Below are 60,948 nucleotides of genomic sequence, written 5' to 3'. Positions count from 1 at the left end.
GAAGAAGAGAATAAATGATTTTTTTTTTCTCGAGGGAGGGGGCTTCTGTACGAAAGACGAAACGAGTTGGGGGGATTTCCTGTATGAGGGAGGGGGTGTTATATACGAGAGAACGCTGGGATAATTCAGAGTTGTTTATTTTTTCACTTCTAATTGAAGACAACATTTTTCATGCGGTGTATTTTACAGCCAACGCTTCTGGGTAGCATTGCCTCTTCACAAAGTCACAATATCATGGCCCTATCCCTCTTGAAAAGTTTTTCTAACTAAAATTGGGTTCTATACATGTTGAAAGAAATATTGTAGCTTTGAGATTGCACTTGTTACGGTTCATAATTACATTGCCCGATGTGCTCTCTACATTATGGGTGATACATTAGGGGGCAAAGGCATGATGTTTTGTTTCTTCAATATGGATTTTAGTGCCACTGATTATATATGTGACTTCACATTTTTGGTATGTAATACTTTATATATACAAGGTCGGCTACACTTTCAGTATTTGTGTATATAGTTTCTGCTTTAATTTGTTAGTATTCTTGAACAATTTTGATATTGTATGCTAATAATTTATAGTATTCCACAGTCAATAGTAGTATCACTTGATTATGTTATATTAGTGATGAAGTATTGTTTTTAATAAACTTGTGTAGTTACTGTTCATCTTTGTTGTACATGCATAATCGTATACCTTTTTTTCTCTCAAGGGAGAAATCATACTTTATTTGAAGATAAAGATGGTGCATGCGATGAGAGGAAGAAAGAAAAGTCATGGTGGGCATGTTGGGCATGTAGCATCAGTTTCTACTCGAGGCCAATTAGAAAAATAGTCTTAAGTAGGCACACTAAGAGATGAGATTCAATCATTTTCATATAAGTCCACTCAAGCACCGAGTGTTGAACAAAAGGAGTCGACAATTCCAGTCAATGAGGCTTGTATGAGTATGGATGTTACAGGTAAAATATCTCTACCATATGTTTAAGGTTGTTGTTGGTAATTATATTGGAGACAGTTAGTTGTTTGAATTACTTTATAATCCACTTATTGATATTGTGGTCTTGTTCTATAGATGTCGTTACAAATAAACAAGGTCGAGGACCAGCAAAATGCTCAGAATTTGATCGCATTCGTAAATATGGGAAAATATATTTGGATATTAAGGATGGCCAACGAGGAGTATCCTGTGGTAATGCCTTAGTCTTTATAGTACAAGTGACATATATTGTCAGACTATATGCAAACATGACACATGCAAGCTGGGCTCATGCAGATAAAAAAGAGAAGGATGAGCTAATAGATCGTGTCCGGGTACTATTTGTTCCTAATTGAAATTTTATAGTTAAGTGCACATTCAATTGCATACTTAATATACATTAACCTCTTGTGATTAGCCTGACTTTGTGGTGGATTGGACTAAAAGCAACCACCAAGAGACTGTGATAGTGACACTTTCTCAAAAACATAATGATTTCCACCACCTACTACACCACAAGTACAAAGAGTATGAAACACATGATGAGATTGTTTCCGGTGGGACAACTATGGTGGAGAGAAGTGTTTGGGAATGTTTATGTAAGAGATGGGGAAGTGAAGAAGTCAAGGTAAAAAACAAATCACTGTTATTTTCTGGGGTCTAATTTTTAGATGTAATTTTCTACCTATACATATGAGTTGTTGTTTTTGTTATTTTTCCTTTGGCACTAAAATAAAATAACTAATCAACCACTTTTACTGAATTCTAGAATCTGTCAAAGAAGAACACAAATAATAGGGAGAATCAAAGGATGAATCACACGGTTGGCAGGAAGTCTTTTGTTAGGCTCCTAGAGGAAAAGGTAAACACTACAAAGCTTAGTAGTTTATTTTCTCTGTTGTATTCTTTCTTATTGATGAAGAACTAAATTCTCTAAATATGCTTTCTTAACACTTCAAAGTGGGAGACAGCTCCGAATTTGGTTGCTTCTTATAAGGAGGTGTATTGGTCTACAAAAAAGAGTAGATTCATTACTAAAACTGCTAAGCATAACTACGTAAATAAATATTTTATTATCTGCTTTTTTACATTTTATAGAACAGATTAGTCAATGGCTAATATTGAATTAGTTGATATAATGTAGAATATGATGGTTGAAAATTTGAATGAGATGGAACCAGAAGCAAACATGGATGATGTAGCGGATGTTGTGTTCAAGGATGTGTTAGAACATTGATCTAGCTATGCGAGAGATTTAGGCCACTCAGTTATACTAGAACCATCTCCATCATTGTTGAAGAATATAGAGTTTCAACGTATTAGCTAGGAGAATGAGAAGAACAAGAATGATGCGAGATCTCTAAAGAGCGAACTTGATGCTTTTAAGACAGACGTGGATGCTATGAGGGCCCACTTTTTAGATGTTGAGAAGTAGTTATTTTCCTGTATGATAGAAGTGGAGTCCCAAAGTTAGGCTCGTAGTAAGACTGATCTGGGAGATGCATAGGCATCACTATATATGGGGGTACCAGTTTTTTGAACTTTTGATAGACTTTTTTGATAAGTAAAAAGTAAAATCCTTTCAGCAAGATGTATGTATCCTTTTGTTGAGCATATTGGTTAATCTGATGATGTGAGGACTTGGTTTTTCAAAGAAAATAGCCATCAAAGTTTACTAGTTAAGGCTAGGATGGTGTATATACAGTTGTATAGGTTGAGGCATAACTTTTGATAACTTAAGATGTAGGTGAGACAAAGACAAGCTAATTTATGTACAAGTATACTTGGTATCTTTCTGCCCTCTCATCTTATGGTATATTTCTCATGTGTGACTTAAGTAATATTAGGACATAATATAGGAAATAATAGACTTACAAGGCCTAGAGACAACTACTATTTGCAAATAAGAATATTGTATTTGTCTCTATGCAGTTCATTGCAAAAATGACGCTAGTATATCATAGGAAATATATTGTTGTTAGTTAATTTCAATATATTTAGTGTTGTCTAAACAAGATATGGGTCCTTTATGAGTAACATGAGTTCATCAAGCTTATTTAAGCTGCATTCGTTAGATAAATGTTCTGTTGTTCTACTGTAAATGTTCTGTTATTTGATATGGTTGTAGTAGTTTATAAATGTTTTGCTGTAATTGATACTTAGTTGTTATTTTCTTGAATAAACCAGAATTGGGGCCAACTGCAGTACTAATCGAACTTTTGGAAAACTCAGCCATACCTATAGGTATTTCCCTATGTAGGTGTAATATACATAGAAAAAAAATGCAGATTTCTATGGATGATTTCAAACACATATTACGTTATTTATTATATTTGGAGTTAATACAAGGCCAATAGTAGTAGATGATTATTTGTACAGTTTAGAATTTCCTGGTTAGGTTGATAGCGATTGACCATACACTAATATTTGACATTGGTGTTTCCAATTTTACAGCTCAGTTAAATAGAATAGTTTTCATCTAAAATTACAATTGGTGAAGATAGATATCTTAACTTACAACTACAATAATGGACCAAGTCTTCATGCATGCATACAACTTTTATTGCAAGAATGCTCCATCCAGGAAGGTGTTTCAGGATGTAAGGTGATTGCAGGATGTAAGAGATGAGAAGTTCTATATAGAAGATGTTACATGGTATAGTAATTGGCATATAGGTCTGAAAAGATGAATAATGATTATGATTATTTGTGCATTTGACCAAAGTAATACTTGAAAATTAGTTTGTAGCAGACCATGAAGACCTCATAATTAGTGGGTCAAATTGGTTCATGCTCAGCCAAGCATTTTATCCACTAATAATCATAGTTGCAATTAAGCAGAATGTCAATATGTAATTCAATCGCAGAAGAAAAAAAATGAATATTACTAACCAAATAGTTCGCAACAAATACTTTCTTCCCAAGACTATTTGTACATGCCTAATAACTGATCTCGACAACATTAGGTGTTCCTAGAAATACTTTTTTACGGCTTCTTTACCATGTAGGAAAAAATATTTTTACTAACCATATATGTACATGGTAAAATGAAATTTACCGCCATAATGAGTGTAAGAAAAAGAAAATTCTGGCTTTTTTAGCATGTGGGAAAAAGTTTTTTTACTAACTATATATGTAAATGGAAAAAAAAAAAAGAATTTCCCACCATAATGAGTGTAAGAAATTACTTTTTTCTAACAATTGTGTTTATCGCAATAAAGTATTTCCGTCGGAATATATATAGCAAGTAATTAATCCATGTGATTTACATGCTGGAAAAAATTTTTACCCATGGAAATAGTTTCCTACAAAAGCTTTTCCGGTATGTAAGAGAAGAGAATTTCCTACCAACATTACGCGTCAGAAATAACTATTTCTGGCTAAAAGTTAAGTTAGAAAATATTTTTTCTGTGGGCGAAAGGTGCCTTGAATCAATACTTTTTCCTACGAGAAATATATGTATTTCTCACGATCACCTACTACCAAAAATAATAATAATTCTCACGAGAAATAGGCTCGCAGCTGAAACTACTATTTGTTGCCAGATTATTCCGGGGAGTCAGCTACTGCAAGATGTGGCAAGAAAAAGTCAATTCTGGCACAAATAGATACTAATTGCAGCGAAATCACTCACAGGAAAAAGTACAATTTGTTGTAGTGGTGTATATATATATAGCTTACAACAATTGATGGTTTCTTAAAGCAGCATAAATCAAACTCATACCATAAAACAAGAATTGATGTCCTAAGAGTCCAATGTGTTGATTCGTATGCAAAACAGTCTGTCAGGAATGTTATATTGTTGGATCCCATGTGTTACTGAGCTTTTCACTATTTGCAAATATTTATAAACATTTTGGGTCCATAATGGGATGGGCTAACCCGTTTTTACATTAACAAAATCTAGCTACATCTACTTGTCACGTAACCCCATTAAGCTTTTAGTCTAGTTTTACTACTTTAAAACCCAAAAGGGCAATAAGTGGGTTTTTCCTCTCTACACAAACACAATTTCCAAATTTTTATAACACTCTTATGAAAACAGGAGAAATCAATGTCATTTCAGATGTAGAAAATGAATATGTTGTTTTCTTCTTCTCCCATTGCTATCGATGTCTCAACCATGACTTTTTTCAATGGTTTGACATGAATCTTGATTTTAAGATTCTATAAAATTCAACGAGGAGCTATCTTGTTCAAAGTATAAATTGGTGTTTTAGACTTTCAACCACAGAAGGATGGCAATGATCAGTTGTTTACTTTCCTCTTTTTTTCGACCCAAAGTGGTCATGCTTGGAGTTAGACATGAGAAACAACCAAAGTTTCACGAGTTTCTAGTGGGAATAAAACTACAAATGAAAAGATATCTTCCCTTTCTCAAAAGTTTCTTAGTTGTTCATAAGTCATTATCAAGAATAAGGGCACCACATTTTAATATTTGGAACGTGAAATCACTACTTATTTTAAAAAAAATTAACTAATAAAAAATGATAAATTTAATCATTTATATTTGTCTTAACACTCCCCCCACATATGAGTTAGACTCTCTCTAATATACATACATATATATATATATATATTGATAGGGACACATGTAATATTTAGTTCAATAAGATAGAGTATAGAATTCAAATTCAAATGCAGGACATTTACTCTGATAGTACATGAAATCACCATTTATCCCTAAACTTTGAACTAATATTATTTAATATATGATATGTTGACACACGACTCTTATCAACCTCAACGCAAAATCCAAATGTTGGACCAAAGTTATGGCTCCTCATAGTTTTTAATGCAGTGTGTAATTTGTTTATCCCAACACTATTTTGGCAATTGATTGTCAAAAAAAGGATTCATGATGTGGGTACTTTCATTCTCTTGCCTAAGAAGAATGAGGCTTTTTTCTGAAGTCTAAATCATCTCCTTCTGTTATGCATCTGCGGATTCCACAACTATCATCATCTTAGAAATGGGAATATATCTATATCGTCATAGTATGCTACACCTTCTACCAATAATGCTGCAAATGATCCATTTTTTCTTTTTTCCTAATCTGTCAATTACGCTCCCAATGCCAATATGATCATTAAGCAAATACTCACTAATGTCCTCCAATCTGCAAGAACGGCATCTGCTACACAGGACCTGTTAACTTTGAGCCTGCATGAAACACGTAACAGCTCGAAGTTCATCACAAATGCAAAGTCACTGCTCAAAAAGTTCTGTACAGATTATCGCAGTCTTGTCCCACATTGCCTGCAAGGGAGAAGCACCTGAATGAGTTGGATAATTAAAAACACAGCATGGTTCAGATGAAACTCATACCTTTATCGGCCTTTTGGCTAAGATCAAGTGTAATATATGTTCTTATCAGTTTAATATCTGATACGTGGTCCATTGGGCCACACGATATTAAATTTATTTTTTCAGGGGAGAGTCCATCACAGCAGCTTGCTGCTGGGGCTTTCGAGCGTCGCCCTTGCGTTGCCCTATTGCCTGGGCCTTGCGCACCCTACCCAATCCAATACAAACAATTTTCAGAGCTCTGAGATTCTTATACTGTTATGCATTGCTGCTACCCTTTAGATTCCTGCTTTTCCAAACCAAAAGGCAGCTTCCCTGAAAACAGCTAGCGTTGTTACCATGAAAGAAGGGGCCCCAAATTTCCAATCTTTCATGTTTTCCCTTCATTTATATATATATATTTTTTTTTCGCTAATGGGGTTGGGGCATATGTCTTTCCAAGTCCTGTATGCTGCATTCTTTCACAACCAATTGCAGTGCTGCAAGCCCGCACCAACCAAATCAAACCCATATTTTTTTTGGATAATTCTACATCCCCCGCTGCCGGTCCCGTTGCTATTGTCCCGCTTGACATGGATGCCCATGTGGCATCCCTTTTAATATTTAAAAAAAAAAGCGTAAAACGAATTGAAAAGAGAAATAGCCCGCGTGTTTCGGAAATGAAGAAACACAAAACAAAACCCTCCCCTGCTCCATTTCAGAACGCTCCCGTCGCCTCCTCCTCCGGCACCGACATCAAGTCGGCGCGGCGAGGTAGCTCTCATCCCCGTCAGCCCCTCCCCTCATTTTGGTCGCAGCGCAGCCCCTCAAAGAAATGGAGTCCAACGCAGCACCTCAACCGCCCCTCCTTCTCTTCTGTTGCCTCCTCCGGCACCAGTATCGACTTCGCGCTACGAGGTAGCTCCTCATCCCCCTCGACCTCCCCTCATTTCTGTTGCAGCCTCGGGTGAAGAAATCCGAGTCCCAACCGAAAAAACCCTGCTGCCCCTCCTTTTCCAGAAAAGCCTCCTCCGTCACCTCCTCCGGTACCTCAGTACTCTTGATTTCCCCATAATAATTATGTGATCCAAACTTCTCAGAAAGTTTTTTCATTATATGCCACAGGCAGAAGCGATGCCTAGACGTTGGAAACACCCTTGAAATTGCAATTTTCATGGCCTTATCTTGGTATGTGATGATTGTATTTGGCGGTTGATCATTCATACACTTCAATCATGACTCAAACAACCATTTGAATGTATTTGTGTCCTCATTAGATATCAATTCGCACCCGAATAGGATTGACTGCTCATGGTGATTCACACCCACAAATGGTGCAAAAGGCATCTTATACGCATTAGTCAAATATGTTGTGTCAAAAGTAATCACATCCCAGAATGATTCATATGCAACTCTACTTCGAGCTTCTGACCAAAACACATTCATTAACCGCATCTCATGGTCAACATCTATCTTATAATAAAAATCCGGATTTCTTTTTTGCATATCTTGGAAATAGTTACATAGAGTTGCAGCACCTTCAACCCCGAGGCGAAGTTGTCGTGCTTTGTCAATGTAGTTTCGACACTCTTTCTCTCCAAATGGCACATTCTCGTAACCTCTGCCTCAACAACTACAGACTTGAAATTTTTGGACAATTTTATTCCTGCCTCATCATTTATTTCAAACCTCTTAGCCACACAAGCATCAATTTTCTTAAAGCATCTGAAATGTCTAGACTTTCCTGGACTACAACCATGTGTGTGATCCAAGGTCATTTTAGATAAGGTATATCCACCTTCATTATTCAATATTGCGTTAATCCTAGCCATACACCCCATATTCTCTGTCTGTCTTGGTTTCATAACATTGGCAGCCTTATTGCGTGAACTGCCTCCTCGCGCACATGCTAAGCATAACCATCTGACATTTCCATCGTCATCCTGTCTAGAATTCCTTTTACACACCCCAAACCCCTTCAGCTGACCATACTTCAAATAGTAAGACCTCACTTCTTCTACAGATGAAAATTTCATTCCAATAGTAAGTTCTTCAATACTTTCATCACATTCAATCTCCTTATCAATTTCAATCTCATCACACTCATTATCTGAATGAAGCATGTCTCCATCCAACGTTCAAATTTTCTACAAAGATACAACACGTTTGAATACAAGGAAAATTCTCTACTTAAATAGAAGCAATAGTTAAATGAGCATAATTTTTAATAAGACAAACAAACAACTTTCTCTATGTTAATATGCCACACAATACTTAGGACTGTTAATATGCAGAATTCTCAATGTTACTATGCCCTTAACATAGGACTGTTAGCAACTCCATTTGGAAGAAAACAACTAAAAATAAGACAGACACAATTACTCTCTTCATATCTATGCATATGTGAAATTTACAATGGAAATAAAAAACACTCACAACACAACTCAATTTAACTTAACCATCTCAAAATATCATATGAGCTAATTATATAAAAAATTAGCATATAACAATCAAGATTAAGCTAATTGCAACTCATCTCATCAAATCAAAACATGTGCCAAAAAAATTACATATATACACAAAATAAATTGCATATATACCCAAAATATAGAATATGTGCCAATAAAAGCATAACTTATCAACCCAAGCCATACAAATTCATCTCACAATAATAATTGCTCAACATGTGACCTTTTCAATTCCACTCCAGCAACAAAAAATTCAGAAATTGCAGTAGACAAAACTATCTTAATTCTCACAAAAAAAAGCAGTCATTTTTACGCTAATAGCTCATCAGAAAAATCTAACATAATGCCATCTAAACAACAACAAAACAAATCCAGAATAAGCCATCTAAACAACAAAATAAATTCAGAAAAAACAATACACGCGGAAAGGAGGGGTTTCAACATAAATGAGGGCTTTCGAAGGGGATGAGGGTTTCCTTTGCCGCACAGACTCGATGCAGGTACCGGAGGAGGCAACGGAGGAGGCTTTTCTGGAAAAGGAGGGGCAGCAAGGTGCTTTAGTTGGGACTTTGATTTCTTCACTGAGGGCTGCGACGGAAATGAGGGGAGGTCGAGGGGGATGAGGAGCTACCTCGCAGCGTGGAGTCGATGCCGGTGCCGGTGCCGGAGGAGGCAACAGAAGAGAAGGAGGGACGGTTAATAGGGGTGTAAATTTAAACCGGAAAACCGAACCGGACCGGTTGGTCCGGTTTTGAACCGGTTCCTATTTTATGAAAACCGGCCTGATCCGGTCCGGTTTCGGTTCCATAGTTTTCGGGACCAAACAGGACAGGACCGGTTGGAAAAATATATATATAAATTAATTTTAGATATTATACAAAATATTTATATATATCATATATAAAATAATTTCATATTATAATTTATAAATTATAACATAAAATATTAATTTTAAATATGAACATTTGTAATTTGTTTGATCATATGTTATTAATATAATTATATATAAGAAATGTTGTTATAATTTATCAAATAAGAATTTAATCTTAAAGATAAAAATTTAATTGATCATATGCTTTAAACATAATATATATATTAAATTATTAATAACATTTTATCATAATATGTAACATTTTATTATATGTTTTTTACATTTTAAAAAAACTGAAAAACTGGACCGGACCGGACCAGAAACTGGTAAAACCGAAGGTACCGGTTTAGGAGGGTAATTGGGGCATAATCGGTTTTGAAAAATGCAAAACCGGTACATACCGGTTCAGTCCTAAATTTTGTCCAAAACTGGACTGGACTGGTTACACTCCTAGTGGTTGAGGTGCTACGTTGGACTTCGTTTCTTTGAGGGGTTGCGCTGCGACCGAAATGAGGGGAGGGGCTGTCAACGGGGATGAGAGCTACCTCGCCACGCCGACTCGATGCCGGTGTCAGTGCCGGAAGAGGAGGCGACGGGAGCGTTCTGAAATGGAGCATATGAGGGTTTTGTTTTGTATTTTTCCGTTTCCAAAACATGCAAGCTATTTCTCTTTTCAATTTATTTTACATTTTTTTTTTATATTAAAAGGGATGCCACATGGGCATCCATGTCAAGCGGAACAATAGCAGCGGAATCGACAGTGGGGATGTAGAATTATCCTTTTTTTTGTTCTTTTTTTTTTTCCTTTTTCTGGTGGGCGTCCCCGTTTGCAGTGGATTGCCGTGCAAAGCACGTTAACTTTAAGCCTGTCTCCTTTTTCTGGCGAGTTACTACGTGATGTCAGAGTATCCTTTTTCTTTTTCACTTTTTTCCTGGTTGATAAAGCCTAGAGAGAGAGTGTGCAGTGAGATTAATAACTATATTCTAATTTTTAAATCAGATATAATAATCATTGTTATCGCATTTTCCACGGAGAATGGAAGTTGCTGATTTTTAAACTTTTCCAAACACCAATTATAAGCCCTTTTTTTTATTTTTTAACAACTTTGATGCTTCTTTAAGAAAGACTAGCTTGACACTTTCATTGAGCAATTAAAGTACTATATTTTTCGATGGAATAAACTAACTTTTCAATGTACAATTGGTAGGTTTGCAAATTGTAGAAACACAGAAAACTTTCATTTCCCAGCAACCAGCAACACCTCTAGGCTATTGTTCCCACCATTGAAATGGCGGAGGAAACGGAGCTCAATCTTTCAAAAATCACACTCCGGCCATATAACGCTTCCGACATTGATGACTTCTTGATGTATGGTGGAGATGAGAAAGTGACACGGTTCACCCGGTGGAACACCTTCTCCTCCAAGGAAGAAGCTCTTTTCTATATCAAGGACTATTGCATTCCACACCCTTATTGCAGATCCATATGCATAGACGACCGTTCAATTGGGTTTATCATCATCACGCCACAGTCCGGGGATGACCGTTTCAGGGCAGATGTCGGATATGCCTTGGCTGCTCAGTACTGGGGGCAAGGCATAACAACTAGAGCAGTGAAGATGGCCATCACTGAAGGGTTGAGAGAATTCCCAGATGTGATTAGGTTTCAAGCTTTGGTTGAATTAGAGAACAAGGCTTCTCAGAGGGTCTTGGACAAACTTGGGTTCCTCAAGGAAGGTGTCATGAGACAGTATAGCTTCAATAAAGGTAAGGCCAGGGATATGGTCATGTACAGTTATTTATCTACTGATGATCCTATGCCTTGAACTGTCCCTTCTCCAGCCTTCAGCTTATATTAAAGCCACCACTAAGTTTCATACCGTGTATCTGATACGATTGTTTGTTCTTTTCAATTGTTACCAATGTCATATATCATATTTACCAAAGGGAAATGATGCATCGACCAAATCTAAAAAAAGTAGGAGATTATATAAAAAGGATGTGTTTGATCATTCTGGGTAGTGGAAATACATTGAGGTGTTGCTGGAACAGAACCGTCAACATAACCGAATAAATGAGTGCCTTTCAAGTAAGGAACAACCTTGGGCACGCCAGAGAAGAAAGCTATCACAGGTGAGCTAAATGGAAATGAAGGGATGGGGATAAGGGATGTTGGTGGGGAGGGAATGAGAGCAGATGTAGAGTTGGGAAATGAGGAGGTCGTAAGGATTTACAACGGTGGTCACTGTGGCTCGTGATACCATCTAGAGATTTAGGGGTTTGATAAAAATGTCTGCCTTACCTTTAACAAAGGTATCAGCTTGTATTTAGAGAAATGGATTTGTACAAAAGTTTGGTATCCTGAAAGGATTACATATTTGAATTTGAACTGAATAAATGAGATAAGATAAACAACATTGAAATTGAAGTTAACCAAACTTATCACTATTTTGAAAAAGGTCTTTGTTCAGTGTATGACTTTAACTTTGAGTTGTTTGTTGCTGATGTGGATGAGTCTGTAACACTGATCATCGGACCAGATTCTCAATGCTATCAAGAAGCATCGACATATCTTGAAAAGGTTGCCATACCCCACCCATGGCAGTCTATATGTTTGGATGACCATTCGGTCAGCTACATTTCAATCAGACTAGAATCCGACGAGGACAAATGCAGAGCGCACATCAACCATGTGGGCACATTTTTTTTTTTTTTTGGGGGGAGGGGGGTGGGGGGGCGCGTCCCATGGCATTGAATATGGCGTTCTCTGGTAGGGTGCTTGAAGGTTCCCAAGGTATGATGAGGATTTGAGACTTTGGTAGAGGTGGAAAATAAGGGAACTCTAAAAGGAGGCTATGGTTGTTCAATATGCATGATTGTCTGATTGACCTGCAAAATCTGCAATTAAAATTAGATTAATTGTCACCCAAACATGTATTTATCAAGTCTAGACAACAAAATATTCTTCCCAGAAGCTATTCCATTTATGAAATCCTTTAAAGCAGAAAGTGTTTGGATTCTTAATATTATTTCCAGATCAAATATAAAAGTTTGATAGCATCTAATGGATTTTCGCTGCTCCACATATGACATTCTTAATTAAAGCTGAAGTCTTTGGATTCCTAAAATTATTATCGGATCTCTTTAATACGTGAAAGTTTGTTGGCATCTGACAGATTTTATGGTGAAGTTGGGGGCATATTCGAATGCAAATGCTAACATAAGAGTGTAGTCCCACATAGGGAAAGCAACAAGAGGGCCAAGACGAGTGGTGTCATATAAAAAAGAACAAGTGGGGAAGAGAAAGTTCATACCTTTCTCGGCCTTTTGGCTAAGATCAAGTGTAGTATCTGTTCTTATCAGTTTAATATCTGATATGTGAGCCATCGGCTCACGCGATATTAAATTTATATTTTGAGGGGGAGAGTCCACAACAGTAGCTTGCTATTGGGGCTCTCGAGCGTCGCCCATGCGTTGCACTACAGCACGGGCCTGGCGCACCCCACCAAAATCAAACTCAAATATTCCTTCTACTCGACAGGTTCCAGCGTTCGGCCCTGACCCTTGTGCTTCCGAAAGGTCAGTTTCTTTTGACAAGAGGAAGTTAGGTTGGTAGCTAAGTCGTGTGTTTGGATGGAAGTTTGTTTTGAAACGTGGAAGACAAACAAAATGGTCAAAGTTTGACGGGTAAATAAGATAATGAGGTTTAGAAGGTTAGGTTCGGATTTGGGTACGACTTTTTTTACCCTTTTATGCTTTGAAGTGACATCCTGTGAACGATGGGGACTGCGCTACCCTGAAAAGAACAAGGCTTTTAGAATCCAGGTAAAGTTGATTTCCACTCTGTTTATTATCTTTCTGTTCATGCACTGTTGATTCTTCTAAAGTAATTGAAATATAATTATACTTAGAATCTAGTTTACGACCAGATGTGTAGCACTCACTGAACATGCTCAGGAGATTCCTTAGCATCCTGTTTGTAATTTAGCGATTTAATATCATTTAGTAGTTCCCATATGGGTGCATCTGTATCCTTTACGGCCCTGTGAAAGCAAATTCCATCTTGTGCAGCAAACACAAAGTAGGTATAACTTGCAATTCAGATTATAGAAAAAAGGAATCAAACACCTGACATTATGTTATGAGATTAATCTTTCACTTGCATAGGCCCTACGATTGAATGCAATTTCCTATCATTGTGAAAGATATTAACATTCAAACCTTATTTTATAGAGTTTGATGGAAATCAAACTGCGTCCCTATGAATTATCTGATGTGGATGACTTCATGGAATGGGCATGCGATGATGAAGTAATTCGAACGAGCAGGCTAAGGCACTACACTTCAAGAGAAGATGCACTTGTTTATCTTCAGGAAGTTGCCATACCCCATCCATGGTACAGGGCCATGTGTTTGGAGGAAAGTCCGATTGGATTTATATGCATCAAACCAGGGTCTGCCAGTGAGAGATGCAGAGGTCTCGTCAGCTATGCTCTAGGATCGAAGTACTGGGGCAAAGGTATAACCACAATGGCAGTGAAAATGGTTATGTCTACTGTGTTTCAAGAGTTTCCGGATATGGAGAGATTGGAAGGCTTTGTTAATGTGGATAATAAGGCCTCGCAAAGGGTTCTGGAAAAGGCTGGGTTTCAAAAGGAAGGTGTCCTTAGGAAATATGTAATCGTCAAAGGAAGGACTATTGATGTTACTATGTATAGCTATCTAAAACCCGACAACATTATTACTTGAAGGTTTTTTTTTTTCCTCTCTTTATCATTTTGATGAAATTTGTTCTTGAATTTGGCTTTGTTATTCGATCTTTGTTACAAAGGTTGGTTTATTAGATTCTGTAATGGGTTTTAGGCAGAAACTCAACGGGCTTGACTACTTAAGATTCTCTTAAATTCTTGTTTGAACTTGAGAAATCCAAGTAGGAAAGAGATTCTGCGTTATTTATTGCTACCTTTGTGAATTTTCCAAGCAAGAAATTTGTTCTGTTCCCAGTGTGATACTGTGATGTTGGATTTCCTTCCAGAGCTTTGCCTCCATAATTTAGTTACAAGTTCGGCACAATCTTAGCAGAACATACACACAAACTGGGGGAAATAAGCAATCTGAACTATGCCATTCTTGTCAGTTTCCTTATTGCCAAATTTTCATGCCATTTCCAACGAAGCTTTGGTTAGGTAAAATAATGCAGAAAGTTGCTAGTATGAACAAGAGCGAGCCTTTTGTCCTACATTTGAAAAGCAATGCGATGCGATAAGGAAGACAGAAGTACAAAATTAGTGGCAATAAAATAAAAACTAGGTACCTTTCCACTACGTAGTCATTTCCCCCCATTGGTCTGTCATTTAATATGAAGTGTTTGTTATACGTTCTTTTTTATCTCTGATCATAAGAATATCATGATATTGGTTTAATTCAATGAGGAAGGGGCCCATTGATTACATTTACATTAATCTAGCTGCCTTTCACAAACAGAGACCAATATGTCTTACACCACATCACATTATGCAGGTGTTTTGTAGGTTTCAGCTTTCATGTATGCATGAGAGGAATGTGACCTGTTTATTTTATGGGCCTTCAATGCCCCCTGAACCTTTCTTTTTGTTTTAATTAATATGCATACGATATTAGGTCTGCTGCCGTTGCCAGAAATTTTGTGGTAGGAACTAGGAATAGCATTTTCTTAACAGAATATCTCTTTGCAGTATCAAAGGAGTTGTAGGTGACAAGAAAGAATTCCAACTGAATGTTTAGCAGCAATGTCTGCTGCTGATTGTTGCTCTTGAGATACACATATTAAGAAAATAATATCTACAATTGATTGTGTACAGATAGTGGTCAGGTTCGGGGATCGGTGGAAAGAAGACTGAACATAACCATGTCTCTCGTTTTCCCCTTCAAAGTAATATACTTCCTCAGAACCCCTTCTCGCAGGAACCCAGCCTTCTCCAGCACCTTCCCGGAGCCCACATTTTCCACATCAACCAGAGCTTCAAGTCTCTCCAAATGTGGCCACTCCTCAAATATAGCATCAGCCACCATTTTCACTGCCCGCGTGGCAATCCCTTTGCCCCAGTACTTGAAACCCAGAACATAGCCGAGTTCACCCCTGCACTTGTCGTTACCTGAATTTGCAGTCACTGAAATGGCACCAATTGGGCGGTTGTCAAGGCAAATTGCTCTGAACCATGGGTGTGGGATAGCCGTATCCTTGATAAAGCTGATGCCATCTTCTTTGCTGGTATAGGGTTCCCATGTGCAAAAGGGTGTAACTTTATCATCTGAAGCCCACACCATGAAGTGGTCTATGTCAGAAACACCCAATGGCCGCAGAGTGATGTTGGTGAATTCATCCCCACCTTCTTTTCCCACTGATATGCAATTGCAAGCACTTCCTTCCATTTTTGCTGCTTCGTTTAGATTATCTAGCGATGTTGGTTCTATGAATTTTAAGCAAGAAAGGAGGTAAGCAAGGAAAGACCAAGTGGGCAACGATGTCAAGTCTTTTTTGTCTGCTACAGAGTGAGCTGCAACAAGTTGCCTGGAATTATGGTTATATAAAAAAGCAAGGTTGGAGTCAATTGCCTCAAGGTGCCAACCATGCATTACTTGGAGTGGGGAGCAAGTACCGGTTCCTATTAGATTGTATATGATTCTTTTTTATTATTATTTTTTAATTTTTATGAGCCATTATAAATAAGAATTGCACTGCATGATGCTCCGCTTATAGCCGCCCTGGTTGACTCCGTATTTACAAGACGCCTAGGAGTCTTTTTTTGATGTTTAGTTTCTTTGTCGGCCATCACAAAGGGAGTGACATCCTTTGAAAAGAACGCCCTCGGATTCTTGGGACTAGCAGGCATGTTGACAGACCTTGATGCGATACTCTAATTATCGTCACCCTTACAAAATCTTTTTATCTTTTTGATTCTATATGTTTGCTTTAATTGCGTCAATGATCTATTTGATACCATTTTAGATTTTTTTTTTTTTTTTTTTATATCTTCTTTTAGATTCACAAATCAGTTGGGAACCACATTTTCTTTTTTTTACGGTGAATCAAACAGCACTTGATTGGATAGGACGCACTACCTAACATGATAATTTGATTATGTAGTACGCAAGAATAGTGCAAATCAATGGGAGGCACGACCATATTATTTGAAAGTTTAGGTTTAAAATCGACGGACAAGAGACATTCCTTTCGATTCTTCTCTTTTTATAATTTCAAGAGGCAAACCAAGCATATGCTCAATATCTAGTTAAGCCGTGCTAGGCTGTGTCCGTCGGCATACTCTAAGCAATATGCCCCGCCAAAGTAAGAATCTTAACATGCTTTTTCTTCCTCAGTTCATGTGGGACGGGCCCAAAGACTCTAGTCCCAATGGGTTGGCCTTGCTTGTCGACAAGCACCACGGCATTGTCATCAAACTTGACCTCACTGCCATCACAGCGGCCGCGTTGCATTGCGGCACGCACAACCACACCATATACAACTTTTCCTTTCTTTACTTTTCCATTTGGATGGGCTTCCTTGACAGATGCAACTATTGTGTCTCCCAGTCTTGCACCTTTCTTCCCCTTTAAAGCTTGTATGCACATCACCTTTTTAGCCCCCGAGTTGTCCACAACTTTAAGAACAGTTCGCATCTGAATGAAAGTCCTTTGCTGCTGTAAAATTGCAAACAAAGAGGCTAAGGCAATGTTAAACAGGTACTAACGCTGGACTTTAAGATTTGATTTAGAAAAATGTGGACTTATTGATCTCTGGACAAATACATTTTATGGCCAATCTCCAAGAGGGACAGTAACAAAGGGAGCGGCAGAGATCAGAGAACTACATACGACCTCGCATTACGTACATAGCTAACACAAGGGCAGTCTTAAAAAGGAACCAAAACTGGCACAGGCTCGATCACAAATCTATCCTCGACCCCATTCAGAATCCCACAGGGATTCTCATGTGCGTTTCCAGTTCTGATTCTAAAGGTGAAATAAAAATTATCCAGATTTTTAGCCTGCTAACAGCTCTAAGAGAAAGATTATCCAGACACCCAAAAAGTTATGATTGGCAACAGCACATAGGCTTCACCATTTAGCACATTAAGGCCCAGTTTGGATAGTGAGATGAGATGAGATGAGATGGTTTTAGATGAAAGTTAAATAAAATATTGTTACAATATTATTTTTTAATATTATTATTATTTTGGGATTTGAAAAAATTGAATTGTTTATTATATTTTGTGAAAATTTGAAAAAATTGTAATGATAAGATGAGATGAAATTGTTTCTGTATACAAACGGGGCTAAAGTACCTATTCTGCCATTATTTTTTATCTATTGGGTGCAAAGAAATTTGCTACATCATAAGGACATTACTTTTCATTTTTCAACCACACAAACAAATAGAAGGTCTCCAAGAATATTGCATGTGAACCAAATGTATGTCTTCCACAACTGTATATCTAGCAAATAACTAATCATCATCATCATAATAATAACGACCAAAAAAAGGAGAAAAACACTGACCTGCGATAACAAATTGCAGCAAGCTATCCCATGAGATGTGCCAAGTACACTCGACAAGTTGTTGCTGAGGCATCCCAACAATGAACGACCAACTGATAGTTTTGTTTTCCCAACAACGTTGAATAAGATGTTGTCAGTTGACTAGATTTTTAAAAATTAAAAATTAACAATTAAGAAACAAAACTAAAAACTGATGTTTTGTATTTATTGTATGGATGCAGATTGCACATATTGCAAGACAAGCATCACACAAATCTGGACTCTCCAAACAAAGCATAACCAGGATGGTAAATACAAGTGAAGAACTTAACTAATCCAAACTTGGCATAGTTTTCACATCCAATCAGCCAATTTAAATTAGATAAGGCAAGAAGTGATCTTTTACTTATATAAAAAAGTAATCATTCAATTCATCAATCTTCCCAAAAAGGAAAGAACGAAAAAATTAAGGAAAAAAAAAATGAAAAGAAGAGAAAGCCACACTTCATTGAGGAAGCCGCCATAACTCTACACTAAGTGATCCAATAGTTCTTCACCACATGATTAGAGCGTAAGTAAGCAGGTATGCCATCACTTGAAGAGAAGAGTGCCCGTGGGAAAATCCTGACTTCCAATGTACCAAACATTTACTGCCTTAGTCAGTCTGAAGGTGTGGTAGTTTCCAGGTGCTCTTTAAGCATAACAATAGAGTTGCCCTAAATCCATAAATTATCCACATAATACAGATGTGCCCTCAAGCAACCACCTAAAAAATTTTAAAATCAGCAATTTCTTCAGCACCTCAAATTATCATGAATCCTAGAGAAATGGACCATGTGTTTAGAAAGCATCCAGGTTACCCCTGTTATCCACCCACCAAACACGGTAGTCCATGTGATGGAACCTTCTATGAACTCCTTTTGTCCCAATGGTATATGATTATAAGGTTTAAGTACAACCTACCCCCCTGTTATTAAATCTAATTGCAAATTCCTACCTCACTCCCATAGAGTTGGACTAAGCTTTTATACAATTTGAATTAAACTGAAACATTATAAAAGAACTTATGAAATTAAGATATCATGATCTATTTTTGTATCTTATTAGGAGAATCCTTTTCCTTTCTTCTAGTTATAATAAAAAAATAAAAATAAAAAACATTTTCCCTTTCTTCTAGTGATCAAAAACAAAAAATAACAAATAACAAATCCCTTTCCTTTGCTTCCTCAGTTACCATGGTATCCTTGCGGAGCATAAATATAAGCAAGTCCACCAACACAGTTTATCACTCCTAAATAGAGTACTCCAATAAAAAAATTAATAATAAAGTAGATGATATTCGGTATTCAGATTTAACAAGTAAATGTACATGTACTCCAACATGAACAATTCACACAAAGGCATTAGATTACTGCAGGGTGTGGGTTATGCTGGGTACTTACTCACTCCTCGCCTCTTCTTTCTCTAAGAACCATTCTCAGGTCCTTACAAAGGTGACTTCTTGCTCCATATGACTCCTTGCGGGTCATAACCAATAATTTAGATATCTCCCCTTCTTTATTACCAACTTTGAAAGCTGTTAAGTTTATAGTTCTATCAAGGAAAGCCAGTTCAATTAAGCACCATTAGTTTGAAAACCCGTGATTAGTCCCATGCCAAGTTTTAGCTTGGTCAGTTCCATTCAAGCCAAGCTTGAATTAGAATGAGCATGGGTAGAAGCCAACTTTGTTGATTTTAAAATGTAAGTACCAAGGCTTAAAACCAGGCTAGTTTGTACAAGAATTGTAAACCTCGCTTACTAAAAAATATTGATTAAGCTGTATTTTAGCCTCAGCATTCGCATACTACTTACACCTGAAATATCTAGGGTCCTACTCAAGCTCAACATCACAACTTGATAGGTTTATTTTAATAACACTGAGATCCAACATCAATTGCCAAGCTGAAGCACAATTACGCACCAAACTCATTTAAAGATCAGCAAAATACCTTGTGGATCAAATCAGACAAACCTGAGAGAGACTCCAACCAAATGTATTTTACATCCCAAATAATCCTAATTGGATCCGCACAAAAAACCACAACAACCAGTTCTCAGTGCTTACCTTTTCCCAAACACTATTTTAAGGACTTGTACCAGAAAAAGGAATTTAGTGAATTGCACAGAAGATACCACATCAATGAAGCTCAACTAAACCACACGAATACGATCGTTTGCAACAAGCCGAAGTATAAAAAGATGCACAAGATACATATTAAGCAAGTTTTTTTTATATATAAGTCATCAATAAGTTTTATAATTGAAAGCAATAGGCATAGACCAAGTGCAACAAAATATGCAATTTATGGGCCAAATAACTTTAATGAAGCAATTGAAGTTGGAATTAGTAGCTGAAACTTGGATACGAATTATAGCAGTCAAAACTAATTTTTGAAATCAAACCTACAAGGCACTCAAAACTGTAAAATCACATACCGCGAGACGATGTTGAAGCAAATCCTGCAGCCATCTGCATCAATTTATACCAATATCAAAATATTCAATAAAAAAGATTGCCCATCGAAAAAATAAAAATTTAAAAACAGCAACAGTATTTTTTTTATAAGTACAAAAAAAAAAAAAAAAACAGCAGCAGTATTGTTCTGTTTGGATGTCTAGAAAAAAAAATAAAGGGGAAAATTTTCAAAGTTTGAAACTTAGGCCTTATTTGGGAACACAAGTATTCTCAGTTATTCTCAAATATTTTCTTCTCAAACACAACATTTTTCAAATTCAAATCTTTAACTTTTTCATTAATCGTTACAACTTTCCGAAACTCCCAAACAAAACACAAAAAACAATACAACTTTTTCAAATTTCAAAACAAAAATTATATTCAAAAATTATATTCAAACAATTTTTTAACTTTATAATATTTTTATTCAACTTTTTCTCTTTCCTTTCTCAAAATCCAATAAAACATCTTAATTCAAATCATTTCACTACCATTCATAGATATTGTGAAATATTCTTAAGTGTCCAAACGAGCCCTTAAAATTCTCCATTTTTTTGGATTGAGAAAATTGTGTGCGCATGTCAGAGATAGAAGGAGAATGTTAACATGAACTGCAATGTGAGCTTGAGGTCGGGGAAAACCCCTAACTGAAGGTTTAAGTTCAAACAGACTATGGAGGAGTTTAGGGCTACACCGAGAGAGGCTAATAAAAGTATAGTAAAATCCATCCGACAAGTCGTATAGTAGTATCAATGGCACTAGTGTTTTTGGGTCGGGTTAGCCTGAAAATGTACATCCTCGTTACTTAAAAAAATGCACATCCTTGTTTGCTACTAAATATTAAAATAATCTCTGTATTTTTTGTCCCTATATAATTCAGACTTTGTTACACTTGGTGCTTTCAATGTTGATATTTTAGATAGAGTAATGTTATACACCGTCTCTTTTATTAGCATATTTCCATCAACTCATGATGTGACATTTAATTATTAGAGACTATTTGCAATATTCCACTTGTGAACTAATCATTTAATGCCACATTAAGGAATGTTTGGACACTTGCATAGAGTATTTCATAATTCTGTAAATAGTAGTGAAACAGTTTGAGTTAAGATGTTTAGTTGGGTTTTGAGAAATGAGAAAAAAAATGTGAATAAAAAAGTTATAAAGTTAAAAAATTGTTTTCAATATTATTTTTGAAAATTGTGAGATTTTGGATAATTATTATACAATATTATTTCATGGTGAGTTTTGCAAAATCTCAGTAAGTGGAACTAAGTCTAACACTCAAAAATACATGCAGGTGGTAAAGAAAATTATATAAACATTTAATGCAAGAAAAATGATAATTTTTTTATGAATACGATAATTATATAAAACTCAAACATTCAATAAAAAATTTACATGGGAGTTGATACACACCAAAAAATCCCATTTTCCAAAATATCCATTTAATTCATGAGCGCACCATGGTCTTCACTATATGAACCATCTACACAAACTGGCTCCCTTTGCCACACCACAAGTAATTACCATGCATGTGACTTTGTAACAAGCGATGCCCAGCTTCAAGCTCAGCGCGCTCGTGGCCAAACATCCTCTAGCCACTACCAACAGAGAGGCATCGACATTGACCCGAGAGCGTTACCATCTCGCCCAAACTCGTTGTCGCCCAGCAACAACCTAGGTGATGCCATTCTGTATTATGCACTCCCAAATGACCAGAGGAGCTCCACGGAGATAATGTCTCATCTCGACTTGGGGTCATAATACACGCACACCCACATAAAGTCAAAAGCAATGCAATAGCATATTTGTGGTCAAGCATCCTCTAGCCTCCACCAGCAAAGGCAACGTGTAACATCCAGACCACAAAAGTGTGATCTTATTATTTTATTAGATATGTTTTGAGGTAGTAATTTGTTTCGAATAGGATTTCTCTACTGTTAAACCATACGCCTCTTTTATTTTTCTGTTTGTTCTTCCAGGTTGGAATAGGTTCCTAGTTTGAAACTAACTCCAACTCAAACTCCTCAAAAATCCTCTCAGTGTTTGTATCCTCGTAGGAATAGTTTCCTAAGTGTAGCCAACTTCGAACCCTAGCATATCTCCTGAAGACTCATGTTATTCTTTCCCATCGTCTATAAGAATCCCACGGGACCCTTCAGAAATAAACACAAGAAACATCATACACTCCAGCCCAACACAACAGCCTTTGCAAACCAAGAAAACCACTCTCACATCCAACCGAGACACTTACCTCGCCGGAATCCGCCACAGATGCCGTCGACGGTAAGCTCCCCTCCCACCTCGACGTATGTCGTCGCTGTTTAAGCCTTTCCCGTCCTTTTTCCTTATGTCGTTCGTGACCAAAGTCGTTGGGTGTTGTGGCCAGCCATCGTCGGACCACCTCTCCGAGGCCACAAAGATCGCCGACCAGCCCAATCCCGTCGAGCCCACTCCTTTCCGGTAAGCCACTGTTGTCCGCCACCCTCCCCTCCCTCTATTTTTGTCGATTTTGATAGTTCCTCTCTCTAAACTCTCCCTCTCTCAATGTCGCACCACCATAGGTACCCCCAGCTGCGCCGCCAATCCCTCCCAGCCACCCAGAGCCACCACGCATCAGCTCCTTCTCTCAGTGAGTCCCCTGTTACCCTGTTATCGCACAGCAAATTCCCTTCAGTTGTGTTGGTCTTGTGTGTTTCCAGAAGGGCAGCCACCCTTTTTAATTCATAATGGGCCTTTGGGCCCTAAGCCCATACCGCCAAGTGCCTTCTTAAGACAAAAGAGGGCTGGGCTTATTTTAAAGAGTTATTCTACATACAACCATGAAGTGCGTAAACGCCGCGTAATCGCTTTGAAAAAGAGTGGGATCCACTATTAAAAAATTAATTTTTTTCATGTGAGTAACATATTTTATTCACTTTTTTCAAAGCAATTACGCGGTGGTTGCACAATTCACAGTTGTAAATATATTTGCTCTATTTTAAATGGACTTGTGTTTTTAAATTAATATGGGCCATTAACTATTCTAATGATTTTAAATGGACTGTTTTCTCAATTAGGGCAAATTTGGCCAAAGTTTTACATGAATAATTATGAGCCCATAGACAATTTTTATAAAAAGTATTTAAGAGATTTTAAAGTATATTTTTAAAGTATACTATGGAGCCTATTGTTTTAGTTAAATTCCACTATACGTATTTAATTACGTAGAGTATTACGACATGCTTTTCTAGGAAATTAGTAATACCTCGTATAGGTAACACGCTACAAAGTAGGAATCAGGAAGCGGTGCTAGGAGGTAATTAGTATGATCATATAATTGCATGTGTACTGTAAATGTTCTAATTGTACATGAAAATGTGATGGTTGTCTATGCTATGCTACGAACTAAGTCAAGGTTAGATCCCTTTCATGATCTTCGATGAATTATAATGATATGCATGTAAGTGAGCCTATGTATGTTTTTTTTTTTTATAAGTAAAAATATTATATATATCAAAAAGAGTAACCAAGTACACTGAATGTATACAAGAGAACACCTTGCCCATAATAGAAAGCCCCTAATAACCCAAAAAACCCATGAAAAACAACCCAAAATACACCAAGCCCGACCCCTATCCCTTGCTTTCCATAGAACTAAAACTCTACCCAAAAACCCCACCCCGACCTCTTGTTTTCTCGTTTTCACAATGCCCTCCCTTTAGACTTCTCTCTAGATGAGCTACCACCCTTAGCGTCATAGTTGATTCCCAAAAAAAGATGTTTTAACTCCATGCTTTTCTTGAAACTTGATTTGGTTTCAAACGCGTGACTTGCCTCGATCGCCGTAATTAGTTCTTTAAATTGGTCTTCACATCATCCATGTGAAATTCCCACAAACTGTTGAATCTCGTTAACTTTACGCAGAATCCAATCCGCTATTAGAGGAAGAGAAACCAGGAGAGCCACAATATCCCCAAACACAGTATCCAACTACACCAACGCCAAATCCATATTCAAATCCCGTACCTCCTCAGCAACTCCATTGGTTCTCTCCAATGGTATGGCATCAAGTCCCTTTACCTCTGGTGACCCTTCATGTGCAACTTCAGCGGGTCCCTTCACCAATGGTCTGAGACCTTTTTCCTTCAACTCCGACGAGGGAGCCATAGTCTCTTCGAGTACAGAAGTCACCTGAGGCGAATGACATTCCATTGCAGATGTCTCTACGCCAATACCCGACGTAGAACCCACTTCAAATAACCCAAACTTCCTTTTGACTTGGGATACTCTTCTGGATCTGGGTATAGTAACAAGGCCGAGTCCGATTTTCCGTTTTCCTTTATCTAAGTTTAAAGGATTCGGAGCTATCTTAGTCTATGTATGTTATGCTATTATGGATTGCGATTTGATGGATGATATGTCATAAAAACCATATGTATGCCATAAATTGTAATGTCATGAAGTATTTAAATCATATAAATCATGTAATATTCATGTAGTTCTCAGATGATGTATGCCATGGAATGTTCATCTCCATATCACATTATGCCATGTTATGTTATGTTATGTTATGTTATGTACAAGTGTATGCCATGCTAGAAAAGTTCATGAAGTCCAACAAACTTCTCATGCATTAAGAAAGATAAGACGTTAAGGGTTACACGGACCAAAGCGTGTTCACCAAAAGTTATGACAAGGGTGACACGGACCTAAGTGTATTCACCACAAGTTATGTTAAGACGGTGCCACGGACCTAAGCGTGGTTCGCCATATGTTAAGTGAAACACAGACTTAAGCGTGTTTCACTCCAAGTTATATTAAGGATGATACGGACCTAAACATGTTCATCACAAGTTATGATAAGGATGACACGGACCTAAACGTGTTCATCACAATTTATGTTAAAGATGACACGGACCTAAGAGTGTTCATCACAAGTTATGTTAAGGATGACACGAACCTAAGCATGTTCATCACAAGTTATGTTAAGGATGACACGGACCTAAGCGTGTTCATCACAAGTTATGATAAGGATGACACGGACCTAAGCGTGTTCATCACAAGTTATGTTAAGGATGACATAGACCTAAGCATGATTCACCATATGTTAGATGAAACACGGACTCAAGCGTGTTTCACTACATGTTATGACAAGTTATGTGGTGCCACGGACTCAAGCGTGGGTCACCATATAATAAGTGAAAGACAAGATAAACAAGTCATGTATGATTGTTAGAAAATGCATGAAATCGGTCATTGATGCATTCACGTTACATGTTTACCATGATTATGTGTGATTCCGCTCATGTTAATGATGAATAGATACGCTATGTGAATCTGTGACAATATATGTATGTATGTAGAGTTTTTTTAGAAATTAAACCTATGTTAAATTAAGTTATGTTTACAATATGATTGTAAATCTGTGATGATGTATGAATGTTATGAAGAGTCTTTCAAAAATTAAGTCTATGTTAGGCTAAGATGTATTTTACGGTATGATTTGCTATTTACTAAGTATTCGACTCATTTTTGTTTGTTTCTCTATTTTCTTTTATGTTTAACTGTCAAAGATGATGAGTATGAGAACGCAAAGCTGGAGGGCCAGGAATAGATCTAATGTAAAGATTTAGAAAGGAATAAGTGTTATTTACACAAGAATTAGTTTAGTTTATGTTTTTACTTTATGTTTTCAATTTCATGTTTCAAAAATAGTTATGTTCAGTTTAGTTGATGTTTCAATAAATGAGGTATTTCAGAATACGAATCTCTTCACCGAGCACTATGTTATGAATGTTAGTAATATTCCTAACCTACAGGAAGGGGTGTTACACAACGACGTCGACCAAAAAGTGTTACCGTCTCTCGAGCCCATTGTTGCCCAACAACGACCCAAGGGATGTCTCAGTATTATCCACTCCCAAGTGACCATATGAGCTCCACCGAAATAATAACTCATCTTGGCTTGGGGTCATGAAACGCATGCGCCCACAAAAGCCATTTAATACATGACCCAGCAATTTTACAAATTTCAGTTTACACACAATTACAGTTCAATGACAAGGTAATCAGCCACAGATATCAGTTATGATGCAGTCCAAAAATACGAGAAATGACAATGCACGTGGGAAGTTCTCCAGCAAGCATTCACGTGCTGTAATTCAGAGCAAGGGAGGGTATTTCCAGCACACATTCACAAGCTGTAAGCCCGTGCAATAGTGGAAAATTCCATCACCCCATTGCAAGTGAACAACAGTGTGAATGAGGGAAAATTCACCTCATTATGACATAACAACAACAACATTTAATATACAAGACACCACAACATTTAAACAGCAAAAGGAACACTTGACATGGCCCGTCACAAAACTAGAAAACTTCACAGCTCACAAGTCACAACAACATAGCACAGTTCACAATCCACACGACAGTACAAAATTCATAATTCTCAATTCCAACGACAGTTATTCTAAGTATAGTCCGAGAGCCACTTACCACCGTGCACAAGGGAGGTTTCTGGAAGATCTCCGGTGTTCCGAGCTTTAACGGCTTTGCTGTCCCCGTGTGTGGTCCGGTTGAAGGTTGGAGGCTTTGGGAAGATTTTCTGGGCTTGGGTTCGACTCAGAGAGGAGTGGAAATGAGGCCGAGCGGTTGGGGCGTTTTTTCTGATGATGGGGGTGGCTGGTGGCCTGGGTCGGGGAGATCGCGGGATGAAGAGGGAGAGAAGAGGAGACAGAGAGAGAATAAGAGAGACAGAGAGTGACGGAGACAGAGGGAAGGGAAAGAAAGTAAGAACCGGGTAGAGAGAGAGAAGCTGACCGGCGAAGAGCGGCAGCGAGACAGTGAAGGTGGCCGGAGGGGAGGCACAGTTTAGGGATTTTGAAACCCGAAATGGGTGTGAGCCTTGCGGGACCGAGAGAGTGAGATAGACAGAGAGACCGAAATAGGAGAGAAGGTCGGAGAAGCTTACCGGCACCAGTGATGGAACTAGAGCGGCGGCAGCAAGGACAGTGGACGCACGGCTTGGAGGTGAGGCGTTCGGCTTGTTTTTCTTGGGCGGTGGGCAGTGGTGCTCGACGCAAGGGGGCTCGATACGGCGGACCGTTGTGGCGAAAGGGTGTGTTAGGATATGGTATCGTAGCTGCCCTACTCCCTCAGTTGTGAAAGAATGATCATTTTGTACGGAGACCAAGGCTTCTAAGGCATTTGAAGCTTTGAAATTGGCTATGACTAATCTTCCTTTGTTAGCCATGCCTAATTTTTTTAAAGAGTTTTTAATTGAATGTGATGCATGTGGTAAGGAAGTGGATGTTGTCTTAATACAAAATGGGAAACCCTTAGCTTATTTGAGTAAGCTTTGAAAGGTAAGGCATTAAATTTGTCTATCTATGAGAAATAACTTTTGACATTAGTCTTGGCAATTTAAAAATGGAGGCCTTATTTATTTGGGGGCACCTTTGTCATTAAAACAGACCAGTAAAATTTGAAGTTCTTGCTTGAGCAAAAAATTAGAACTCCTTCACAACATAACTAGATTAGCAAGCTTCTTGGTTATGACTTTAGGATTGAATACAAGAAGGAGAAGGATAATGTAATTACTTATGCTTTATCTAGAAGAGAATAGAGCTCTGAATTAGAGTCTTCTTTGGCTGCTATAACAATACTTGATCCCATTTGGTTAGAGGAATTGAAATCTTCTTATTTGTTGGACAAGGAAATATCTGACATCTGTGAAAAGCTAAAAAAGGGTTCCTTATCCACTTTTGTGTTTAAAGTGAAGAATGGCTTGTTGTTTAAGAAAGGGAGGTTAGTTTTGTCTGCTTGTTCTCCACTTAAAAATCAGATTCTCCATTTTGTTCACAACAATGCTGTGGGAGGTCATTCAGGCTATCAAAATTCCTCGCAGAGGCTTAAAGCAAATTTCATAAGGGCTGGTATGAGGAAGGATGTGAAGAAACTTGTTAAAGAATGTTCTATATGTCAGAAGTGCAAAACAGAAAACTTGCTACCAGCAGGTTTATTACAGCCCTTGTTAATACCAACTTCTTTATGGAGTGATATCTCCATGGATTTCATTGAGGCCTTGCCACCATCAAAGGGTTTTTCTGTAATCTTTGTAGTGGTGGATAGGTTTATTAAGTATGCTCATTTTTTGCCTTTATCTCACTCCTATACAGCTGCTACGGTTGCTCAGTTATTCATTAACCAGATTTTTAAGTTGCATGGCACACCAAGTACTATTATTACTGATAGGGATGTGGCATTCATTAGCAGTTAATGGAAGGAAATTTTCAAGTTGCATGGCACGAAGTTGAACTTTACCTCAACTTATCATCCTCAATCCGATGGTCAAATTGAGATAGTAAACAAGGTAGTACAACAGTACTTGAGGTGTTTTGTGTTTGAGAGGCCAAAATAGTGGGTTCATTGGCTGTCTTGGGCAGAATATTGGTACAATACTTCTATACATTCTTCCATAGGAATAACTCCTTTTGAAGTTTTGTATGGCAGACCACCTCCTTCCTTGTTGCAGTATGTGGCTGGTACAACACAAAACCATGCTGTGGATTCTGAACTCAGATCAAGGGAAGAGATTTTGGGAATTCTTAAAAAGAATTTATTGGTAGCTCAGTTAAGACTGAAGCAATATTATGATAACAAGCATATTGATAGACAATTTGTGGTAGGAGATATGGTCTATTTGAAGTTACAAAAGTACAAATAGAAAAGTGTTGCAGCCATTCTTTATCTTAATTTGGCTCCTAGATTTTACGGGCCATTTAAAGTTTTGGAGAAAATTGGTGAAGTTGCTTATAAACTGGAATTGCCTTCAGATGCTGTGGTACATCCAGTTTTTCATGTTTCTAGACTTAAGACGCATGTGGGTCCTAATGGGAATGTGTCTCCTTCGATTCCTTTTGCTGATGTTCATGGGCATGCTAGAGTGGAGCCAAAATGTATCTTGAAAAGAAGAATGACACCAGTTAACAACCAGCCTTTCATTGAGTTGCTTGTGAAGTGGAGATGAGCACCTCAAGAAGATTCTTCATGGGTACCAGTGGAGCAGCTTAGATTCCAGTATCCTGACCTTGTGGGCAAGGTCTTTTGAAGAGAAGGAAATTGTTAGGATGGTTCAGTGCAGGAGTTTGAGAGTGGAAGGTTGGCATGTTATGAAGAGAAATGTATTACAGTGTTGAGAATAATCGAGTTAGGAAGCAGAAGTAAATACGGCATCGTATAGTTAGAATCATTTGTTGTGCATGTGTTCATTAATAGTTGAATTGTTTGTTTTAGGAGATGTTTGGATTCGAAGATGACTTGAGATGACTTGAGATGAGCTGAGATGAGTTGAGATGGATTGTGAATAGTAATGAGATGAGTTGTGAATAGTAGTGAGATTTGTGAGTTAAAGTTGCTGAATAGTAGTGAGATGAGTTGAGATGAGCTGAGATGAGTTGAGATGAGCTGAGATCACTTACGAATCCTTAGCCTTACTTACAAATAGGAAGTTACAATATTGCCCTTGCTATAACAGAAATAACTGACTCATTTTCACATGAGTTCTTGTATAAAAACCTATGGAAGGCTATGAGAAATCAATTTGAAGTATTATACAGAATTTATTTTATTGGAGGTTCTGATCCCTGGAATGATCAGAAGTATTTCTTTCTTCTTTTCTTGTTCTAGATACTAGCATACTATAACAGCCTGGTGGAGGTGGGCTTTGTGACGCGACGGCTCAACAAGACAGCGGGGGAGAACGGAGACTAAGAAAGAGAGAAGTAGGTGGACAAGTGAGGGACGGGAGATTGGGTCGGGGAGAGAGACGTCAGGGGCAACGGGTGCTGCGCGTAGGAGGAGAGAACAAATAGAGAGAGAGAGAGAGAGAGAGAGAGAGAGAGAGAGAGAGAGAGAGGCTGGGGGCTGGGGCTGGGAAAGAAGAATAGGGTTTTTAGGCCATAGACTAAAATGCGTCGTTTTGGATCCCTTTTTTAATCGGTGGATTGGGCTTCACAAGTCTTAGGCCTAGGTTTGAGCTGGCCTCCAAGAAAAAATTTTCTTTTAAGGATAACAAAGACAAGACGCACGTTACCCTGTTGGAGTTTCTCATTGACGAAACTCGCTTACTCCAAGTCAATTTGAAAGGAAAATAAATAAATTTTTTGTATTTTTTATATTTCATTATGTTTTTCTTTTAACACTATCTTTTATTTTAGTGTGCATGTGTGTCTGAGTTTTTTTAGTGAAATTGGGAAGGGCTAAAATTATACAAATTGAAAATAAGAGAAATAAACAAATAGGATAAGGCTCCATTTAAATAGTGAGATGAGATAAAATTATCTATAAATAATAATGAAATAGTTTGAGCTAAAATATTTTACAAAATTTTGAAAAAGCAAAAAGAAAAAATTGAATAAAACTATTATAAAATTTTAATATTATTATAATATAATATTATAATATTATTTTTGTTTTATGATTTAAAAAAGTTGAATTGTTTTTTGTGTTTTGTTTAAAAGTTTGAAAAAATTAAAATAATTAAGTAATGATTAGATGAAAAAGTTAAAAATTTAAAATTAAAAAGTATTTGTGTTTGTGGTGTTTGGATATTAAAATTAAATGAGATGAGATTGCAGGCTTTTATTATCCAAACCAGACATAAATTAAAACTAATTAAGATAACTTTATATTTATATAAAGAGAAATGCTACTTATCATACTCACACCACATACTAATATGTTTTTTATTTTTTTATTTAAACACATATATTTACACATTAATATATGTCTTTAAATAGAATAATAAAAATAATAAATTATATATTAATATATAGTATAGAGGATGATAAATATAATTCTTCTTATATCAAATTCCACCACAAATAAATATTTTATAAACAGAATGAAAGTATGACCACAAGGAAACAAAATTTGAGTACTAACCACAAAGATTAGGAATGTACGTTTGGGTAGTGAAAATATTTGAGAAGTGTTGAGAATATTTGTGAATAGTTATAAGTAGAGATTGAAGTGGGTTTTTGGGTCCCATTGAGAGTATTTTGGGTTGTTTGGATGTATGAGGTATATTGAGTTGTTGACTTTTGGATAGATAATTGAAAAAGGTTTGAGTCCCATCAATGATTGATTTTTTTTAATGATGATTTTATTTATATATAATAGTGATAAATATTATAGTAATTTTATTTTTTATTTATATATAATAGTGATAAATATTATAGTAATTTTATTTTTTATTTATATTTAATAGTGATAAATATTATAGTGATTTTATTTTTTATTTATACATAATAGTGATAAATATTATAGAATATTTGTAAATAGTTATGAGTAGAGATTGAAGTGAGTTTGTGGGTCCCATTGAGAGTATTTTGAGTTGTTAGGATGTATGAAATATATTGAGTTGTTGCCTTTTGGATAGATAATTGAAAAATGTGTGGGTCCCATTAATGATTGATTTTATTTATATATAATAATGATAAATATTATAGTGAAGAGACTTTGGTACGAAGATGGTTCACTATGTTTAGCATGTAGAGTATTTTTATCGGTACGAAAATACTTAAAAAGTGTTGAGATATATTCACTACCCAAATGTAGCATAGTCTGTCATAGCTAGCCACTTTTGAACGACGATGTAAATTTATTGAACGCAAGAAATAGGCATTGTCTTAGGTTTCGGTTTGGATATAAAAATAAAAAATAAAAAATTATATTTATCATTTTCACACATCACATATTATATTTTTATTTTATTTCTTCTATTACTAAAATTATAGTACATGAATGATAGGTAGAAAAAATCAATAAGTTTAAAAAGAATAAAATAAAATAAGAAAGTTTAAAAATAATAAATAATAAAAAAAGTGTGATGTGTGGCGTATAAAGATGATCAATAGCAAAGCTCTACAAAAAAAGTTTCATCTCAGTTTATCTCGTCTCATTTCTCATTACAATTTTTTTAAATTCTCATACAAAATATAATAAACTGTTCAACTTTTTCAAATCTCAAAATAATAATAATATTAAAAAATAATATTATAACAATATTTTATTTAACTTTTAACTTTCATCTCAACTCACCATCTAAACAGCACTTTACCGTTCAAGTCGGATTCAGAATAACTCTGCGATTCAACATATTCGATTGATAATAATTTTGAATAAAATCTATTAAAATTTATATATAATGCAATCCAATTATTTAATATTATGTATAAAAAGAATATAAAGTATCAATTTATTGACTAATTTTAATAAAATTAATAAATATAATATGAATCCAAATAGTTTCAATAAGAACGTAATTTATGTAATTAACTTCAATTGTCAATTATTTTTTTGTCTCGCATACGAAGAAGATAAAGACTATTAAATTACAAGCACATGATAAATATAGTATTTTATTCACAATCACAAATTTAATATAAAATATACATTCATCTCTCACGTTTCATTTTTCAATTAAAGAAAATAAAGTACATATTTTAACTTTTAATTTTCTACGATTCTTATTGAATCGGTTTAATATATATTTAATTCTATCATATTCTTGTACAGTAAAAAGAAACTTGATTATTAGACAGTTTATAAATAAATATAATTTTAAAACTGTTTGAATCGGTCTAATATTAAATAAAATTAGTCTAAATCAATTGATTATGTTGATAGTCACGCAGAGGAAATGAAAAACAGAGTGAACTAGAGGAAAGTAGTAATAACAGAAGACCAAAAGTGGAATAATGGAATTGTATATTGTGTATTGAGTACAAAGATGCACTGCTATAGATTACAGTGTGCAACGAAATAAAGAATAACAAATAAAAATACATTTACAGCTCATGGTAACAGAATTAGTTTCTTCATTTTTCTACTGCATTATTATCGAGTGGAACTGTAGGTACTGTAGGTCCAGTTTTATTCTTCAATTCCAACATCCCCCCGCAAGATTGAGAGTAGATGTTGATGACTCCCATCTTGGACAACAATCTGTTGAACATGGGAGAATGGATGGGTTTGGTGAGGAGGTCTGCCAATTGATCAAATGATGAGACATGTGCAGTCGAAACTTGGCCAGCAGAGATTTTATCTCGAACTAGATAGCAGTCTAGTTCAATGTGTTTCGTTCGTTCGTGGAACACGGGATTTGCAGCAATGTGTAGAGCTGCCAAATTGTCACAATGCAAGGTAGCTGGCTCAGGAATTATAATTCGTAAGTCTTGAAGGAAGTACCGAAGCCATGTGAGTTCACAAACAACAGCAGCCATGGCCCTGTATTCGGATTCAGTAGATGAACGAGAAATGGTGTTCTGCTTTTTGGATTTCCACGCAACGAGTGATTTGCCAATAAATACACAAAAACCAGTTGTTGATCTTCGCGTGTCTGGACAATTAGCCCAATTAGCATCAGAGTATGCTACGAGTTGAAGTTTAGATGTTGCAGGAAAAAATATTCCTTGACCTGGAGTGCCTTTAACATACCGAATGATCTTGACTACTGCATCAGAGTGAGGTACTCGTGGGTTTTCCATGAACTGACTTAACAAGTTGACGCTGTAAGTCAAGTCTGGCCGTGTGTTTGTTAGGTAGAAAAGCTTGCCAATTAATTTCCTGTATAGAGTAGGATCATGGAAAAATTCACCTGCATCCTTTTGGAGTTTGAGATTGGGTTCCATTGGCAAAGGTGATGGTTTTGCAGCAAGCAGTCCAGTTTCAGATAAAATATCGAGAGCATACTTGCGTTGGCTGAGTTGGATTCCAGTGTGAGATCTAGCTATTTCCATGCTGAGAAAATATTTGAGCAATCCAAGATCTTTTATTTTGAATTTGGTTGAGAGGAATTGCTTGACAGCATCACTAGAGGCAATATCAGAACTCTTCAAAATAATGTCATCGACGTAGACGAGTATAGCAGTGAAGGATGTTGTCGATTGCTTTGTAAACAAACTGTAGTCCGCTTTGGATTGGACAAAACCAAATTCGGCAAGTGACAGGGAAAGCTTAGTGTTCCATTGACGAGATGCTTGGCGCAATCCATAAATGCTTTTCTGAAGACGACATACTTTGTTGTTTCGTGTGGAGGAAAGACCAGGTGGGAGCTTCATGTAGAGTTCTTCGGCAAGGTCTCCATATAAGAAGGCGTTGTTTACATCCAGTTGTTGTAAATCCCAACCTTTAATGGCAGCCACAGCAAGTAGACATCGAATAGAAGCCAATTTTGCAACTGGGGAGAAAGTATCATGAAAATCGATCCCTTCACGTTGAGTGAAACATTTTGCGACTAATCGAGCCTTTGCACGTTCAATTGATCCCTCAGCTTTGAATTTATAACGATAAATCCATTTGCAGTCAATCGGCTTCTTACCAGGAGGTAAATCAACAATGGACCATGTCTCATTATGCTTAAGAGCAGTGAGCTCCTGCTCCAATGCCTCACGCCAGATTGGATCTTTTAGAGCATGAGTGTAGGAAGTGGGTTCAATGTGGGTAGATATTGAGGTGGTGAAGGCTTTGAATGATGGAGATACAGAGTTATAAGAAATGACAGAAGATAGAGGGAAAAGAATTTTCGAACCTGTGATGGATGATGATCCATTGTCTTTCTTCTTGGATGTCAACGGTAATGGAGAAAGTGCATTGCAGTGAAAGTCTTTGAGATAAGTAGGAGCTGTTCGTGTTCTGGTGGAACGGCGTGGTGTTGGTGAAGATGGGATATGTGTGTTTGTAGGATGATCAGGTTGATGTGGTTCAGCAAGGATATTTTCAAATGATGGTGCAATGTTTGGCAGAAAATGATCATGTGGTATTTGAGGTGGAATGTGAACATGAGATGTATTCTGATTGAGTTGAGAGAAGGGATGTAGAGAAGGAACGTTGTTTGTGTGTGGTTTGAAAGGTAAGATTTCTTCATGAAATACAACATCACGTGAAAGAAAAATTTAAGTCGTGTTAACATCGAGAAGTTTATATCCCTTGACCCCGTAAGGATAGCCAAGAAATATGCATTTCCGGGCTCTAGGTTCAAATTTGGATCGACTGTGGCTGAGAGTGGATGCGTAACATAAACATCCGAATATTTTAAGATGAGAGTATGATGGTTTTTTGTTGTAGAGAAGCTCAAAAGGAGATTTGTATTGAAGATTGGGTGTTGGTGTTCTGTTTATTAAATACACGGCAGTGGTGATGAAATCAGTCCAATATTTCATGGGAAGTCCAGACTGGAATTTTAAAGCCCTTGCGACATTTAATATATGTTGGTGTTTACGCTCAGCCAAGACATTTTGTTGAGGTGTTGCAACACAAGTAAGTTGGTGCAACACTCCTTTGGATTGATAAAAAATTGGCATATGAAACTCAGCTCCATTATCGGATCTTATTGTTTTTATTTGAGTGTCAAATTGATTGGCAACAAGGGAGAAAAAATTCTGAAGTGAAGTCCGAGCCTCAGATTTTGTTTGGAGTAAATAGATCCATGTGCATCGAGTAAATTGGTCAACGATTGTGAGAAAATACTTGGCGCCATTGTAGGCTTGTGTTTGATTAGGACCCCAAATATCAACAGAGATGAGATCAAAAGGTTTTGTGACTGTAGTATCAGATGGAGTAAACGACAGTTTGTGTTGCTTTGCAAGTGGACAGATTTCACAAACAACTTTTGAAGAACCCGTAGGCTTTGAATTGTATTTTTGAATATCAGCTAGGATGTGCTGTGTCATGGAACTATGTCCAAGTCTATAGTGCCATAGTGTAAATTCATCTAGTGTAGAGATAGTTGAAGTGTTAACAGAACTGAAACATAAAGGAAAAAAAAAAAGAATGCAATGCCGTGGGATTTGGTTTTGAAAGCTGGAGGTGATATAGACCATTATGCACTTTCCCCATTCCAGTCATCATCCAAGATGAAAGGTCCTGGATATAGCATGAAGTGGAGAAAAAAATTAGACTACAGTTGGAATGAGTAGTTAAGGATTTTGCAGAAATGAGATTAAAAGAAAAATCAGGCACACATAGTACTTTCTTGAGAATCAATTGGTCAGAAATATGAACATCACCAATATGTGTAGATGTTGTTGTGGTGCCATTTGGAAGCTTGATAGTGTGTGTTATAGGGGTGACATTGTGTGTAAAGAAGTTAGGAGTACAGATCATGTAGCTCCCGTATCAAGTATCCAAGGGATAGATGAGGTGATGATGTTGTGAGATGTATGTGTAAAATTGCAAGCTAAAATACCAGATACGGGAGATGATTCAGAAGTTAAGTTGCTGGTATGAACATGATTAGCTGCAGGTGCCGAGATGGACGTATGAGAAGGTTGGAGTAAGGCAAGTAGCTGATTGTACTGCTCTTTAGTAATGGTTGGTCCAGTGTTGATTTCATCCTGCTCAAGAGAAGATTGATTAGCATATGATCTGAATTTGGGACCATTCTTGTGTCCGGGCGGAAAGCCATTGAGTTTGTAGCACTTCTCTTTGATGTGTCCCGGTATGCGACAGTGAGAACATACAGGAAGATTCGGATTCGCTTTGAAACAGTTCTCTAATGAATGTCCCGAGATGTTGCAATGTGAACAGAACAAACATTCTTTGCTGGAAGAAAATTGATTACGTGAATCAGGTCCTTTTGCAGCCATCGCAATAGGTGCTGGAGAAGAATGCAGCTGTCTGCGTCTTTCCTCTTGTTGCACAAGAGATAGAACACGATTTAAAGCTGGTAGAGAATCATGGATTAAGATTTGTGCTCGGACTGAATCATAGGAGTCATTTAGTCCCATGAGGAACTGCATGACTTTGTTTCTATGAGAGTAATCCATTAAGATCTTCACGGAACCGCACGTACATGAGGGCATAGGCTCATATATCTCAAGTTCATCCCAGAAACTTTTTAGTTTGTTGTAATATTGACTTACCGAATCACCATCTTGCATAAGTGAGGATATGGATTTTGTGAGTTGGAAAATGCGTGGAGCATTTTGAATTGAGAATCGCTCACGAATATTGTTCCAAACATTTGCAGCTGTATCCGCATGAGCTATGCTCGATCGATGTTCAAAACAAACGGAATGTTGTATCCAAGCAATCACCATATCATTACAACGCTCCCAAGGTGCACGAAGAGGATCAGAATCAGTTGAAGGTTTGAGAATTTTACCATCAATAAATCCAATTTTGTTTTTGATGTTGAGGGCTCGACGCATGGTCCTTGCCCAAGTGACATAGTTTTCTGTAGTTAGGAGGTCTGGAACTAGTGGAGAAGAAGCTCCTTCACCAGGCTGGATGTAGTAAGGACTAGCGGGATGATGAGGATTTGTTTCAGGATTTGGAGGCATATTAGAATCGGTGTTAGAGGTCATAGCTCTTACTAACTTCTTTATTTCTTCTCTTACTAAAATTATAGTACATGAATAATAGGTAGAAAAATTCAATAAGTTTAAAAAGAATAAAATAAAATAAGAAAGTTTAAAAATAATAAATAATAAAAAAAGTGTGATGTGTGGCGTATAAAGATGATCAATAGCAAAGCTCTACAAAAAAAGTTTCATCTCAGTTTATCTCGTCTCATTTCTCATTACAATTTTTTTAAATTCTCATACAAAATATAAAAAACTGTTCAACTTTTTCAAATCTCAAAATAATAATAATATTAAAAAATAATATTATAACAATATTTTATTTAACTTTTAACTTTCATCTCAACTCACCATCTAAACAGCACTTTACCGTTCAAGTTGGATTCAGAATAACTCTGCGATTCAACATATTCGATTGATAATAATTTTGAATAAAATCTATTAAAATTTATATATAATGCAATCCAATTATTTAATATTATGTATAAAAAGAATATAAAGTATCAATTTATTGACTAATTTTAATAAAATTAATAAATATAATATGAATCCAAATAGTTTCAATAAGAACGTAATTTATGTAATTAACTTCAATTGTCAATTATTTTTTTGTCTCGCATACGAAGAAGATAAAGATTATTAAATTACAAGCACATGATAAATATAGTATTTGATTCACAATCACAAATTTAATATAAAATATACATTCATCTCTCACGTTTCATTTTTCAATTAAAGAAAATAAAGTACATATTTTAACTTTTAATTTTCTACGATTCTTATTGAATCGGTTTAATATATATTTAATTCTATCATATTCTTGTACAGTAAAAAAAAAACTTGATTATTAGACAGCTTATAAATAAATATAATTTTAAAACTGTTTGAATCGGTCTAATATTAAATAAAATCAGTCTAAATTGATTGATTATGTTAACAGTCACGCAGAGGAAATGAAAAACAGAGTGAACTAGAGGAAAGTAGTAATAACAGAAGACCAAAAGTGGAATAATGGAATTGTATATTGTGTATTGAGTACAAAGATGTACTGCTATTTATAGATTACAGTGTGCAACGAAATAAAGAATAACAAATAAAAATACATTTACAGCTCATGGTAACAGAATGAGTTTCTTCATTTTTCTACTGCATTATTATCGGGTGGAACCGTAGGTATTATAGGTTCAGTTTTATTCTTCAATTCCAATAGATTAAAACAGTCTAGTAAAATGATTTTTAACCCATATAATTAGAATTAATTGAGTTGGTATCGAACCAATATTTTAAACTTTAAATAATACTCCCAACATTAAAAATAAAAAATAGTGCGGGTGGGAGATGGAATGGACTTTCTCTTTCCCACCATCCGATAAGAGCACTCTTATTGGATTAGTTAAAGTTAAAGAATATTTTTTATAAATGTAAGAGAAATTTGACTTTTAACTATTCTATTCACATAAATCTCCACATTGAAATACCTATTTTTTCATTATATAATAATAAAATAATATAATATGAATTTGATTTTAATTATTCACATCAAATCTCTACATTAGATTATATATTTATTTATTATATAGTAATAAATAACTAATAATTTCAAAAATGTTTAATTTTTTAATTATTAATTTATTTTATTGTATCATATTTTACTATTCTACCTATTATATATTAATTAATAATCATATTCTTATTAAATTAATATATCACTAACTCAAATTAATATATCAACTTCAAAAATATTTTAATTTTTTTAATTATGAAATTATTTTATTTTATCATATTTTACTATTCATAATATTATATATTAATTAATAATCATATTCTAATTAAATTATGGATTAAAAATAGAAACTATAAAGACATTGATGGAGACATCGAGAGAGAGAAATAAATGATATAAAATAGATTTAATGAATAAACAGTGTCTTTCAAATTTAGAAATAATTTTAGAAGTTACTGTAGCTATATTTTAAATATTTGGAATATAGCTATTCCAATGTGATACATTTTATGGTTCAATAGCTAAATTTTCATTAGATTTAACTTTTAGCTAATTCAATAAGAGTGCTCTTATATCTCGAAAGTAAAAAATAAAATGTTTAGGACAATGAGGTCACAGGCTCTAAGCCAAAGAAATCATAAAGGAAAAAAAATCAAAATTATGACATGGCTGGGCCGTCAGCACTTTAAGATTGCGTTTGTATAATGAGTTGAGTTGATATGAGTATAATTAAATTTTTTATAAATAATAATAAATTAAGATGATAGAATGAATTTTATGAGATCTACCTAAGATAGATTTAAATGTGCTTAGATATTAAGATGAATTTATATATTTTTATAAAAAGTTGAAAAAAGTGATAGATCCTGCATATAAATAAGTATTGAATTAAAAAAAATTATGATCTCACGTATAAGAAAGTTATTAAATTAAATTATATTTAATAATTTAAAATTATATATTTAAAAAGTAGGCTATACTTAAATTTAAATTCAACTCATATAAACTCAGATATTTAACAAATCATATAAAATCATATCAATTTATAAATTATTTTTATATAATCTCTTTATACTTATAACACTTCCCTTCTGCAAAACCAACCTCCCGTAGATTGGCATGTATGTTTTATTAGACTCTGGTTTTAGATGATGAGTTCCTTGATATTCTTTTCATAACTATAGATGATGAATGGATACGACACTATTTACATAGATTCAGGATCTTGTACGTGGAGGGAAGAGACTGCAATCAATCATATGACAAAGCATATAATTAAAAGAGATTAACAAAGTTGCTGAGATTATCTTGGTAAGGCAAGAGCTAATACACTCATCAATATTCTCTATTTCAGAAAAGTTAAGAGGTTTATTAGTGGCCGATAAAGCTGGCAAACCAGCTTTGAGACGTAGATAATATTTTTAATTTGTCAATAATTGTGTGGATTTCACTCTTTAAAAATGATAATAAATACAATAATTACATGAAAAAAAATGTTTTAATAATATATATTATTTTTTTAAAAATAATTATACGAGATTTATATATTTTATAATTATATATAATATTATTCTTATTTTTAAAATTTATAAAATGATAATTTTTTTATAATAATAAATAAATAAATGAGACAGGTCTTTTCAGTAATTGTCATCTGGTACAACTTTTAATGACAAAACCCAAACTGGCCATCTTGTATTGGTGGTGTCTACTCTACTAGTCTTATCAGTTTTTTTTTCCATGGATAGGTCCTATTCCAATCAGATCATCTTCATCAGCGCTGACATGGATGTAAACAAGTGACAATCGGTGTACTTTGGACTTGGGGGCCGACCTACCATTACCATTTAGGCTTCGTTTGAATGAGAAACATCTCTCAGTTCATCTCAACTCATCATTATAATTTTTTCAAATCTTAATATAAAATATAATAAATAATTTAATTTTTTTAAATTTTAAAATAATAATAATATTAAAAAATAATATTCTAACAATATTTTATCATCTCAACTCAATTCAACTTAACTCACTTCAACATCTAAACGTAATCTTAGGATGAATTTAGATGTTAAAATGAGTTAAATTAAATTGAATTGAGATGATAAAATATTATTAAAATATTATTTTTTAATATTATTATTATTTTAAGATTTAAAAAAATTAAATTATTTATTATATTTTATATTAAAATTTAAAAAAATAATAATAATAAATTAAAATAAATTAAAAATATTTTATAATCCGAACGCAGCCTTACACTGTCCTTTGATCGAAACTTGAAGTGCTTCTATCTCTATTTTTTCTCTCATCATCATTGACTAACCATTTACAAAATATTTATACAAAAAGCTAAAAGACCCCATCAATCATAATAACCCAACATAGAGGGTTTTCTTTTATTATTATCAATCTATTATCTTTAGAAAAACAAAATAAACCCCTATACTCTTGAATCGTTTACGTGGAGAAAGTGGCCGTGAGAGTAATGACATTAAATCATGATAATTGATGAGATATAATATTTTGTCTTTATTTTTTTATTGTCCTATCTTTTAGTTTTAATTTTACTCCGTTTATACGCGAGGCTTTAACTCTAAATATAAATTTATAAATTAATGTAATTTAATATAATATATTAGATAATAAAATTATTTTTATTATAAAATAGATTTAATGTGTCACTTTAAATTACATTAATTTTTTAATTTATTTTTATAAAATCTCTTTAAAGTAACACGATCGTTGCTTTAAATAAAAAAAATATCCACATGTGCGGCGAAGATGCATCTGAGGCTTTTGAGGCGTTGATAGCGACGCATTGAGCATTGTCAACGTAATGGAAACGTCACATTTAGGCCCCGTTTGGATGGTGAGATAAAATGAAATATTTTTAAATTAAAATTAAAAATTAAATAAAATATTGTTATAATATTATTTTTTATATTATTATTATTTTAGAATTTAAAAGTGTTAAATTGTTAGTATGTTTTGTGTAAAAATTTAGAACAGTTGTAACGATAAAATGAAATAAAATTATTTCTATATTCAAACAGGACATTAATGATCCTTTTGGTTGAGCAACACCATGCTCATGCAGAAGAGGGAAAAAAAGATTAATGATACTCGCATAATATATTTTATAATAGGAAAATGTTTATCCCACGAGAAATGAGACTAATGGTGGTTTTTATTAAGCTAATAATTAATAAAGTATTTTTTAATAAATTTATAATTTTCTTGTCTTTTGTATTAATATTTAAATGGATTTAAAAAATACTTAAAATATATATATATAATAAAAATATATTTTTTGATTTTTTCAGTAAAAATTCTTGAAACCACTTTTTTATGGTCCAAGAAGTATATGTTATAAAATAAGAATATTTTTCTAAAATAATATTATATTTTTATAAGATATTTCCTTTCTTATAAAATAAGAATTTTTTATAAAATATTGTCATTTTTACAAGATATTTTATAAAAATATTTTTTTAAATATTGTTGTATAAAATTAATTTTTTAATAATAAATTTTACTCTTTTTTAAAATAACTATACTATATTTATGTACTTGACGATTATATATAACATTATTCTTAACACATATCCCACCAAGAAAGATGACTAATGGTGGTTTTTATTAACCTAAAGATTAATAAAGTATTTTTTAATAAGTTTGTAAATTTTTTTATTTTTATTAATTTTTAAAGAAATTTAAAAAATATTTAAATATATATTATAAAAATATATATTTTTAAATTTTCAGTAAAAATTCTTGAAACCACTTTTCTATGGTTCTAGAAGTATATGTTATAAAATAAAAATATTTTTATAAAATAATATTTTTTTTATAAGATATTTTTTTTTCTTATAAAATAAGAATATTTTACTAAAATAATATAATTTTTTATAAGATATTTCCTTTCTTATAAAATAAGAATTTTTTATAAAATATCTAAATATTTTTTTAAATATTGTTGTATAAAGTGAAAAGTGAGGTTAACTTATCATTTTTAAAAAAGAAAGGAAATACCGCAGAAAGGGGTGCTACTACTGGGGATCTGTGCTTGAAAAGAAGTCTAGTTCCGCCGTGGGATGCGGTGTGAAAAGATAAGCAATGAAGCCGGCTCCACTTTACGCTTTTTGACTTTTTTAAAAGAAAAACTTTTTTATTTTATATTAAAAACCGGCGTTTAAAAAAGTGAATACGAATCGGGTCAGGATAGTTTTTCCAATTCCGCATCCGATGACAGAAGACAATGAACATATTTATTTATCCATCAAATCCAATTTTTTTATCCCATCTCGTCATATTTTTTTCTAAATATTTTTAAATTAATCATTATAATTTTTTTAAATTAATCATTATAATTTTTTAAAATAAAAAATAAAAAATAATTTAATTTTTTCAAATCTTAAAATAAAAATTATATTCTAGTAGTATTTTAATTTTATAATATTTCTTATTTAACCTTTTATATTTCATTTACCAAAATCTAATAAATATTTAATTCAAATTATCTCATTATTACTCACAAACTATTTCATTACTATTTACAAAATTTACATCTTATCTCATTCTCGAAGCATATCTTATTATCTTGCCTTCCAATTTCTTACAAGTAACAGTTTTAATTACACAAATATTTAATAAAAGTAGTGCAAGCTTGAGATTGGAGTGAATAATATAACTTTTAACTTTAAATCTTTTAGTTATAGAGTTTTAATAATAAGTTCTATTTTTGAAAATTTATTTATTGTTTAGTAACTATATGTCTAAAACACTTTTAAATATGTTATATTTTTTTAAAAAATAATATATAAAAATATTTTTTAAAGTAAAAATGACATAAAAAGAATAATTTGAATTTTTAAATATTATGACAATATTTTTTTTTATAGAAATCAAATCGTATAATCAAATAACAATGAAAATAATCTAATAGGATTTTCATTAAGTATAATAAAAAAAGAAATCCATGGCAAATGGCAAAGGCAAATCTGTAATTATTTAAAACATGTATAGGTATTTTAGCCCTTTGATAATCTTCTTTAAAATTCGAACTAAGTTTCGCATTATATGAAAAAACATGTTTGAATAAAAGCATCAAATAATGTTTTTCATGAATTGTACTTTTTAACTTTTTTGAGATTAATAAGTACTTTAATATGTAACAGCCAAATAATTTAATTTTATCATTAAAGATTTTTTGAGGCTATTAAACACTTTTTACGACTCCTAATGCAACTCCAAACATACCCGTAATTTATAAGTCGACGTAATTTTATATGATTACATTATATCTATTTTACAATAAAGGTAAATTTACAATCTAACGTAGGTTATCAAATTACTCAATTTTACTTTGTGTAAAATTCTTTTATGATTAAAACATTTATGAAATTACTCAACTGCATTCTATGCTCATTGAAGAAATTTATGGGTCTAACTCATCTCATTAAATCGGTTTTACAAAAGATGATTGTTCATTCCTTATAAACATGCTCAAGATCTTGCCCACAGACAATGTGAGATTATTCTTCAACACCCTCATTCACGTACATGCTAGCATTTTTCCTTGTTCTTGTCACGAGGTAAGTAGTGTGGACTCTTATTCGTTTTGTATTAGACTCTGATATCATGAAGAGAAAAACAGAGCGACAATGCACAATAGGTATTCGATGCAATGCCATTATGAATATTCAATTTTCACAAAGAATTATTTTGTCTCATATTCTATCATACCATGACCAAAGGTATAATACAGTTTTTATAGGCATTTCTCAAGCCTATATTTCATACACGTGATAAAAGGAAAATTACATTTTTGCACCCATTCAGCTACAAAGAATCATTTCAAAGCATTTTACAATTGCTTTTGTTATGTATTGCAATTGTGCCTTCGTCAGAAGAATATTCTATTTAGGTAGTAGCGTTGCTTACTCTATTATCCCTCCGCGATTCAAGCGGCATAGGAAAAATAGCGAGGCTTGAATGTAAAAGTGCAAATCGAATTGATGAAAGCGGCTTGATAAGAATATCTGTAAGTTGATCATGACTTGATACAAAGGATACATTGAGTTTTTTGTAGCTATATGATCCCTCACAAAGTGATAGTCAAAATCCACATATTTAATACGTGAATGTAAAACTGGATTCACAGAAAGATTTAAACTTGGTGGTTCAGTTATGAATATGCCTAATTCTTTTAAAATAGATTGTAACCATAAGAGCTCACATGCCGTATTGGCCACAGATTTATATTCAGCCTCAACGGAAAAATGGGCAATTGTGGGTTGCTTTTTAGAGCCCCAAGAAATCAAATGTGAACAAAAAAATATGCAAAAACTACCTATTGACTTTCTATCATCAGGGCAGCCAGCCCAGTCAGCATCAAATAAGGCAGTGAGTTTAGGTGATGAAAGAGAGGAAAAACGTAATCCGAAGAAAGCTGTTGAATGAAGATACCGAAGTATTCATTTGACAGCTTGCCAATGGAGAACATAAACTGACATACTTTATTTACAACAAAAGAAATGTTAGGTCTAGTGAATGCTAAATACTGAAGACTGTTAACCACACTATGGTAAAGCTGGGAGTCCTCAAAGGAGGACCCATCCAGAGTTGTAAGTTTAGTCGTGGTAGCCATAGTAGTAGACACTGTGAAATCACTACTTGTCCCAAAAACTTAAGTTGATGGGAAGATGTAGATTTTATTATTTTATATCTTAACATTTCCCCTCACTTATGGGCCAGACTTCCCTTCAATGAGTAGACCCAACATGTGGAATATTTAATTAAATGAGATAGAGTGTAGAGTCAGGGTTTGAACTTAGGACCTTTGCTCTGATACCATATGAAATCACCACTTGTCCCAAAATCTTAAACTGATGGAAAGAGGTAGATTTTATTATTTTATATTTTAACAGACACAGGCTTCAAGTTATGCATGTTAGTTCGCAATAACAGTTCTGAAATATAGCAGGACTGAGACATGAAAAGACCAGAGGAGGACCGAGACACTGGAATGCCAAGAAAATAGTGTAGCATACCAAGGTCTTTTACTAAAAATGTAGTTCGAAGAGCAGAAATAAAATTTGTGATTAGTGTTGGTTCTGAGGCATTAACTATAATGTCGTCTACATAAACTAACACATAAACACAGGCAGAATTAGAAGTAAAAATAAATAATGAAGAATCAGAAATAGATGCATGGAAGCCAAGAGAGATCAATTTCAAGCTTAGTTTAGAAAACCAAGCTCGAGGGGCTTGTTAAAGCCTGTAAATGGATTTTCTAAGTTTGCAAACATAGTGAGGAAAGTCAGATTTACAAACCCAAGTGGTTGTTGCATAAAGACGTCCTCCTCTAGATCGCTGTGAAGAAAAGCTTTCTGAACATCAAGATAATGCAACAACCATTGACGAGAAACTACAAGAGAAATTAACAAATGAATGGTGGCGGGTTTTATGACTAGACTAAAGGTCTTAGAGTAATGAAGACCCGCTTGCTGATGGAACCATTTAGCAATAAGACGAGCTTTTCGTCACTCATGGGTGCCATCAGCGAGCCTCTTGGTCTTGAGTACCCATTTTGAGCCAAGAACATTTTGACTAGGGTGAGGAGGAAACGAGAATTTATGTGTGGTTGTGAATAAGAGCCTCGAATTCATTAGCCATTGCAGCATGCTAGGCAGGGAATTTTGAGATTTCTATGTAGGATGAGGGTTCTTTAGGGATGTTATGAGCTTTAGTAAGAAGAGACGTGGGTTTGGGAAAGGGTCATGGAACGGTGCCATCCGAGTGGATGAGAGGCCGAGTATTCTAAGTTTTGGATCGAGTAAGCATATGATGAGTGGACGAGTAAGGATTATAAGCTATGGCATATGTGAGAGACAACAGAGCAGAGAGTATGATGGGCGGTGGAGAGGATTGTATTGGTGCGAGGTGAGCATTTGATTGTAGGGAATAAGACTCTGTAAGAGAGGAGGGAACATTAGGGCTCAGGTGGGAGGGAGACAGCGCTGAGATATTTGGGAAATTCATATTAGAAGAATGTGAATTAGGGTTAGGTGATGAAAGGTGAATGGGCCATCGGATAAGAGCTAGAGAAGGGAATGACGTTTCTAGATTGAGTGTATCGGGCTGGGAAGTGTTTATTGTAATGGGTTGGGAAGTGTTCAGTGTAACGGGCTGGGAAGATGGAATAGACTCAAGTGAGAAGGAATGAAGAAATTCCGTGGGAGAGGGAGTGCAAGCCACAAGTAAGGATGAAGACCGAGGAGGTGATGGGCTATCACTAAATGAAAAATGTGTCTCATCAAAAATTACATCACGGGAAATGTAAATTTTACCGAATGGATTGTGAAGACAACTATAACCTTTGTGATCATGAGTATATCCTAAGAAAATATAGAGTTGAAAACGCATATCTATTTTGTGACGATTAAAAGGCCGTAAATTAGGCCAGCAAACTGAGCCAAAAATATGAAGGAATGAATAATCATGAGGTAATTTGAACAAATCTTGAAATGGAGAGGAGTTTTGTAAAATTGGAGTTGGCCTTCTATTAATAAGAAAAACAGCGGTTTGAAAAGCATCAATTCAATATTTTGTTGGAACAGAGGATTGAGCCATGAGAGACAGCCTTATTTTAACAATATGGTGATGATGCTGTTCAATATTGCCGTTTTGAGCATGAGAATATGGATAAGTAATGCGATGGATAATGTTAAAATTTTGGAGAAGTTTTGGAAAGGGGCGAGATTCACCCCCAATCTGTTTGAATGGCAAGTACTTTGGAAGAGAAATTATTATGCACATATTTTATGAATGCTAAAAAATAGACGAGGCATCAAATTTGGCACGTAATGGAAAAAACCAAATATGCTTGCTAAAACAATCAACAATAGATAGATATTACCCCAAAAATCAAGAGAGGATAGTACAGACGCTGGTCTCCATACATCTAAAAATAAAAACTGAAAAGCATAATGGGATCGGGATGGGAGCGAGGGATGAGGGATGATGAAGAGCATGTGATTTGGCCTGGAGGCAGGCTGGACAAGTTTGTATACCGATTTAGTAGTAGCGGGAAAATTAAATTGCCTAATGGTAAGTGAGGTAGTCTGCGGAGAAGGATGGCTTAAATGGGAATGCCATATTTGTGGAGTGGTTCGGACACCAATGTGAGCGTATGGGAAGAAGAGGTGAAAGTCACAGCCGCGACATCAAATGCAAGAATGTACAGACTGTCCTTAATGGTTCCCAGAAGAAGTATCGCCTGAGTATGCAAAATCCTTCACAATAAAATCAGAGGAATTAAATTCAAAGAAAGCGGAATTATCTATACAAAATTGAAGAACATAAAGTATATTGCGAGAAATTAATGGAACATGAAATAAATAATGGAGAAGAAATTTGCCAGAAGGGGTTTGAAGAATGCCAATGCCAGAGTTTTTGAATGGGAATATATGAACCATCTCCAATGCTGACATGATCAGTGCCTTGATAAGGAGAGGATTCCTGATTTAAGTTAGAAAAGTCAGCAGTAAAATGATTCTGTAGTTGTTGTGTCAGGGAACCAACTATTTTGATTTACTGGACTATTGGGGAAAGCCGTGTAATCAGCAAAGGAAGAAGACGAGGGAGTGCTCTAGTAGGAGTGATCAAAACGGTTGTAACAAGCGAATGCCATGTGACCAACTTTAAGACAGAGCTGATGTGTGGGGCGATTTAAGGAATTAGAAGTAAAAACATTAGTGGGAGTAGATTGAGTTGGGCGACCTCCATCAAGACCTCTCTGAAAGCCACAATCACGACCTCAGTTAGGTGGGGAGGGCTAAGAAGGTGGACGAATCGAAGTAGCATGAGCAAAAATAGAAGAGCCAGACATAATTGACTGGGTTTGATGGCTGAGGTGGGACTCGTGATTAGGTAAGTAGCTATATATTTGGGAAGAAGACATAGGTTCGGGCCGAGTGGTAATGGAGGTTATCAGTGATTCGTAATCTGACCCAAGACTGACGAGGAGGTAGATATTAAATTTGGAGGGTGAAAGAGGATGGCCAACGGCGTTAAGGGAAGCTGATAGGGCTGTGGCTTTGTGGAAGTATTATGTTATGGTCTCCAAGCCTTTCTTGAGAGTAGCAAGGGAGTATTGTGTTTACATGATATGAGCTTGTGTTTGAGTAGAGAAGAGTCCGTGAAGTGTTGTCCAGACCTCTTGAGAGGTGGAGCAATTCAGAACTTGGGCAAGGACATTATCGGTGAGAGAGAAGTTGATTGCAGAAATGAGAAGTTGGTCTTGGAGAATCCACTTATCATACTCAAGATTAGGTTGTTCATCAATGGTGGAAGAAGGCCTAGGGCAGGTGCCACGGATGAAATTGTAGAGTTGGTTGCCTTTGAGGAAATGGAGGATTTGAGCATTCCAAAAGAGGTAGTTATCGGAGGTAAGCTGGATGGTGATAAGGTGGGCTGCAGAAGAGGTGATGGTGGGATTCATGGCGGGAATTTTGTTCTGGGCCATAAGGATCGAGTTGATGCTCTCTTTAGTTGCGAGATTAGAATTAAAATTGTATTGATGAAAGATTCTGCTTCCTAAAATATGGCACATCAATAAACCTTAATCCATGAATGAACCCACCTTTCCCCCACTCATATTTTGAAAAATTAATTTGTTAAATTACAAACTATTTAACATGATACTCGACTGATAAAATATTAAGAAAAAAAATATTCTTGGCAATATATTCCATCTTTGATTTGCAACATCCTATCATCCTAGTCCTAATACATATGGGCAGTGCTAAGCCACCAATAGTGGGTCTTCACACTGCACACCGACAATGTCATATCTCTCTTCTTCTTTTTTTTTATCATTTTTTAATCATCTTTAAAAAAATTACAATATCATTTAAAAACAATTTCTTAATTATTAAGCAAAAAAAACCAATCGGTCTCTATAGAGATTTTATAGGCGACTTTAGCATTATTCAAAATACATATTCCATCATTGATTTACATTTATTGTATCGAATTCTGTTTTTTTTTTAAGTATTTTTATTTTTATTTAAATTTTTAATATTGTGATTTTTATTTTTTAGTCGACAATTGAGAAAAGATTGACTAACGAATAGCGCGTGGTCTCACGTGCTGCCTAGACCCACACGTGTGATCTGTGCTCAATCATGTAGTGTCTCATTTATTTTCATAATTTCTCTCAAATCATCTTATTTAATCATTATAAGTTTATTAAATTGTTACATAAAATAAAATAAATAATTTAATTTCTATAAATAAAAAATAGAAATAATATTAAATAATATATTATAATAATTTTTTATTTTAATCTTAATTCATCTTATTTCATATTATCTGTAAAAATAAATAGGAAAATGCTAGATCACTCGGTGGGGGCTCCCGTTGGGGTCTGGCAAGTGTATTTCTCTGTGTTTTTTTAAGTTTTTTTTATATAAATTTTTTTAATAATTTTAAATATTTTTAAAAAATAAAAAAATCATAATATTATTAAAATTTTTTTTATAATTTTTTATTTTATTTCATGATTAAAGAAGTATTTTTTAATAATTCTTTTTTTTACTTTTTGATTAAGAAGGTGTTTTCTTAACGATTTTTAAAATTTTTTTAAATATTAAAAAATATTAAAAAATTTATATAAAAAATAACTTAATAAAAATACATATAAAATAATACAACACCCAGCGGGACTGTAGCATGTCCTAAATAAATAAGAAAAAATCTTATTGCAAGGAAGTTAGTGCACCAATTCGTACACCAATATTGATATATAATGTATATATTTAATGAAATAATGTGAATTAAAGATAAAAATAATTTTCATGATATAAGAGATTTTCTTCTTCTTTTAAAATTTTTTTTTAAAATTTTTTTTAAATAAAAAAAATTATTAGTACGTAATATGATATACGAATTTGCTTGTAACTAACAAAACTCAGTAAATAAATTCTTCAACTGCCACACATGGCACCAAAAAATCTAACGAGATAAAGATTTGACTGACTTTACCGCTATCCTGTCGGCACGTGGCTCCCAAGTGTGGATGCAACCCTTGAGGTCGTTTGCTGATAAATTAGAACTCTCTCTCAACCAGTCGGGCAGGTTTGGGTGAGAAAAAACATAAAATTTTTATTTTATTTTATGTTATTATTATATTTTTAAAATTTTTTTTATATAAAATAAAATAAAAAATTTAATTTTTTTAAATATTAATTTAATTTTATCAAATTTTAAAATAATAATAATATTAAAATATAATATTTTAAACTTTTAAATAAAATATAAAATTTTTATCTCATTCTCCAAACTGTCAGACCAACAACATCTCTCATCTTGTCTCGGATCCCTCACTTATTTAACTCTTGTATTTTATATATATAACATACTTCTTGTGTTAATTGAGGCATTAGGTAATGAGATGATCTAATAACAATATAAATAATAATACAATAATTTATAAATAATAATAAATTGATTTTAATTAAGACGTTTTATTGAATTTTAAGAAATAAGAAAGAAAAGTTTAAATAAAAATATTAAAAAATTAAAAACTTATTAGAATATAATTTTTTATATCATCTCATCTAAAAAATTATCATAGTTTATTCTGAAACATTACTGAAATACAAATAGTTTTAAATTTTAAAATTTAAAATTTATCTAATTATTACTTATTTATTATAATTTTTTTAAATTTTTAAATAAAACATAAAAAATAATATAATTTTTTTAAATTTTAAAATAAAAATTATATTCTAATAATATATTTTTTTTATTTCTTAAAACTCAATAAAATATTTTAATTCAAATTATTTTATTAATATTGACAGAATTCTCTTCACATCTCATTAGCCAATCATATCTTGAGACTATTTTATATAGCATCTGTAGATATTTTCAAGAGGTTATGCATTATTGTAGTTGAGATTTTATTAATCAGATTTAAGTCGTATAGGCAACTAGTTTTTTTTTTTAATATTTTTTAAAATTCATAATTGTTAAAAAAAATATAAATTTATTAATAATCATTTTCAGTAGAGGTGGATCGGTAGTACTGGTGTACAAGCAAGGTCCAAATCGGGTTTTTTCTTGGGTTGAAGTTAGACAAATAATGCAGAGAGGGGGAAGGGCCCCTCCAGGCCACACTGACATACGCAGACACAGTCCTCAGCACAGACTTTAATCGGTCAGGTCTGGTAACTGCCATCATTCACCATTATTCACTCTTCACTGTTCGTCATCATTCTCAAAGGGCCCCAACCCGATACCTTTCCGCTGCCCACCCCACCCCACCCCAGTGACCCCACCCCCCCCAACTTCCAAACGGGTCCCTCTCCCATTTAACATGTTTCGTACCTTTCCCCAGGGTGTTTCCGTAAAATACACCGGTAGATGGAATCATAAATTCAGAGTTAAATAATAAATTACGAAGAAAAATACGATATATCAAATGATGAGATGATGACAACAATTTCTTTTAGCGTGGTCCCCCCACCCTACCAACCCGTATAAGAAGTGGTCCGGGTCGGACCAGAAATCGGGTTCTTTAACTGGGAGTTAAGTGGGACCCGTCTTAAAGGGATTTTGACGTAGCCGAGGAGTCCGGGGTCCTGATGACGATGATGTGGTACGGCTCCACAAGAACGGTCCGTGAACTTCCCCACATTGTCCATTTTCCGTCAGGGAATGTGGGCCCACATCCACGTCACCGGCTTGTTCTAGACTAGACCCACGGTTGGCCAAAGTTAAACCCAGTTAAAGTTCCGTTCCTTTTGACTGCAATCTTGGCTTGGCTTGGCTTGTTAACTACTGCTCGCTGCTAGATTCACATGAAAATTAAAGTAGTTTTTTCCCCTTTAAATAAATAAAAGATATTGATTTTCTTGATCGAAGTAGTCTGGATTATATGATGCGTGTAAAATCCGGTACCCATAACCAAATTTCGCATTAAAAAGATGAAATGACGTAGTTTTGATCTGATGTCGTTTTGTGTATATATAGTATTTTACTTCAAAATAACGTTGTTTATTTTTTTTATGATCATTAAAATATTTCTCAAATTTTTTATTAATAGTTAAATAGTTGCAGCAAGTTCTTTACTTTTTCATGTCACATTGTGATAAATTTTAATTTTAATTTTAAAATATTCGATGATTGAGAGTGCAAAATAGAAAACGTTTAGATTTATGGATAAATCTCTCGGTTCAGGTGGGATGATGGATAAATAATAAATCATCGTTTAGAATCTTAGGCTTGGTTTGTTTTCAAGACTAAAATTTAAAATTTTAAAAATATTTTATCTTATCATTACAATTTTTTCAAATCCTAACATAAAATAAAATAAAAAATTCAACTTTTTCAAATTTTTAAATAAAAATAATATTAAAAAATATATTCTGATAATATTTTATTCAATTTTTTAACTTTAATCTCAACTCATCTCATCTCATTTTTAAAAATAAACGAGACTGATTGTCTGTTCATATATATATATATATATATATACACACACACACTAAGAAGATTAATACTTTAGTTATAAAAAAAAATTTTCACAAACTGACGTGACATGATATTGTTCATCAAATCGTAAAATTAATTTTATTATAAAGTAAATCTAATAAATCACAGTATGCTAGCTATATTAATTTGTGAGATTATTTTTATGCAATATCTTTATATATGTAGCACTTCTCAACTCTTTTAGAAACATTAATTTATAAGTTCAACATAATTAATGGAAATGGAACATTAGAGTACTAATAATCTATTCGATCAGAAACCATATATAGATGATGAATATGTTGTTTTCTCAGTATACGGTTCAGATCCATTAAATAAGATTTATATTCTACTAATTTCGGGAATGATTGTGAAGATTTTTTGAATATTAATAGTGAAAGAAAGAAGGCATACATACATGCAATTGGCGACAAAAACCCGAATTAGCAGCGTCACCAATGATCATTATTATTTCAGGTTATAATCATGCACTGATCAACAAGTAACAATAATGATAATAATAATAATGCATTTAAGACCATAAACAAATGTTGCCTGCCCTTTAAGTATGTTCCCGAATCTCTATATTCTCAAGCTGATTTAAGTAGGAATTTAAAACCTAGATGTACCCAAAGAACCACTTCTTAAAAGAACAAGATTCCTCAGGTAGGATGTGTTTGTGTGTCTCCCATGTGGGTATATATATTAGCTAGGGTTGGTGACCTCTACGCCCATGGGATATATAATATATAATTGTTAATTAATGAAGATAAATAAATAAATTAGTGGAATGATTAAGATCCGTTTAGATTCAGAAAGTGTTTCGTCTCATCTTATTATTATAACTTTTTCAAATTCTCACACAAATGTAATAAAAAATTTAAAATTTTCAAATCTCAAAATAATAATATTAAAAAATAATATTATAACAATATTTTTTTCAAATTTTATCTTTCATCTAAAATCATCTCATATCATTTATGAATCCAAACCACCCCTAAAAAGTAGAATAATGATAGTCTTATCACTCTTCTACCATCCTTCAAAAACTCTTTTTAATTTTTTAATCTTTTTAAAAATCTTTCTTTTACTTAATGGCTAAGAAAATGACTATTAATAAAATTATATATTTTTTAAATTTTTTTAATGATTAAAGATATTAAAAAAATACTTCCGAAAAAAAAAAATACACTAAAAATAGTAAAGTGGTGATCAAATGATTGTTAAGAGCTCGTTTAGATAGTGAGATGAGATGATATGTTTTTAAATGAGTTGAATAAAATATTGTTAAAATATTATTTTTTAATATTATTATTGTTTTGAGATTTGAAAAAATTAAATTGTTTATTATATTTTTTGTGAAAATTATTATAATGATAAAATGAGATGAAATGAGATGATGTGAGATAATTTATGTATCAAAACCAACCATCTATCATTATTCTATGTTTAAATGTTGAATTGAGTTGAGTTGAAAGTTGAATAAAATATTATTTTTTAATATTATTATTAATTTAAGATTTAAAAAAATAGAATTATTTATTATATTTTATATAAAAATTTAAAAAAATTATAATAATAAGTTCTGATGAAACTTAGTTTAAAAGGTAATCACAAGCCGATCGAGCCGATCCAAAGCCATGTAGAACTGTAACTTTAGCCGATCCAAAGCTCTGTTGTGTTTGTACTTTGTAGCTTCTACGCGTGCATTTTATATTCGCTCCTTCTCTGTGATGCTGAGAGCTGGAGATAGCCGATCATCGAGAAAATAATTCCTCAGAGAGAGAGAGAGAGAGAGAGAGAGAGAGGAGTAGCAATTCTTTCTTCGCAAACAGGTTAGGAGAGAGAACTGTCGTTTTGCAGACAGTGTTGGGTGGTTTTATCAAATCCACTGATTCCCATGCACACGCGTCTTTAAAATCGCTCACAACCAAACTACCACCACCTCCCTCAAAGCCCACAATCTCTGTGTCTCTCTTTGTGCGTGCCTATGTTTATTTCTGACCCTCTCTGCAGCTCCATGGCGATTTTTCAGGACTGACGATGGATTACGTCTGAGTTTGTGGGAGAGAGAGAGAGACGGGGGCAGTATTCACTCGCTCTTAGTTGTTTTTTTTTGTATTACGCAGGGGTTTTTGTGGCCTGGTTTGTAACTTTATAATCTGTGCAAATTTGATTTTATTATTTGAGGGTCTTGTCTGCAAGGCTCTAAAATCCTTTCGGTGGTAGGAACCATTTTAGCTGAAATAGCCGTGCGGAACGCACATATCCAAAACGATAAAAAAAAATAGAGGAAACAAAAGCTAGCCATAAAGAGGAACAAAAATACAAAACCTTCTTTGTTATTGCTGGTCTGGTGCATGCACGTCCGGTCCTTCTGATCATGACTGGTGAGAGCCTCTTTGCATGTCGGTTGTGAGCATGGGTGATTCTTGCTGAACTAAATAGCGAGGAAGAAAGAGCGAGAAAGTCGGGGAAAAGGTCCCTTTCTCATTTTTTATTGGGTTTCTGTGAGTCTTCAGAAAATGGAGTTTACAGAGGATTAGCAGGGGCAGGTTTCATGGAGCTTCTTTTGGGTGTTCTGGTTTCCGGGTTTCATCAGAATGTTGGATTTGACTATACTACCACCCTTTTCTCCGATAGTCATTAATACAAAGAAAGATCACGACTTTTTTCGGGTGAGTCCCAACGTCTTCCTTTCTTTCGGTTTAAAGAAGAAAGCTTTAACTTTGGGCCCCTTTTTTCAATGTTTGCAGTGGTACTATAAGATTCTGAGGTATGCTGAGGAAGAGGTCAAGAGCAACAAGCAGCAAGCAGGCTTCAATGGCAGACTCTAGTCCCCTCCCATCCCCCACAGGCAAATACAGACAACCCACTTCATCTCTCTTCATTTGCCCAAGGTTGTTCACTAATTTCTCTCCAAAATCGTTGTCTGAAACCGAGGCCGTGATGAGCCCCACTTCCATACTCGATAGCAAGCCATTCTCTGGTCTCAAAAACCCCTTTTGGTCCGAAACAAACACCCCCAGAAACCCAGAACCCGAAACAAAACGCCACTGGGACAATTTGAACTCCAAAGCCATTGGTCTAGCTATTGTGGATGCTCTCAATGAAGAAAGATTTGACTCCAAACTATCCAAACCTGAAAGCCGAATGGTTCTCTTTGGTTCCCAGCTTAAGATTCAGATCCCTCATCCTCCAAATTCGGTTCTTTCACCTGCTGAATCGCCCAAATCTCCCGCCAATTTTGGCATCAAGACGAGGAATTCTCAACTGGGTTCTTCTTCTTCCGGCTTTTCTCGGTCACCGGCGAAGAAATCCATATTCGGTTCTGGGAATTCAGGTATAGAGACTCCAAATTCTTCCCGGGTTTTCGCGGGATGTCTTTCTGCAAGTGAAATGGAGCTCTCAGAGGACTATACTTGTGTGATATCCCATGGGCCTAACCCCAGAACCACCCATATTTTTGAGGATTGCATTGTTGAGAGCTGCTGTGCTGAGGTTGCGTTCTCTAGTTTCGGAAAAGAAGATGGGTTTTTCACTGACCAGTCGTCCAGCTATCCGTCTGAAAGCTTTCTCAGTTTCTGTTACTCTTGCAAGAAGAATCTTGATCAGGGAAAAGACATTTACATGTACAGGTTGGCCTTATTTTCCTTTATTTGACAGAAAAAATAGTTGATTAGATACCTTTGGAAATATTATATATGCATTTGTGGAAGGTTAGGAATCTTTTCTCCCATAGCCTGGTGGTTTCTTACTTAGGGAAAGAAAATTAAGCTTAAAGTAGGTTTTATGCTAGCAAAAATGCCCATATGATTCATATTTGGATATGCTAGAGGCTTTAATTATATGAATAAACTGACCATAAATTGACCTTGATCGGGCACTGTTAGTCTTTACAGTGGCTTTCTTTGTTGTTTCCCTTCTGTTCTGTCTTAGATGGTTGATACCAGGGCGATTGAGGTAGCTTGCATGATTTGATTGGACTGATCGTGTTTCTAATATATACACCCTTATTTAAATGATTTTTGGTCTTTGATCATCAGAGACTCGGCCAAGTTTGGAACTTTGAATCTAATTGATCTATTTCTCTTTCAGAGGTGAGAAAGCTTTCTGCAGCAGCGAGTGCCGCCACCAGCAGATGGTTTTGGAGGAGGGAATGGATAAATTTGGACCCGATGATGATGGGACCTGTTCCTGATACCTATCTGAATCTCCATTAATCTTACTTGTTCCAAAGAACCATAAAAGAAAACGAGAAACTTAATAAGGGAAATCTTTGTATCAGCGGTTCTCTTTACCAAAGATAAGGATGGTCCTGGAAATTCTTGGGAAATTGAGCCTGCTTTGGTGTTATCTCACGTATATTCTCTCGTTTGCTTTTACTTCTTGATACTCTTCCTGTAAGGAGGACTAAAAGGGCTTTAGATATTGTAGAATTGATGATTTTGTTGAATTGAAAAATAGGCGATGCTGTTGGGTTTGTCCACAGATTGTTGTCTTTTCATAGTTTGTGATGATGATGATGCATGACTAAAGCTTACATTACTTTTGTTTATATTAATTTAATCATCTAATAATTAAGCACATAGCACCAATGACCTCACTTGAAAATAGATTCTTTTCTTATGCCCTCTTTCCACGTCTCCAATGATCAATTGCCCATTTTGTCAAGCTTTGAAATCAAATTATCAAGAGTTCTAGCGAGTTCCATTTCTTTATACCACAGTGCTGAGAATGACTACTTCGCGGGTATAGTTTAGTGACCATTTCGAGGGAATGATTGTGCGTATATACTGAAGTATCTTTTTATTTTCTTACTTCTACTTTAAATTATAAAATAAATAATAAATTTATCGTTTAAATTTTTTGGATAAGTGATGATTTTATATAGTATTAGAACATAGATATTGAGTTTGAATCTTGCATTCAATTTTATTTAATTAAATATTTTATTTGTTAGACTATCTATTGAGGGAAAGTTTAATACATACGTGAAAAAAAATATCAAAATATAAAAAAAGAAAAAATTTATTTTTTTATTTACTTAAAATTTTGAAATAAATAGTAATTTCATCGCGAATCAGAAGCGCTGCCTCATTTAGTATCTTAGGTTGTGTTTGGATGTTGAAGTGAGTTGAGTTGAGTTGAGATGATAAAATATTGTTAGAATATTATTTTTTAATATTATTATTATTTTGAGATTTGAAAAAGTTGAATTGTTTATTATATTTTGTATTGAAATTTAAAAAAGTTGTAATGATAAATTGAGATGAGTTAAGATGAGTTTGGTAACCAACCAAACTCACGCTAATCTCTAGCCCTCGTGGAAGTTATTGCAGTACCTTCAATCTAAAAACAAGCTTTTAAACTGATTAGTCTCTTTGAGATTACAATATAAGATAATAGATATGGCTAGTACTTTCTTTGAAGTCATTAAGCTCTAAGTATCGGAACTATTTGGTTCATAAAACCTCGAAATAAAAGGAGGATGAACTACCCTCCCAAAAAAAAGTTGAGGCGAGACTGTGACAACCCACCTGGCATTTCTACGATGCAGGCATTTGGCGAGTGGGCAAGAAAGAGACATGACTGAAACCAAGCTTCGATTATTGGCCTATCAATCTCCATTTCAATTCAGCGGTAGGTTTGGAGGTGATGCTCCTTTTGCGTCATGTTTTTTCTAAAAATGGTGTCCACCGTGCAAAGTTGAACCCACTTAAAAAAAAAAGAACATATACAAATTGGTTACTGTTGTCTTTCTCACCTTGATATCTTTTCATGTTTGAGATAGTTAAATATGATTTTTTTAAAATATATTTTTCATATAATGACTGATTTTTTTTGAAAATTTAAAATTTGACATAGATCAGTTTTTTTTATTTACTGCAAAATAGATATGCCAACCATGTTATATGCCATCACTGTTTGAACCATGAGTAATGCTACATACAGTCGTAGCATGCGTAAGCGCCGCACAATCGATTTGAAAAAGAGTAGGGTTCACTATTAAAAAATTAATTAATTTTTTCATATGGATATTGTATTTACTGACTTTTTTCAAAATAATTACTCAAAACTTGCGCATTCTATAATTACAAATGGAAAATGATTTACACACAATATTTTTCACAATACTTTACACAATTATGTTTTAAATGATGAGTATTTTGTAAAATATCTGATAAAAGTAACATCATTTTATATCATTGTTGTGTAATATATTATGTATACATCATTACTCATTGCAAATACCATTTCTCTCCTGAACAGGCGTCTCTCATCCCTATAATTGAAGGCCAAACTCAATGATGATGTTTGCTAGATGACGGCAAAAGAGATTTTGAGCTGTTTGTAAGTAAAGAAAATCCAAGGCATTTGCTATCTCAATTAAGAAATCATTAGATCCACGAGCCCATTTCTCAAAACAGCAATATTTTTGAGCCAAGGCCCATGGTCTTAACCATTCAGGCCTTAGCGATTGGCTCTCTCTACGTGTCCATGCACAGGCCAGTCACTCTTTTTTTGATAGGGGGTATTTTTTAGGCACTTTTCTGAATGTTGTGTTACAAGTGTTAAACACACCGAACATCTAAAATCAAGCCTCGATTAAATTATATGTGATGGCATCCGCGTCTACTTTTTCTTCAATCTCAGTCTTACCCTTGCAAAATCCCATTTTGTCCTTTTTCTCCTATCCTCCAATCTCTCTGATTCCACGGAGAACCAGAGCTTTGGTTGCCGGGCCACTTAGAAGGACTCGACGGAGACCCCGTCGGAAGTTTCCCGATAAGGAAATGTCCGTCGCGGTTACGATACGGGCGCCTTCTCCGTCTCACTTGCAGGGCGAGGACGACGTCCCTCTTGCGGATTCCAGAAACGGTATATTTTCCTTGCATTACATATACGAGACTGGTATATAATTTGTTTTCTTTCTG

At 34.5% G+C, this 60,948-nt stretch overlaps 5 protein-coding genes and 2 non-coding genes across 10 annotated transcripts in view; 5 read left to right on the top strand and 2 right to left on the bottom strand.

Annotated features, from left to right (window-relative positions):
* Window positions 1-6,298: 6,298 nt before the first annotated feature.
* On the top strand, window positions 6,299-6,493 carry LOC118349128. The gene has a single exon (XR_004802120.1). It is a non-coding gene; the product is annotated as a U2 spliceosomal RNA (small nuclear RNA).
* Window positions 6,494-10,759: 4,266 nt separating this feature from the next.
* Window positions 10,760-15,525, top strand: LOC109000343 (uncharacterized N-acetyltransferase p20-like). Of its 4 annotated transcripts, none has more exons than XR_004801864.1 (3): window positions 10,760-11,366; window positions 12,776-13,424; window positions 13,833-14,553. XR_004801864.1 is itself a non-coding variant. In XM_035691380.1 (3 exons), exons 1-2 carry the CDS (start codon window positions 13,299-13,301, stop codon window positions 14,346-14,348), a joined length of 642 nt encoding a protein of 213 aa, XP_035547273.1. In that variant the 5' UTR covers window positions 12,825-13,298; the 3' UTR covers window positions 14,349-14,350; window positions 15,440-15,525. The 4 variants fall into 4 exon arrangements, 3 of the variants coding, with proteins under 3 accessions (XP_035547274.1, XP_035547273.1, XP_018832717.1); XM_035691380.1 differs by lacking the exon at window positions 10,760-11,366 and adding an exon at window positions 15,440-15,525 and having other exon boundaries at window positions 12,825-13,424; window positions 13,833-14,350; XM_018977172.2 differs by lacking the exon at window positions 10,760-11,366 and having other exon boundaries at window positions 12,825-13,424.
* On the top strand, window positions 12,910-13,105 carry LOC109000342. The gene has a single exon (XR_004802115.1). It is a non-coding gene; the product is annotated as a U2 spliceosomal RNA (small nuclear RNA).
* Window positions 14,352-16,311, bottom strand: LOC109000341 (uncharacterized N-acetyltransferase p20-like). Its single transcript, XM_018977168.2, has one exon. It carries the CDS (start codon window positions 16,212-16,214, stop codon window positions 15,447-15,449), a length of 768 nt encoding a protein of 255 aa, XP_018832713.1. The 5' UTR covers window positions 16,215-16,311; the 3' UTR covers window positions 14,352-15,446.
* Window positions 16,312-16,735: 424 nt separating this feature from the next.
* Window positions 16,736-27,885, bottom strand: LOC109000344 (50S ribosomal protein HLP, mitochondrial-like). The gene is made up of 4 exons (XM_018977173.2): window positions 27,095-27,885; window positions 20,593-20,626; window positions 18,138-18,229; window positions 16,736-17,279 (listed from the first exon to the last, which is right to left on the bottom strand). The coding sequence occupies exons 2-4, from the start codon at window positions 20,624-20,626 to the stop codon at window positions 16,905-16,907; spliced, it is 501 nt and encodes a 166-aa protein (XP_018832718.1). The 5' UTR covers window positions 27,095-27,885; the 3' UTR covers window positions 16,736-16,904.
* Window positions 27,886-55,738: 27,853 nt separating this feature from the next.
* Window positions 55,739-58,558, top strand: LOC109000340 (FCS-Like Zinc finger 8). Its single transcript, XM_018977166.2, has 3 exons — window positions 55,739-56,688; window positions 56,767-57,648; window positions 58,109-58,558. The coding sequence occupies exons 2-3, from the start codon at window positions 56,789-56,791 to the stop codon at window positions 58,209-58,211; spliced, it is 963 nt and encodes a 320-aa protein (XP_018832711.1). The 5' UTR covers window positions 55,739-56,688; window positions 56,767-56,788; the 3' UTR covers window positions 58,212-58,558.
* A 2,036-nt stretch (window positions 58,559-60,594) lies between these two features.
* The window catches only part of LOC109000337 (folate-biopterin transporter 1, chloroplastic-like), a 10,658-nt gene continuing 10,304 nt past the window's right edge, over window positions 60,595-60,948 (top strand). The window contains exon 1 of the mRNA XM_018977164.2: window positions 60,595-60,892. Within this exon, the coding sequence (XP_018832709.2) occupies window positions 60,634-60,892 (259 nt within the window). The 5' untranslated portion in view covers window positions 60,595-60,633. The remainder of the gene's footprint in view (window positions 60,893-60,948) is intronic.

Source organism: Juglans regia, chromosome 7, assembly GCF_001411555.2.
Source record: "Juglans regia cultivar Chandler chromosome 7, Walnut 2.0, whole genome shotgun sequence".
NCBI lineage: Eukaryota > Viridiplantae > Streptophyta > Magnoliopsida > Fagales > Juglandaceae > Juglans > Juglans regia.
The sequence above is the reverse complement of the archived record's forward strand: the minus strand, read 5'-3'. Positions and strand labels throughout refer to the sequence as shown.

What these genes read in the sequence shown, in the direction of transcription:
- LOC109000340 (XM_018977166.2), top strand. Translation starts at nt 56,789, where the DNA reads ATGCTGAGGAAGAGGTCAAGAGCAACAAGCAGCAAGCAGGCTTCAATG. An exon ending in AAAGACATTTACATGTACAG is followed by an intron (nt 57,649 to 58,108) that starts GTTGGCCTTATT and finishes TTTCTCTTTCAG; the next exon opens with AGGTGAGAAAGCTTTCTGCA.
- LOC109000341 (XM_018977168.2), bottom strand. Translation starts at nt 16,214, where the DNA reads ATGCATGGTTGGCACCTTGAGGCAATTGACTCCAACCTTGCTTTTTTA.
- LOC109000343 (XM_035691380.1), top strand. Translation starts at nt 13,299, where the DNA reads ATGAGGTTTAGAAGGTTAGGTTCGGATTTGGGTACGACTTTTTTTACC. An exon ending in ACAAGGCTTTTAGAATCCAG is followed by an intron (nt 13,425 to 13,832) that starts GTAAAGTTGATT and finishes CTTATTTTATAG; the next exon opens with AGTTTGATGGAAATCAAACT.
- LOC109000344 (XM_018977173.2), bottom strand. Translation starts at nt 20,626, where the DNA reads ATGGCTGCAGGATTTGCTTCAACATCGTCTCGCG. An exon ending in TGCTTCAACATCGTCTCGCG is followed by an intron (nt 18,230 to 20,592) that starts GTATGTGATTTT and finishes CAAAACTATCAG; the next exon opens with TTGGTCGTTCATTGTTGGGA. An exon ending in GCTGCAATTTGTTATCGCAG is followed by an intron (nt 17,280 to 18,137) that starts GTCAGTGTTTTT and finishes GCAATTTTACAG; the next exon opens with CAGCAAAGGACTTTCATTCA.